Source organism: Antechinus flavipes, chromosome 2, assembly GCF_016432865.1.
Source record: "Antechinus flavipes isolate AdamAnt ecotype Samford, QLD, Australia chromosome 2, AdamAnt_v2, whole genome shotgun sequence".
NCBI lineage: Eukaryota > Metazoa > Chordata > Mammalia > Dasyuromorphia > Dasyuridae > Antechinus > Antechinus flavipes.
Window position 1 is genome coordinate 346376415 of NC_067399.1, and position 72089 is coordinate 346448503.

At 32.6% G+C, this 72089-nt stretch overlaps 1 protein-coding gene across 2 annotated transcripts; it reads right to left on the bottom strand.

Annotated features, from left to right (window-relative positions):
* Positions 1–17112: 17112 nt before the first annotated feature.
* Positions 17113–44794, bottom strand: MBIP (MAP3K12 binding inhibitory protein 1). Of its 2 annotated transcripts, XM_051977998.1 has the most exons (9): positions 44610–44785; positions 40910–41029; positions 39157–39378; positions 38953–39049; positions 35474–35539; positions 34819–34977; positions 33443–33540; positions 19459–19497; positions 17113–17700 (listed from the first exon to the last, which is right to left on the bottom strand). In XM_051977998.1, exons 1-9 carry the CDS (start codon positions 44733–44735, stop codon positions 17593–17595), a joined length of 1035 nt encoding a protein of 344 aa, XP_051833958.1. In that variant the 5' UTR covers positions 44736–44785; the 3' UTR covers positions 17113–17592. The 2 variants fall into 2 exon arrangements, with proteins under 2 accessions (XP_051833958.1, XP_051833959.1); XM_051977999.1 differs by lacking the exon at positions 33443–33540 and having other exon boundaries at positions 17537–17700; positions 44610–44794.
* Positions 44795–72089: the final 27295 nt, after the last annotated feature.

The window sequence follows — 72089 nt, forward strand, 5'->3', positions numbered from 1 at the left end:
AAACACATTTAAAGCAGGGTGATACATACAGAGTAAAGGTAAAAGGCTGGAACAGAATATATTATGGTTCAGGTGAAGAAAAAAAAAAAAGCAGGGGTAACAATCCTGATCTCAGATCAAATTTTTATTACAAAGATCTAATTAAAAGAGATAAGGAAGGAAACCATATCTTACTAACGGGTACCATAGATTCCGAAACAATATCAATATTAAACATATATAGACCAAGTGGTATAGTACAGAAATTCCTAGAGACATGAAAAGAGATGCAAGAAGAAATAGCAAAACTATACTAGTGGGGGATCTCACCCTTGCTCTCTCGGAACTAGATAAATTGAACCAGAAAATAAATAAGAAAGAAGTTAAGAAGCTAAACAAAATGTGAGAAAAGTTAGGTATGATAAATATTTGGAGAAAATTGAATGGAGACAGAAAAGACTACACTTTCTTCTAGGAAGTTCATGGAACCTATACAAAAATTGACCATATATTAGGACATAAAGACCTCAAAACCAAATACAGAAAGGCAGAAATAATAAATGCATTTTTTTCAGATCATGATGAAATAAAAATTACATTCCATAAAAAGCCAAGGGAAACTAGATCAAAGAATAATTGAAAACTAAATAATTTCAACCTAAAGAATGAATGGGTGAAACAGCAAATCATAGACACAATCAATAATTTCATCCAAGAGAATTAAAATAATGAGACAACATTCCAAAATTTGTGGGATGCAGCCAAAGTGATAATAAGGGAAAATTTTATACCTCTAGATGCTTACTTGCATAAAATAGAGAAAGAAATCAATGAATTGAGCTTGCAACTAAAAAAGCTAGAAAAAACAACAAATTAAAAACTCCCAATCAAATACCAAACTTGAAATTCTAAAAATAAAAGGAGATATCAATAAAATTGAAACTAAAAAAAAAAACCTACTGAATTAATAAATAAAACTAAGAGTTGGTTTTATGAAAAAAAAAGATAAAATTTTAGTTAATTTGATTAGAAAAAGGAAAGAGGAAAATCTAATTGTTAGTCTCAAAAATGAAAAGGCAGAACTTTTTACCAATGAAGAGGAAATTAGAGCTGTAATTAGGAGTTATTTTTCTCAGCTTTATGCCAATAAATTTGATAACCTAAATGAAGTGGAGGAATATCTACAAAAATATAGACTGCCCACATTAACAGAAGAGCAAATAAATTGCTTAATAGTCCCATTTTAGAAAAAGAAACAGAACAAGCTATTATTCAACTCCCTAAGAAAAATCCCTAGGAGCAGATGGATTTACATGTGAATTCTACCAAACATTTAAAGAACAATGAATTCTAATACTATATAAACTATTTGAAAAAAGAGGGAAAGAAGGACTCCTATCAAATTCCTTTTATGACATCGACATGGTACTGATACCCAAACTAGATAGGATGAAAACAGAAAAAGAAAATTATACACAAATCTCACTAATGAATATTCTGATGGATGCAGCTTTCTTCAACAATGAGATGATTCAAACCAGTGCTATTTTTTCAGTGATGAAGAGAACCATCTACACCCAGAGAGAGGATTGTGGGGAACTGAGTGTGGATCACAACATAGCATTCTCATTCTTTCTATTGTTCTTTGCTTGCATTTTGTTTTCTAGGATTTTTTCTTCCTTCTTGATCTGATTTTTCTTGTGCAGCAAGATATAATATATGTATATGTATGATATATAATATATGTATAAATATGTATACATATATTGGATTTAACATATATTTTAACATATTAAACATGTATTGGATTACCTGCCAGCTAAGGGAAGGGTTGGGGGGAAGAAGAGGAAATATTAGAACAAAATTACCCATGTTCAATGTTGAAAAATTACCATGCATATGTTTTATAAATAAAAAGCTTTAATTAATTTAAAAAAAAAAGAAAAAAAGATTGAAATGGATCCCTGAGTGCCAGTATTGAATTAGAAAACTACAAAATTACAATCTATAGTGTACCTTTATTTTTACATATACTAAGTTAAACACAACCTAAGTCCATTTGACGTAGATCAGGCAAAACTTGGGCATTTTGTGGGCTGTGAATTTAACACCTCTGGGCTCCGGATATCCAGTTGAAGATATCTAACAGGCAGCTGGATATGCAAGATGTAAGTCAGCAGAGGTTAGAGCAAAAGAATTAGTTTTAAGACATGTCAGCATAGAGATGACAAGTGAATCCATGTAAGTTGATGAGATCACCAAGTGAAATAGTATAGGAGGAGAAAAGAGGTTCTAGGACAAAGTCCTATGGGACACCTGTAGATAATTACATCTGCCTTATCCAGTAAAGGAGGCTAAAAGTGGATTGGTAGGAGAATTAGGAAAGAGTAGTGTCCTGAAAACCTAAAGATAAGAGACTATCAAGGTGAAAAGAGTGATTGACAGTGTTAAATGCTGAGAGAAATCATGAATTATGAGGATGGGAGGGAAGGGGAGAAAGGAAGGCAGGACAGAGAAACAGCCAATAATTTGGCTAGTGGGAATGGAGATATCATTGAGGCCAGTCTCTTAGAGGAATTGAGATAGAATGGAATCACTTGTGGAAATAGAAAGATTTGCCCCAACAAGAAGATGCCACTGTTTTGTGTGTCATGGGGGGTAAAGTAGGAGGTAGTGGCAAGTGTTCTTAAGACATAGTTTTTGGACACTCCCAAGGTAAAAGTAATAGTCTGGTTCCATACTTCCCATAGTTGATGGGTCTACAGATTACACTCTCAAACGTTATGATGTAAATTCAGACAGTTTTATGATATGATATTCAGACAGATATGATATTTAAGTTATCTACCTTAGTACTTTAATGGACTGTTCCTATCCTGTCCCCAACAAGAAAAAACAAAAAAATTAGCTGCTTTTCAGTGAAGCCAAGATGATGGAGAGGACACACATTTTCTGATCTTCTCCCACAACTCACATTAATTACCAAATCCAGCCTCTGAATTAATTCTAGACTGGCAGAATCCACGAATATTGGGAGTATAACAAATTACCAGCAGAAAATAATTTCGAAGATCACCAGAAAAGGTCTATTTGAATCCAGCATGGAGGGAAGCGGGCCAAGTATGAGCAGATTGACAGATGCCGAGTTCAGGCAGCGCAGACTGGGGGCAGCAGGGCAGGTGAAGAATCTACAGGGAGGAATCTATAGCAATGTTGGCTACTCTACCCTGGTAGCAAGGCAGTACATCAGCAGAAAAGTTATAAAACATCCAACACAAACAAAAAAGGTAAATAGTGAACCCTGAACTACTAGAATGTCACAAGACTTGGCCACGCCCAAACCAGTACTGGGAGTGAGGCAGGTTGGACTCAGTGCAGCCACTGCCACTGGTAGAGAAAGCTTGGACAACCTCCCTTGCCTTAAAAGCATAACTCAATTTAAAAAAATGAGTAAAAAAGCACAAAGAGCTCTCACTATAGATAGTATTTATGGTGAAAGAGAAGAACAGATGTCAAACCCTGAGGAGAATAAAAGCAGATCATCTCCAGATGAAGCCCCAAAGGGTGATATAAATTGCTCCCCACAACACAAGGCTCTCCAAGAAGAAATTATAGAAGATCTTAAAAGAGAGCTGGAAGAAAATGGGGAAAAGAAATAAGAACTTTACCAGAGGATTTGGGAAAAAAAGCACAGAAATTATCTGAAGAAAATTTACTACAAAATAAATGGTGAAATGACAGTGTATAACTCTAAAAAATAGAGTTGGCAAAATGGAAAAAGAAAAGAACTCTCTGAAAAACAGAATGCAAAATGAAAAAAAAAATTCATAGATATTTAAAATTTCAATTTAAAATTTTAATTTAAAAATTCAATTGAAGAATTGAAGTTAAACAAGTTTAAAAAAAGTAAATGAAGAAAAAAAATCACTAAAAATCAGAACTGAACAAATGTAAATGAATGACTCAAGGAGACCTGAATCAGTCAAGCAAAACCAAAAAAATGAAAAATGAAAAATGAAAAAGGCATATAACTCATTTAAAAAAGTGGAAAGAAAACAACTCTTTAAAAAAACAGAATTTGTGAACTGGAAAAAGAAAATAACTCCTTAAAAAATAAAATTGGTGAAATGGAAAAACATTCCATATAATAAAACAACTCATTTAAAAACTCAATTGGATAAATATAAAAAGAAATTTTAAAAAAGTAAATGAAGAAAATAATTTATTAAAATTCAGAATTGAACAAATGGAAATAAATGACTCAAGGACAAAAAAATCAAGTCAAGCAAAACCAAAAAAATGAAAAAATAAAAAATTATGTTAAATACTTACTTGGGAAAACAACAGACTTGGAAAATAAATCTAGGAGAGATAATCTAAGGAATATTAGACTCCCTGAAAATCATGATGAAAAAAAGAGCATAGACACTATTTCAGGAAATCATCAAAGAGAATAGCCCAGATGTCATAGAATCAGAAGGAAAATAGCCATTGAAAGAATTTATTGATCACCTATTAAAAGAGATCCCCAAATTAAAACTCCAAAAAATATTGAGGCTAAATTCCAGAACTATCAGACCAAAAATATTACAAGCAGCCAGAAAAAAAAAAAAAAAAAAAGAAAGAAAAAACAATCCAAACACAGAGAAACCACAATAAGAATTACTCAGGTTCTAGCAGCATCCACATTAAAGCATCAAACCTGGAATCTGATATTCTGGAGGCAAAGAAATTTGGTATGCAGTCAAGAATAACTTACCCAGACAAAATGAGCATTTTCTTGCAGAAAAGAAGATGGACATTCAATGAAATAGGTGAATTCCATTTATTTCTGATGAAAAAAACAAAGCTAAACAAAAAATTTGATCTCCAAATATAGGATTCAAGAGAAGTATAAAAAGGTAAAAAGAAGTCCTGAGAACTATATTTCTGTTATGGGCATACAAAAATAGTGTGTGTGTGTGTATATATATATATATATATATATATATATATATATATATATATATATATATATATAATTTGGTTTTACTGTTATAATATATAAAAGGAACTAGAGGTGGAAATAAAATTTGGTTTTACTGTTATAATATATAAAAGGAACTAGAGGTGGAAATTGTACCAGAAATAGGGAAAAGTAGAGACACTACATCTCATGAGGAGGTAAAAGAAACTTATTACATCTGAGGGAAAGAGGGAGGGGATGAACACAGTGTGAATCTTACTCTCATCAGAATAAGCCCAAAGGGATTAGATATATTTGGTTGACAGAGAAACTTCTCCAACCTCATCGAAAAGTGGGAGGGGAAAAGTAAAAAGGGAAGGGGTAGGCTAAATAGAAGGGAATACAGAAATAGTAAAGGAAAGGTTTAAGAAAAGGAGATGGGCTCTAAGGGGGAGAGAGGGCTGCATGAGGCAAGTGGTGCTCATAAGTTTAAAACTGGGGAGGGAAGAAGGGAGAAAGGAAAGAGAAAAGCATAATCTGGGGATAACAAGATGGTAGAAAATACAGAATTATTAGGTTTAACCATAAACGTGAATGGGGTAAACTCCCTCATAAAGAGGAAGCGATTAGCAGACTGGATTAAAAGCCAGAATCCTACAATATGTTGTTTACAGGAAAAACACTTGAAGCAGGGAGATACACACAGAGTAAAGGTAAAAGGCTGGAGCAGAATCTACTATGCTTCAGGTGAAGTTAAAAAAAAAAAAAAGCAGGGGTAAGCCATCCTGATCTCAGATCAAGCAAAAGCAAAAACTGATCTAATTAAAAGAGATAAGGAAGGAAACTATATCTTGCTAAAGGGTAGCATAGACAATAAAGCAATAACAAAATTAAACATATTAGCACCAAGTGGTGTAGCATCTAAATTCTTAAAGAAGAAATTAAAAGCTTCAAGAACAAATAGCAGCAAAACTATAATAGTAGGCAATCTCAACCTTGCACTATCAGAATTAGATAAATCAAACCACAAAATAAATAAGAAAGAACTTAAAGAGATAAATAGAACACTAGAAAAATTAGGTATGAGATAGACCTTTGGAAAAACTAAATGGAGACAGAAAGGAGTACACTTTCTTCTTGGCAGTTCATGGAAACTATACAAAAATTGACCACATATTGGACCATAAAGACCTCAAATTCAAACACAGAAAGGCAGAAATACCAAATTCATTCTCGAATCACAAGGCAATAAAAATTACATTCAATTAAAAAACAGGAGAAAATAGAACAAAAAGTAATTGTTTCCAATTACTAAATAATCTCATCCTAAAGAATGCATGGGTGAAACAGCAAATCATAGATGTAATTAATAATTTCACCCAAGAGAATGACAATAATGAGACGACATACCAAAATATGTGGGATGCAGCTAAAGTGGTAATAAGGGGAAATTTTATATTTCTAGAGGATTACTTGCATAAAATAGAAAAAGAGAAAATCAATGAAATAGTCTTGTTACAAAAAAAAAAAAAAAGCTAGAAAAAGAGCAAATTAAAAACCCCCTAATCAAACACTAAACTTGAAATTCTAAAAATAAAGTGACAGATTAATAAAATTGAAAGTAAAAATACTATTGAATTAATAAATAAAACTAAGAGTTGGTTCTATGAAAAAACTAACAAAATAGATAAACCCTTGGTAAATTTGATTAGAAAAAAAGAGAGGAAAATCAAATTGTTAGCCTTAAAAATGAAAAGGGAGAGCTTGACACCAAGGAAGAGTAAATTAGAGCAATAATTAGGAGTCACTTTGCCCAACTTTATGCCAATAAATTTGACAACTTAAATAAAATAGACGAATACCTTCCAAAATATAAGTTGCTCAGATTAACAGAGGAAGAAGTAAATTGGTTAGATAGTCCCGTTTTAGAAAAAAACAGAACAAGCTATTAATCAAATCCCTAAGGAAAAATCCCCAGGACCAGATGGATTTACATGTGAATTCTACCAAACATTTAAAGAACAATTAACTCCAATGCTTTATAAACTATTTGAAAAAATTAGGGAATGAAGGAGTCCTACCAAATTCCTTTCATGACACAGATATGGTACTGATATCTAACCCAGGTAAGATGAAAACAGAGAAAGAAAATTATAGACCCATCTCCCTAATGGATATTGATGCAAAAATCTTAAATATTAGCAAAAAAAATTACAGAAAATTATCCCCAGGATAATACACCATGACCAAGTAGGATTTATACCAGGAATGCAGGGTTAGTTCAATATAAGGAAACTTTTACCTGTAGAGGGCTAAAACTATTGCATTGATGCACTAAGGTTCAGACTGCTGAGCACTTGGGGCTAACTACTGATTGGACAATACTCTATGGGCATATGCTTGGAAAATGGTCCTTTCTACTATCTGTTCTGGCTCAATGATTGGGGTATAGAAGATTGTAGGAGGGACTAGGAGTGGAGTAAGACTAGCCAGAGTCACACTCTTGGCGGTAGACAAGGAGGAAGGTGGTCGCAGAGATTCTGCTTCCATCCTATACAATCCTGAGTCTAAGACCAAGACTAAAGATGGACTTTTGCTAATCCTAACTCTGGCTGATTTTGGGGTATCCTGGATGCTAGTGTGGTCATTACATTTACCATAATTGACTATATCAATAACCACATTAACAAAAACCATATGGTCATCTCAATAGATGCATAAAAAACATTTATTAAAGTCTAATACACATTCCTATTAAAAACAATAGAGAGATAGGAATAAATGGACTTTTCTTTAAAATAATAGGATCTATTTAAAACCATCAATATGCATCATATGGAATGGTGATAAATTGGAACCATTCCCAATAAAATCAGGAGTCAAACAAGGTTGCCCACTATCATCATTATTATTCAAATTATATTAGAAATTCTAGCTTTGGCAATAAGAGATGAAAAAGAGATTAAAGGAATTAGAGCAGGTTATGAGGAAATCAAATTATCACTTTTTGCAGATGATATGATGGTATATTTAGAGAACCCCAGAGATTCTACTGAAAAACTAATAGAAATAATCCACAACGTTAGGAAAGTTGCAGGATACAAAATAAATCCACAAAAATCAGCAGCATTTTTATACATCATTAACAAAACCCAACAGCAAGAGATAGAGAAATTCCATTTAACGTAACTGTTGATAGTAAAAATATTTGGCAATCTATCTGCCAGGGGAAAGTCAGGAACTATATGAACAAAACTACAAAATATTTTCCACATAAATAAAGTCAGATATAAATAAATTGGAAAAATATTAAGTGCTATTGGATAGGCTGAGCAAATATAATAAAGATGACAATACTCTCTAATCTACTTATTTAGTGCTATATCAATCAGACTCCCAAGAAACTATTTTAATGATCTAGAAAAAATAACAAAAAAATTCATCTGGAAGAACAAAAGGTCAAGAATTTCAACCAAATTAATGAAAAAAAAAAAAATCAAATGAAGGTGGCCTAGCTGTACCTGATCTAAAACTATATTATAAAACAGTAGTCACCAAAACCATTTGGTATTGGCCCACAAATAGTCTCGTTGATCAGTGGAATAGGTTAGGTTCACAGGACAAAATAGTCAATAATTATAGCAATCTAGTGTTTGACAAACCCAAAGACCTCATCTTTTGGGATTTCACTATTTGACAAAAACTGCTGGGAAAATTGGAAATTAATATGACAGAAACATTGACTCACACTTAACACTGTACACCAGGGACTTCTGGTTAAGATGGCGGAGAGGAGGAACATAGCTGCATAAGCTCCACGCTTTCTCTCACTATCCATTTCATTACAAGCCTCTGAATTAATGCTTGACTGAAAAAAAACCCACAAATAGTTACCAAGAGAAGCCATCCTTGAGATTCGCCAAGAAAGGTCTGTCTTTACTGGAGGGCTGGGACGGTTTTAGATCGGGCGCAGGCGGCGGGCAGCGACAGTGAGAGCATGGGAGCAGAGGAGAGGGGGTGGGGAGTGATCGCAGCCGTCTCTGCGGGGAGAGCTTCGCTACAGGACTGGATACTTTGCTCCGGCAGCAAGTCAGCAGCCCAGCAGAGAAGCTAAAAACACCGGGGCTGAAGAATACAACCCCAAACAGCTGGAGTCTCCTGGGACCTGGCCGCCCCCCCCTTCCTCCCCCACAGTGACTCAGCACGCTCTGGGATGTCAGAGCGCAGGCGCAGCACAGTCCTGCTAGTGCCTCACTGCTGCCCCCCACAGTCTGTAGAGGAAGCTCGGTAACACACCCAGCCTCCCCCAAAGAAAGACTCCAGTTTTTTCTGTTTTTCTTTGGTAGTTTGTCTTTGATTATTAGACAGAATGAGCAAGAAACTGAAGAGGACTTTAACCCTTGACAGCTTCTATACAGATAGAGAGCAGACTCTAAATCCTGAGGAGACTAAAAACAGACAGTCCCCAGGTGAATCCCCAAAGGAGGAGATCATCTGTTCCTCAGCACAGATGAACCTCATAGAAGTGATTAAAAAGGCTCTCACAAGGGAGCTAGAAGAAAAATGGGGAAAGCAGAGTGAGGCTTGGCAAAAGGAGAGGGAAGCTTGGGAAAAGGAGAGGGAGTCTTGGCAAAAGAGCCTGGAGAAGTCAGTTAAAGAGAGAGTGGATAAAGAAGTAAAATCCTTGAAAAATAGGATTGGTGAACTGGAAAACAAAATTGGCGAAATGGAAAAAAATTCCACAGAACAAAAAAACTCAATGGTACAATTAGAAAAAGATTTTTAAAAAGTGAGTGAAGAAAATACTTCACTGAAAATCAGAATTGAACAAGTGGAATTGAATGACTCGAGGAGACAAGAAGAATCAGTCAAGCAAATCCAAAAAAATCAAACAATGGAAAAGAATGTGAAATACCTTCTGGGGAAGACAACAGACCTGGAAAACAGATCCAGGAGAGACAATCTGAGAATCATTGGATTTCCAGAAAAACATGATGAAAAAAAGAGCCTGGACACTATTTTCCAGGAAATTATTATAGAGAACTGCCCAGAAGTCATAGGAACAGAGGAAAAAATAAACATTGAAAGGATTCATCGATCACCCACTGAAAGGGATCCCAAAATCAAAACACCAAGGAATATAGTGGCCAAATGCCAGAACCTTCAGACGAAGGAAAAAATATTGCAAGCGGCTAGAAAAACCCAATTCAAGTATCAAGGAGCCACAATTAGGATCACCCAGGATCTGGCAGCATCCACATTAAAAGATCGAAGGGCCTGGAATATGATATTCCGAAAGGCTAAGGAACTTGGTATGCAACCAAAAATAACTTACCCAGCGAGAATGAGCATCTTTTTCCAGGGAAGAAGATGGACATTCAACGAAATAAGCGAATTTCATCTATTTCTGATGAAAAAGCCAGAACTTAACAAAAAGTTTGATCTACAAATACAGAACTCAAGAGAAATCTAAAAAGGTAAAGATTAATCTTGGGAACTATATTTCGACTATATAGATGTATAAAGAATACATGTATACCTTGTTCTAGAAATTGATGTGGAAAGGACATTGTACCAGAAAAAGGGTAAAGTGGGGGTAGTACATCTCATGAAGAGGCATAGGAAACCTATTATATCTGAGAGAAAGAATGGAGGGGGATGAATATAGTGGGTATCTTACTGCCTTCAGAATTGGCTTTAAGTGAAAAATCTTAAGACATATTCAATCTATGGTGAAACTTCTCCCACCTCATTGAAAAGTGAGAAGGGAAAAGTGAAAAGGGAAGGAATAAGCTAAGCGGAAGGGAATACGGAAACTGGGAGGGAATACGGAAACTGGGAGGGAAAGGGTTAAGATAGGGGGAGGAACTCTAAGGCGGGGGGAGGGATACTAAAAAGGGAGAGTTGTGAGAAGCAAGTGGTGCTCACAAGCTTAATACTGGGAAGGAGGGAAAGGGGAAAGAAGGGAGAAAAGCATAAACCGGGGTTAACAAGATGGCAAGTAATACAGAATTGGTCATTCTAACCATAAATGTGAACGGGGTAAACTCCCCCATAAAGAGGAAGCGGTTAGCAGAATGGATTAAAAGCCAGAATCCTACAATATGTTGTTTACAGGAAACACACCTGAAGCGGGGAGATACATGCAGGTTAAAGGTAAAAGGTTGGAGCAAAATCTACTATGCTTCAGGTGAAGTCAAAAAAGCAGGGGTAGCCATCCTGATCTCAGATCAAGCTAAAGCAAAAATTGATCTAATTAAAAGAGATAAGGAAGGGCACTATATCTTGCTAAAGGGTAGCATGGATAATGAAGCACTATCTATATTAAACATATATGCACCAAGTGGTGAAGCATCTAAATTCTTAAAAGAGAAATTAAGAGAGCTGCAAGAAGAAATAGACAGTAAAACTATAATAGTGGGAGATCTTAACCTTGCACTCTCAGAATTAGATAAATCAAACCACAAAATAAATAAGAAAGAAGTCAAAGAGGTAAATAGAATATTAGAAAAGTTAGATATGATAGATCTCTGGAGAAAATGTAATGGAGACAGAAAGGAATACACTTTCTTTTCAGCAGTTCATGGAACCTATACAAAAATTGACCATATATTAGGACATAAAAACCTCAAACTCAAATGCAGTAAGACAGAAATAGTAAATGCATCCTTTTCAGACCACGATGCAATGAAAATTACATTCAACAAAAAACCAGGGGGAAGTAGACCAAAAAATAATTAGCAATAATCTCATACTAAAGAATGATTGGGTGAAACAGCAAATCATAGACATAATTAATAACTTCACCCAAGAAAACAATAATAATGAGACATCATATCAAAATGTATGGGATGCAGCCAAAGCAGTAATAAGGGGAAATTTCATATCTCTAGAGGCCTATTTGTATAAAATAGAGAAAGAGAAGGTCAATGAATTGGGTTTGCAACTAAAAATGCTAGAAAAGGAACAAATTAAAAACCCCCATCAAACACTAAACTTGAAATTCTAAAAATAAAAGGAGAGATCAATAAAATTGAAAGTAAAAAAATTATTGAATTAATTAATAAAACTAAGAGTTGGTTCTATGAAAAAACCAACAAAATAGACAAACCCTTAGTAAATCTGATTAAAAAAAGGAAAGAGGAAAATCAAATTGTTAGTCTTAAAAATGAAAAGGGAGCACTCGCCACTAACGAAGAGGAAATTAGAGCAATAATTAGGAGTTACTTTGCCCAACTTTATGCCAATAAATTCGACAACTTAAAAGAAATAGAAAAATACCTCTAAAAATATAGCTTGCCCAAACTAACAGAGGAAGAAGTAAATATCCTAAACAGTCCCATCTCAGAAAAAGAAATAGAACAAACTATCAATCAACTCCCTAAGAAAAAATCCCCAGGACCAGATGGATTTACATGTGAATTCTACCAACCATTTAAAGAACAATTAACTCCAATGTTATATAAACTATTTGAAAAAATAGGGATTGAAGGAGTCCTACCAAACTCCTTTTATGACACAGACATGGTACTGATACCTAAACCAGGTAGGCTGAAAACAGAGAAAGAAAATTATAGACCAATCTCCCTAATGAATATTGATGCTAAAATCTTAAATAAAATATTAGCAAAAAGATTACAGAAAATCGTCACCAGGATAATACACTATGACCAAGTAGGATTTATACCAGGAATGCGGGGCTGGTTCAATATTAGGAAAACTATTAGCATAATTGACTATATCAATAACCAAACAAACAAAAACCATATGATCATCTCAATAGATGCAGAAAAAGCATTTGATAAAATCCAACATCCATTCCTAATAAAAACACTTGAGAGCATAGGAATAAACGGAGTTTTCCTTAAAATAGTCAGGAGCATATATTTAAAACCATCAGTAAGCATCATATGCAATGGGGAAAAACTGGAACCTTTCCCAGTAAGATCTGGAGTGAAGCAAGGTCGCCCACTATCACCATTATTATTTAATATTGTATTAGAAACACTAGCCTCGGCAATAAGAGTCAAGAAAGAGATTAAAGGAATTAGAGTAGGCAATGAGGAAACCAAACTATCGTTCTTTGCAGATGATATGATGGTATACCTAGAGAACCCCAGAGATTCTACTAAAAAGCTGTTGGAAATAATTCATAATTTTAGCAAAGTAACAGAATATAAAATAAATCCCCATAAATCCTCAGCATTTTTATACATCACCAACAAAACCCAACAGCAAGAGATACAAAGACAAATTCCATTCAGAATAATTGTTGATACCATAAAATATTTGGGAATCTATCTACCAAAGGAAAGTCAGGAATTATATGAGCAAAATTATAAAAAAGTGTCCACACAAATAAAGTCAGACTTAAATAATTGGAAAAATATTAAGTGCTCTTGGATCGGCCGAGTGAACATAATAAAGATGACAATACTCCCTAAACTAATCTATTTATTTAGTGCTATACCAATCAGACTTATATGACTATATGAGTCTGATGAAGTTGTGGCCCAATGAGTCCCCCCAATTAGAGGGACTGATAATGGTTTTTCCTACTTGACTTCAGGGTAAGACAATAAACATATATTGAGTGCCTACTATGTGTTGGGCACCGTGCTAAGTGCTTTACAAATTTTTATCCTCATTTTATCCTCACTACAAGCCTCTGTTAGGTAGGTACCATTACAATCATTCCCATTTTACTGCTGAGGAAACAGAGGGAGATGGAAGGTTAAGTATCTCACACAATTAGTTAATGTCTGAAGATAGATTTGAACTCAGGTCTTTCTAACTCTAGGTCCAGCACTGTGTTATTGAGCTTTCTATTAATAAACCACTGCAACATGATGTTACTGAGAGTATTACCACAGGTCTCAGAGGCTAAACTTTATTCAAAATGAAAGGAAAATGTGGAGAGTACAGATTCTTGGGTTACACTGGAATTCAATATAATAAATTCTTAATCTCATCCTGATATCACTTTTTTTTTTGGCTACAATTTTGTTTGTATTGTGAATTATCATTCCAATGCTTGTCTGTATCTTTTTAAACTAGCCTGCTTCTACTTGTTGCATTTATTTCACCAATGTGAGGGGTTTCTTTGGTCTTAAATTTTTCTCATCAAAACTTTTATCATAAGATTTAATTAGATCATTTTTTCTTTTACAGCTTCATTTAACAAAAGCCGCAAATACTGAAAGAAAATTTGATAGAAAATAATCTTCAAGGATACTTGAAGATTTTCTATCAGATTTTCTTTTAATTCTAGTTTTATACCTTAATTTCTTTTCATTTTTATATACAATTTCATTTCTAGCAATTATATTTTTTCACTGAAATTATTTGGAGTTATTTTGTCATTGTTAAAACTATTCTCTTTTGTTAAGTTTTCTTTGGAAATGTTTTCAGATTTTGTGAGTTAATTGCAATGAGTAATGCATAGGCATTACTGGATCATTTATGAATATTAATTCTTGTTACTCGATGTCAACGACAATGCCAACTATTATAACTATCATTTTAATCTTTTTAATTATTTGTCTTGTTGCCAAATGGCATTTTTAGGACATTTTTCTTGGCAGAGAAAAGCGGTTCTACCTTCTGTTGCCAGTTATATTATTTTCAAAATTAGTCCTTTCTTCTTTTGTGTTCCTTTTCCCCTAATTAAAAAAAAAAAAAATGTAGTTCTTTTCTTACTCATTCTGAGCTTTAGCATTTCTTTAACTAGCATTTGACTATGCCAATTACTGTCCTTGTTTCTACATCCTACATGTAATTTTAATTCATTAATAGCTTTTGTTTTTATATCAATTTATTATTTCCCTCTCTATTTCTCCCATTGAATTTTATGTAACAGAAATTAAAAAACAAGTTTAACGAAACTAACATATACATAGGCCACATCCATAATCCCATTTTTGCAATACAAGGAGGGGAGTAGATTTTCTCAACTCTTCTTTCTGTAAGGATCAGGCTTGGTTCATTATAATTATGACATTCAGCTTTGTTTTTTCCATTTATATTGTTACATTGTTCATGGCCTCACTTCCCAGTAGTTCAGGTAAGCTTCCTACATAGTTCTATGAAGTTGTCATATTTATTTGTAATAGAAAAAATTTCATTACTTTCATGTAGAACAATCTGGTTGTTCTGCAATTGATTAAGTACCTTTGTTTCCAGTTCTTTGCTCCCACAAAGTGTTCTAAATTATGTGAATGTATGTGGGACACTGCTTTTCTTACATCTCCTTGAGGGGTATATCTAGTAGCAGAATTTCTGGTAACGATCACATCTTTATCTCTAATTCCCAAATTCCAAAATTCTAACTTGCTTTTTTAGGATACTTGATTTAATTTACAGCTCTTTCACCAGTGTCTTAGTGTAACAGTATTCCCAAAGTTCCTTCAACTTTGACTTTTTACATATCTTGTCATTTTTCCAAACTTGCTTATTATTTCACCAGTTTTACAATTTAGGATCCATTTTTTATGTTAGCTTAGTAAAAATTTAAGGTACTTTAAAGAATTGTCATATATTTAATTCTTTACATATTTTGTAATAACAGACTCCTGAGATGATTTTTTGACATTTAGTGTTCATATATCACTCTAAATTCTCTTCTAGAACTAGTTTAACTGTACTAGTTTCATGCAAAAACTATGTATCTTTTAAAAAATGTAAGATGGTTGATGAATAGGTATACACACTGGCCTCTTCAGAAATTTATATTTTTCTCTTCAATGGAATTGTTCATTGTATCATCAGAATTTCACTCTCAAGAGATAACTACCCCAATACAATTTTAGAAATGAGCAGAGTATTGTCAGAACAACTTGGACTTATATGAACCAATATAAAGTGAAATGAGCAGAACCAAGAGAACACTGTATACCATAACAGTAGTATTGTATGATTATCAACTGAAAACAACTGAACTATTTTCAGCAACATAATAATCCAAGACAAGGCCTTATGATGAAAAATACTATCCATTTCTAGAGAAAGAACTAATAGAATCTAAAAACAGATTTGCTTTATTTATCTTTTTTCTTTTTATGCCTCTTTTCTTTCAAAGTATATAACATGAGAAAATATTTTCTATGACTGAACATGTATAATAATAAGTCAAGTTGCTTGCCTTCTCAATGAAGGGGGTGGAGAGGAAAGAAGGGAGAGGAGAAGAGATTGAAAATCAAAATTAAAAAAAAAAAAAAAGAATGTTAAAATTGTTTTTACATGTAATAGAAAAAACCAAAATGTTAATTTTAAAAATTAAAAAGAAAAACTTATGGTATACTTAATAGTTTAACCCATTCCTTTCCACTTCATTTCTTGACACGTTCAGTTCAATTTTGATGTCTCTCTTATGGCTTACCTGGAATTTCACTAGCCTGGTTCTTAGTCAACAGATAATGCACTTCATTATCTCATACAAAGGGGTGGGGGAGGGGGAGGAGAAGGGAACAGTTAATAACAATATATGTATTTGACTAGAATAGTTGCTTTAAAATCTCTGCTAAAAATGCATTAGTACATGTAAATTTTTAATTCTACAGTATATTTAGAAGGGAGATTCTTCAAACAAAAGCCCAGGCTTGTTATATTAGAGTAATGGTTCTCAAATTTTTATTTTCAGAATCTTTATCCTATTAAAAATTATTAAGCATCTCTCCAAATCGTTTTTGTTTATCTGGGTTATATTTATAGACATTTACCATATTGGAAATAGAAACTATTTTTGAATTTGTAGACCCTCTAAAAGAGTTTCAGAGATCCCCAGGATTCTCTAGACCATGCTTTTGAGAACAACTGTATTAGAGAATAAAATATTGAATCTGTAATTCTGATTATTATATTTTTTCATGCATGAAATTTTGAACTATTTAAAATTACTGTTGATAAAGAATGGAAAAAAACATCAAATCTAGTAAAATAGTCTACATATTGGCTTAAGCCTGATGACTTGAATTCCATTAGTTCTGTTTACAATTTTGTAAATAAGCTCAACTACATCTTTTAAATTTTACTGTTTCATCAATATAAAAAGAGATGAACCACTGGACCACAAGATGAAATTAGATTATATTTGTTAGAATATAATAATCTTTAGGAAAAGGTGGCATATGTGTTTATAGATTCTTAAATATATCCCAGAAAGTTTAATTTTTACAAAATAAAGCTACAAAAAAGTTCCAATTATATTTATTTACATGAAAAATAGTATTTTAAAACAGACATGCTAAAAAACAAGACACTATTAAAAAAAACCACACACAACAAACATCAATATTACAAATATAAAATCTTTTAAAAATTACACATGTGAAAATGATGTTTATCCTTCTTGGTCCACAAATAATTACAGATAAAAAATACAATTTTACAAGTTAATTTTTATTAATTCTCTAAAAAAAAAAAAATGCTAAAACATCTCCTTCATAACAAAAGGGAATAATTTTAGACATTTCTATTTTCAAAGCATTCACAAAATAGTTTTAAATTAGACTAGTAAGTTTTACTGGACTCACACTTCTGGCAAAACTTAAAGAACATACTTGGGCAGGGGAAGGGAGGGGAGAAGGAGGGCCAAGTCTAAAGAGAGATACAGTAATTAAACAGTTCCTTAAGTCACATGTGTTAATAAAAATAACAATAAAGATACTTCATTATGGAAATTGATCAGTGACCATGGATTCTGTTTCATTTGATTTCCTTAGCAGAGCTTGCTTAAGGGCACTAATTTTCTCATCAAGTTCAGCCAACGAATAGTTTTGCTGTAAATAAATATAAAGACACAAATTATTGAGCAATAACAAATTACATTTAGCTTTAAGGTTTACAATATGCTTTCTTTACATTATCTCTGAGGACTGGAAAGAAATTTAGGTTTTTTTGGGTGACATCTGTATTTGCTATCAGTAGGAAATGGTTACCTATCAAATGAAGACTAGCAACTAAACTTTTTAGAGAGTTGCTCAGGGCATTGAAAGTTTCAGTGATTACCTCAAGTCACACAACTAGGTAATACATGTGAAAGGCAGGACTTAATCTCAGATCCTCAGCATGACTCTAAGGGTGGTTCTCAAACCACTAAGCTATAATCTTTTCTCAGTGCTAATTTTATAGATGAAAAAAATTTTTTTATAGATGAAAAAAACTAGGTAAAACTTTAAATGTCAAAAGAGAGTTTTATATATTTTGAATGGCCAGTATTTTTCCCCTCAAATGGGAAATTGATTTTGAGCAAATAAATATTAATATATATGTAAGGAATAGAAAAAAATAGGGAAAAATAGGAATAGGAAAAACAAATATGAAACATTAAAATTCATCCCGTTTTTTTTTACTTCTATCTTAACAATTTTTATTAAGCCAGTGTTTTTTCCTGTTTTTTTTTTTTTAAAGGATCAAGGCATGCATTTATGAAATAGGCACTATATTTAATCTTTTACCAGTTGATATAACTTTTTAAAAAGCAAAAGTAATTTTTCTGTCCCTGTCAAAACTAAATGTCTTCATATGGAATTGTAGTACTTTAAAGAGACAATATTGCACATATACATAAGAAAAAAACAATCCACAATTATTAATACAAAATAAATGCAAATCAATAAAGGAGAGGAGAACACTGTTAGATAGGTTGTTCAGAAATAGCTTCCTGGATAAGATGGAATTGGGCTGACTTCTAAAGGGAACAAGGAAATCTAAGAGGTGGAAGTGAAGAGAGCATTTGAAATATGGGGGACAGCTTGTAATTCTTGAATTTCCATCACATTACACTGTACTACTAATACTGGATTAAAAAATAATGAATAAAAACAAAAAATGCAAATAAGGAATGTGAAGTGATAGGAAAACAAAGCATTTTAAAATTCAGTTTAAATATTAAAACAGTAACAACGTATTTTAGTTGAAAAGGTGCTTTACAAATTTTATCTCGTTTGATTCTCATAATTCTCGGGTGATAGGTGTTCTCATTATCTTTATTTTTACAGTTGAGGAAACTGAGGCAGAAAAAAGTAAAGTGACTTGCCTAGAATCAAATAGCTAGGAAGTATCTAAGATCAGATTTAAACTCAGGTCTTCCTGACTCCAAAACCTAGTGCTCCACCTATTTTGCCACCTAGCTGCTTAGTTTAAATTTTTTCCAATTTATATCAAGTCTTGGTGCAATTTTAAGCTACTAGAATTTAAAACTGCAGATGGTGCTAAAGCTCAAAACTATGTTAAGACCTGAACATTTAGGAATCATGCATATAATTAGAATACATGAAAGTCTGTCATATATTTAATAAAAAAACCAAGCTATTCAAAATTGTTTTAAAACTTTCTATATTAAAAAACCCCCCACCAAAACAAAAGCCATCATTATAATATTTCACTATCTGGCTTTTCTCTTAGGTTAATTCAAGTTGATGACATTTCACTCTACTAATACCGGACAATTAAAATAAGAGGTTTTAATAATGTACATAATATAAAGTAAAATCTACATATTAGAAACTGGAATGAAATTAAGATTAATAACTTACTTGTGGTGGTTGCACTTTTCTTCTTTTTCCAGAATAATTCTAATGAAACATGGGGGGAAAAACCAAAAACCCAAAGTCATTAATTATTAAAAAAATGTGAGCGGTCAATTCTGCTCTAGAATACTTGTAGAATATACAATTTAGATGAATAATTCTATCATGAATCACTAAACAAAATTTCCAAGACAGATTTCTAAGAGCAATATTTAAGACAAACATAAAATATTAGGTGCCCAATTCAACAAATATTTTTTCATTTCACACTATATGCAGAACACTAAAGAAGGCATTAGGCTTCACAAGAATAAAAGTAGACAGAATAGGTCAAATACTAAAAAGGAAGCAATCACAAGTGGAAGATTAAATATTATTTTATGTACTTGCTCCTAACCCCTCCTAATGACGAATTTGAGAGACTAGAGTCAGTAAAACAACTATGGGAACTTTCTTGTTTCTCTTCTTCCTCCTCCTAGAACAATTACTAAAAAAAGGATGACAATCCCTATCCAGCTTTCAGAGCTACAAGGAGGCAGAGAAAGCTCAGCCTCAGTCATAGGTTGCATGAAAGGAACAGGGAACTCAGCTAAAGTGGCATATGATTATTTTTACTTTTAATAAGGAAACCATAGGCTTGGGAAGAGATGATGTGTATGTGTGTGTTTCATAGTTTTTTGAGTAGGAATGTTACAGATGACATCATAATGGGCCTCTGAATTAACTTGAGGCATAAAATAGGCAAATTATTGAGACTAGGCCACCCTAGGTTATGTGATTTGCATATGGTCACAACGTAGCAAGAGGAGAGGCTAAATCTTAGATGTCTACCAAGAGACAAAATTATATGGGGAAAACATCTAATTAATAGACATATTATCTACTAATGCTTTCTTAAAGATTCATTTCAAATATTTGTGAAGTATCTACTATATATGCAAATATTATACTAGATGATGAGGATAGAAAATTTAAAAACGCCAAATCTTTCAAAGCCTGTATTCTTAAAGGGGTATATGAAATAAAAACTACCTATTTATACATGCACAGATAAAAAGGGTAGAGAGAGTAAAAGAGACTCTGGACAAAGAATTCTAGAAAATTTGGGGGAGGTAAAGAATTAGTAGATGGATAGGAAAAAAGCTCTAAGTAATCTACATAATGCCAGGGTGACAGATAATTTTTTTTGTTTTTGGTAGAGGGATGAAAAACAAGAGATTCAGGAAAACATAACATTTGCCAGCTTTTCGTTGAGATGACCCTTCTAAAGACAGGCAGAGCAAGTACTCTTAAGGTTCTACTTGTCTATATTCAGTCTCACACATCCCCCAAATCAGATTTTTCACATGTTTGGTGAAAATGAAATATTGTTTTCCCACTTGACTGTTCATTTTTTGGAATCTATTGCATAAATGGTGCTCTAAATAAAGTTTTAAATCCTTCAGCTAAAATTTCATATACTGTAGAAATCAAAATCCAGACCAACCTTCTATATAGCAATAATCTAATCAATACTCTGTTCCTAACAAAAATCAAATTTGATATAATTCTAACAAAAATCTTATAAGTGTATACTATGGACAAGGCATAGTATTAGGTGCTGGAGAGACAAACATAATAAGTAAATAATTGCTGTCTTCAAGAAGCTTGCTTTTTACTGGGTAATATTTACATAAATGAGTAAAGATAGCAAAAGGTATCTTCCCCCTCAGGAAGAGGGGAAGAAGTGGGGGAGAAAAGAAGAGTTTCAGTAGGTAATACCTGAGCTGATCTCTTAAGGAATTTAGGAATTTCTAAAGGAGAGGGGGCAGTTCATTTCCAGGTTTAGGGACCAGCCTGTACAAAGCCACAAAGATAAAATGTGAAATGTTAAGTTGGATCAAAGCTAGCAAGCCAGTTTGTCTGGAATAAAAGATGCAGCATGCACCTAAAAAGGTGGTAGGAGTCAGATTTTCAAAGAATTTAAAGTGCCAGGCTTAGGAATTTTATACCAGAAACAAAAGAGAGTCATTGAAGATTTCTAAGCAGAGCAGTAATATGGTTTGACCTATTTATAGTAAGAATAATTCAGCAGATTTCAGAAGAATATATTGAAAAGGAGAATGGAAGCAATAAAATTTCTTAGGTTATTTCAATGTTCAGGACAAGAGTCCCTGAACCAGGAAAATGACCCTATGAATGGAGAGAAGAGAAAGAAAAGTGTTTTAAAGGAAGATTCATAAAAATTTAGTGAGGAAAAATTTAGAACTCAAAATCTTGCAAAAGTAAATGTTCAAAACTATACTTACATGTAATTAGAAAAATAAAAAACTATTTAACAACAAAAAATGACTTATTAGAAAGTAACTGGAAATGAAGTATAGAAGGTAAAAGATGAAAATCAAGGATAACTTTGTGGGTTAGTACCTACTTAAACAGTAAATAGAATGGGAATACTCTAAAAATAAAGAAAAATATACATGTTTATAAGAAATATATAAAAACATTCCATTTCAGATACGTCAAGTTTAAGGTGTCAATTTTAGATGAGATATCTAGGAGGTAGTTGGTAACTAAGGCTTTATGTATATAGATATACATTGGGAATCACCTGCATGATAACCAAATCCATGAAAGGCAGGCTATATAACTTTCAATGTTCAGACTACTTTGCTAGGTAGAATTTCTAGAAAGGTCTAGCCCACAGAAGATAAACTGCTTAAGTAAGATCCATTTTTTAGAAGGAATGCTATAGCTATAGTCTTACTATGATTTAATATCTAGAATAATATCTGATAATACTGCAAGCCAGATTAGTAATTCATTTACAGAAGAGGCACAGGAGAATATTTAAGTTTCCTACTTTTATGCCATAATTGCAAAGGATTCACAATCTAACTGGCATGGATACTGCTTCCAATTATGTAAATTTCAATTTATCCATAACAATTAGATATAAATTCTTGTCCATGCCCTTCCCTCAACAACTTCAAAAAGTTTAATCATCATTCTAAAGAATTCTGGCCTGTTTTTATTTCTCACCATCATTATGTGACTGGTCCACTTCTTTTTTAAAAAAGCACAATCTCAAAATTGGATATCTCAGGACACAGATCTTAATTTAACAAGAATTCCCTCTAGTCATTTTGCCTTTCCTTGAAGACTTTGAGTGTCCTTGCAGGACTGCTCATTCCATGACAGGATACCTAATTTTGAAAAAAAGTTTTTTCCTTATATTAAACCTAAATTTATCTCGCTGCAACTTCTACCTGCCTTCTGGGAAAAAGAAGAAAAAAATTCTCTTGCTTTTCCTATATGATAGGCTTTCAAAACACTTGAAGTCACCTGTCACATTCTCCCAAAAATGTTCTCCAATCTTTTCCAACATTTTCTCTTCCTTCAGTAGTCTTTACTTTGGTACAAACTCCCTGCTCCAGACCAATCTGACTCTCCAGATGATAGGTTTCCTTTTCAAACTGGTGTTCAGAACTAAAAACAAAATATGAAGCCTTGTCTTGAGCACTTTTCTATTCTCTTTAAATTTTAAACCTAGTGACTTCAGTAGTTCTCATATATTTAATCATCACTTCAATACAGATGACCTGCCCAGGTCTCTCTCTGACCTCCATTCACATATTTTTATCTCCAACTGCATATTAGATATTTCAAAGTAGATGCCATCTCATACCACATGCAAAAGTGAACTCAACTCACCTTTACCTTTTCCTCTCCCTATATTCCCTATTTCTGTCAAGGGTACCACCATTTTCCTAACTACTTGGGTCTGCATCTTCAACACTATTCCTGAGTACTGACTTCCCCCTTCATCCTATATATCCAATCAGATGCCAAATCTTTCCATTTTTAATTTCATGATATCTTTCATTTGTTCTCTTCTATTTACTCAGACAACCATTACCCTAGCTTAAGTCCTTATCTCCTTTTGCCTGGACTATTTTATCAATCTAATAACTTATCTCCTTACTTTAAGCTACTCCAATTCATCTAAGCCTTAAACCTTTTCCAATTCATCATGTACATATGTCTATTAAAGTGATTTTCTTGAAGTGTAATTTCACTTCACTACTCAAAACCCCAGTGGGTCTCTATTGTCCCTAGGATCAAATATAAGACTTGCGTTTACTTGTCAAAATCCTTCACCATCTGGCTCCAAAACATAACAATTTCTGAGTTTTTTCCAGACTTACTTCCCATGTTTTTTCATGCCCTTCTCTTGAGACCTTCACTTCTTAGAATCTCTAAAATCTACAAAGCTCAGTTCAAACCCCACCTCTTACAAAAGAACTTATCTGATTCTCCTAGTTACTAGTGCCTTTCCTCAACATCAATTTTAATTTATATTGTATATACTTATTTATATGCTTGCCTCTTTCAAAAGAAACAGAAAGAAAAGGAAAGAGAAAGAAGAGGACTAATTTTTTTTTTTTTTTTTTTAAGGCCAGGGGTAGAATTTATTGTGTAAAAATGGCAGGGAAAGTAATCAGGATCTCAGACAAAATTACAGTTAAAATAGATTTAATAAAAAATGAAAAATTAGAAAACTACATTATGTGTGAGAAATATTATTCAAAATTATTTTAGGCCATTTAAAATTCTTACACAGTATAAAATATCTGAGGGTGTAACTGCCAAAACAGATACAGGTACAATATATGAACATAAACATAAAACACATTTTTGTATAAACTCAGATCAAAATAATTGAAGTAATATTTATTTTTCATGGTAAAGCCAATATAATTTTTTCCCTGGTATATTTCATAGTTTTTAGTTTTTTTTTAATTCATTAGAAGAAAAAAAGTAACTAGAAACTCAAGTAGCCTGAGTGGCTCTATTGTGCTCCAAGTCACAAAAGTAATACTTACACAGATAGCTAATATTCGTGAAGTTGCAGCATCTATCAGTTATTTCTATTTCAATAATTACTTTTTTTTTATTATTGTAGCCTTTTATTTACAAAATATATGCATGGATAATTTTTCAACATTGATCCTTGCATAACCTTCTGTTCCAACTTTTTCCCTCCTTTTCCACTCCCTCCCCTAGATGGCAAGTAGTCCAATACATGTTAAATATGTTAAGGTATATGTTAAATCCAATATATGTATAAATATTTTTACAGTTATTGCTACATAAGGAAAATCAGATCTAGAAAGAAAGAAAAAACCTGAGAAGGAAAATAAAAATGCAAGCAAATAACAGAAAGAGTAGAAATGCTATGTTATGGTCCACACTCATTTCCCATAGTTCTCTCTCTAGGTGTAGCTGATTCTCTTCTTTACTTAACAACTGGAACTGGTTTGAATCACCTCATTGTTGAAGAGAGCCACATTCATCAGAGTTGATCATCATATAATCTTCTTATTGCCATGTATAATGATCTTCTGGTTCTAGAAGAGGACTAGTTTAGCATAATGTTCATTTAGAAGCTAAGCTTTCAAAAAAAAAAAAAATTCCTTCCTTTTCTAGATATTCACCAACCATCCTTAAAGGATATTTTAAATGTTCACAGGAAACCAAAGGCAAGCTCACTGCCCTGATGTCTGAAGATTCTTTCCTTTTTTTGGGAACTGAGACATATGTCTTACTTCAAAGATAAATAAGAGGTCAACAAAATACCCTTGCCTGGTCTTTTCCAAGAATGCATTGGAGACAGATATCTTCCTAGTCATCTTGGAAATCAACTCATTATTAGTCATTTTTGTTTTCTCTTTTTTACTCCTAAGATCATTCCTTTGGAAAAAAATTGACTTGCAGATCTTACCTGAAGAAATAATTAAGAATTACTGAACTATCTGGAAGTTATAGACAAAGAGTAAAAGTAAGTTGAAAGAATCTACCAATCAGCTCTTAAAAGAGATCCCAAAATGAAAATTCCCAGGAATATAATAGCCAAATTCCCTAACTTTCAGGTCAAGGAGAAAACACTGCAAACAATCAGAAGAAACAATTCAAACATCAAAGTGTCACAATCAGGATTACAAAGGATTTAGCAGCTTCTACATTAAAGGAAGGGAGAATGTGGAATATGATATTCTGGGAAGCAAAGGAGCTTGGATTACAACCAAGAATCAATAACTCAGCAAAACAAGATTATCTTTCAGGGGGAAAAAATGGACATTCAAAGAAATAGAGAACTTTGAAACATTCTTCATGAAAAAGCCAGAACTAAACAGAAAATATGACTTTCAAAAATAAAACTCAAGAGAAACCAAAAAATGGAGACAAAAAAGATATCCTATTTCAGTGGTAAATAACACCTACACAAAAACTGACCATTTTCACATAAAAACCCCACGAATAAATGTACAAAGAAAGAAATATTAAATGTATTCTTTTCAGATCATGATACAATAAAAATCACATTACATGTACAAGGCAGTGAAGAAACAGGTTAAAATTAATTGTAAATTAATAATTTACTTAGGGAAACTTAGGGAAAAATTTCTCTCTCTAAATGCTTACATCTATAAAACAGAAAAGGAACTAGAAAAAGAACAAATTAAAAACCAAATCGAAATCCTGAAAAATCAAAGGAGAGATTAATAAAATTGAAAGAAAACCATTGAATCTACTGTTCCTAAAAGGGGGGAAACAATAAAATAGATAAAATACTGGTTAATGGACTAAAAAAAAAAAAAATCAAATGATCAATATCAAAAATGAAAAGGGTAAATCTACCCATGAAAAGAAAATTAAAGCAATAATTAGGATTTACTTTGTCAATGTATGCTAATAAGTCTGATCATTTAAGTGAATTTAGATGAATATTTGCAAAAATATATTGTCCAGATTAATAGGAAATTAAACTGAATGCTTAATCTCATTTTAGAAAAAGAAATTGAACAAATGATAAATGACCTCTCTTAAAAAAAAAAAAAATTCCCAGAACCAGATGAATTTACAAGTTAATTCTATTAAACATTTAAATTCAATACCATATAAACTAATTGGGAAAACAGGAAAGAAGGAGTCCTACTAAATCCTTCTTATGACACAAGTATAGTCCTATGGTACCCGAACAAGAAAGAGTAAAAACAGCAAGAAAATTACAGACCAATTTTCCCAATGAATATTGATGTAGAAATTGTAAATAAAATTCTAGCAAAGAAATTACAGCAATATATCACGAGTATCATATACAAGGTATACTATGACCAGATGGGATTTATATAAGGAATGCAGAACTAGTTCAATATTAAGAAGACAGCATAACTAACCATGTTTACAACAGAACAGAAATAATAAGATTTTCCTTAAAATGAAAAGCAGTATCTATCTAAAACCATCAACAAGCATTACATGTGATGGAGATTCCTTAGAAGCATTACTTCTAAGATAAGATGAGGGATAAAACAAAGAATACCCCTTAATATCACTATTATTTAATACTGTAATAGAAATATTAGCATTAGCAATAAGTGAAGAAAAAGAAATTGAAGGAATCAGAATAGGCAATGAGGAAAGAAAACTTTCACTCTTTGCAGATTTTCCATGACTACTCTGAAGGGCTTACATGAAAAATCCTATCCATACCCAGAGAAGAAACTGGTTGTACTTGAATACAGATTAAAGCATTTTCTCTTTCTCTCTATTTTTTAAAACAATTTTTCTTGATGGTTTTTATTTTCATTAGGGTGGGAGATATTTTCTTTCACAACTTGAAATGTTCTGCATAATTTCTTAACTGTGTGTGGGAATATGGGAGAGAATCCAGAACTCAAAAATCTTAAATGCAAAAAAATAAAATTTTGAGGGTAACTGAGGTAAAATAATAAATAAAAAAATTTTAATGTGTTAAAAATTGTCTTTACATGTAATTGGGGAAAAAATACTCTTTAAAAAAATACTCATAATGAAATATCTTAGCCACCTCCAGATACAAAACTGATGGGACTCAAGAGTACAAAATGAATCATATTTTCTTCTATTTCTTGTTTTTTCTTTTCTTAGAACATGGCTAATGTTTTTTTTTTTGTTTTGTATGTCTATATATATTTTTAATTTTTTTTCCTTGCCTTCTCAGGGGACGAGGGAAAGAAAAAGGTAAAGGAAAAGAATTTGAGGACTGAAAATAAAAAAAGAAATTGAATTTAAAAAAGAATAAAGGTACATGAGAAAAGATAAATAAGTCACCTAGACTTGCTTTCCACAGCTTCTCTTTGCTTTATGCTCATACTATTCATTGATTTCTTCTTTGTAAGATTTAACAAATTTACTAGTGTTGTCTTTTGCAACCAGGTCACTGGCAATAAAGTCCTATGTCAGGTATGCTGACAAAGGCACTAGTTGCATTACTTCAGTGTGTATGGTAAATTAATTTACATTGGTTAAACTTTTCAAAAATATTCTATAATCATTATTGATATAATTTCTGTTTTCAACTTAGCCTTCTGAAAGTCAATAATTTAAATGGTTTAAGAATTAAATTGTTTCAATTATACATTATACCATTTTCTAAATCTTAATCTTGCTTTTGACTAATTCTGAACTTCATTAATAGTCTGAATATAGACATATGATTTCAGGATTACTCTCATATTACAAGAACAAATCTGGCTTCTCTGAGAATCAGTCCAGCTTACTATGGAAAGGCATTTCTGGTCTGGTCTGGTCATTTGAGTCATATATTTTTTTTTGGCCATGGCAATCATGAAACAATGAAAACAACAAAATGGCCCCTAGTCCTTCAACAGCCTTTTGCTTCTGCAGCAGGAACAGGAGGAGAGGAACAGAAAAGATGACAGCAAAAATTGACAACTAATACAATTAACATTATAGAAGTAAGTTCCTTACTCAATAAGCAGACATACTTCTAGAGGAGCAGAATTATAATAGTTGTAACACTTTTGCTTGAAAGACAAAAAACAAAACAACTAAACAAAAGAAAGATGAAAGACGTATTTAAATGAAAGGATGGTTCATAGGTACTCTTTACATAGGTAAAGAAAAGAGTTGGTAGAATATATTTATCCAAAATAGAATGCATCCAAATATTTCCAAAAACAATGAGAAACAGTATTTCATGGGATATTTAGGCATCACATATGCAGTATTAATAATAAATATTTTCCAAAAAGACCACCATAAAAATAATTGTACCTCTCTTTAAAAAATGTATTTCCTACAAAGGAGAACAATATTATAGATGTGATTAGAGCTCAGGACATGTCTTTCTTTATGGACATCATGATTCTCTTAAAAATATTAAGACTGTTAGGATTCTGCTTGTCTAGCAATACTGATCTAGTTTATTGGTCACTGAGCAGAGAACTCACTTTAAAATGTTAATTGTATCAGCTACCAATTTAAAGTTTACAGATGCCTTAAAAGCTATGTGATTCTTAGTATCCTCTGCAACCATCTTTTCTGTCCCTCTGAGATCTCTAAGATCAAATCAATGGTTATGATTTGGCTATTATATCACATTATTAATTAATTCATATTAATCTTCTGAACCCTAAAATCCCCAGATATTCCCCTATATACTATTTTCCAGTTATGTCTACCCACTTACTGATGAAATTGAAATTTTGAATTTATGTGTAGGTGTTTACATAATCTCTAATAAATTAATCCAATTAGATTTGGCCCATTGCAGTTGGTTCACTTTTGTGTGTGTATGTGTGTTACTGAAATTAAGAAAATAATTTGTTTCAAGAATGCTGCAGGGAGTAAAGGAGAAAAAAGATTAGGCAAAGGCCAATTGATTTTACAGTTAAATCATTGTTATTTTTGAGAAAACAATTTAAATAGAGGAAGGATTACAGAAATGAATGAAGGAAGAAAGTGGAGGCACTGAGTTCATTATTACCTTGAGCTTAGACTGCTTTAATAACTTTATAATTGGTTTCTTTATAGTAGCCTCTTTTTCCCCCCTAGAAACTGACCCTCATATATCACTTTACTGCTTAAAAACTTTCAGTGATTTCTTATGTTGCATATCGGAAATATATAAATTCCTTAAGCTACATATTTAAGTTCTTCCACAATATAACCATACTGTGTACCTATATTTCTAGCCTTTTCCCAAATGAATGCAATTTATGTTTTCATGTTCCATCCAAACTACTATTTCCCCATGTTGTTCTGCCATCTATCTCCTGCCTATATGTGTTCACCAATCTACCTTCTCATTGTCATTTATCAAAATTTAGTCCCTTCAAGATTAGCTAATATTGACTTGAATGACTTCACATTCTCATTCCACACCTAAACTGAAAATATTTTTCTAAACCACTAGACTCATTTAGTTTTTCTAGATTTCTAGATCTCTCTGTTCCCCCATAATATGTAACACACTAAATTTGAATATAAGTAACTTTCAGTAGGGTAGTATTTACTCAACGGGCAAGAATCATGCTATTTTCATCATTGCTCCCCAACATCTAGCAAAATGTAGGTAATTAACAAATGTCTGCTAAAGGAAATTAAGAAGAGACTATCCTGGAACAATTAAAGGAAAGGAAATAATGAGATGCTACCTCAAAAAGGACTAAGAGAGTAAAAGAAGTAGAAGTATAAGGAAATGCAATCAAACATACAGGATCAGGAATCACCCCTGGGGTGAAAAAAGAAGAGATTTTGACGAGAGGAACAGTCAAAGAAGTTCAAATTATATAGCTTAGATTTTTTGAATCAATAAAGTAATAAGATTAACTCAAATATTCATATTCTTTAGAGATCTCAGAGGGACAGAAAAGATGGTTGCAGAGGATACTAAGAATCACATAGCTTTTAAGGCATCTGTAAACTTTAAATTGGTAGCTGATACAATTAACATTTTAAAGTGAGTTCTCTGCTCAGTGACCAATAAACTAGATCAGTATTGCTAGACAAGCAGAATCCTAACAGTCTTAATATTTTTAAGAGAATCATGATGTCCATAAAAAAAGACATGTCCTGTCTTTGCATTATGCAAAATGGTTTAACATGCCCAATCATCTCTTACAGTAAGTAAACAGAACATATATTCTAAATTAAAGAAGAATGGAAAAAAAAAAAAAAAAAAACAACTTAAAGCTTAAGACAAGATGGAAAAGTCAAGAAAACTTAGGTTTGAATAAAGAAGCCCTGTGTTTGAATTCACATTTGACCATATTATGACTGCAGACAAATCATGAAGCCTTTCTAGTCTCTATGTCCTCATCCATAAAATGAGGATAATATTATAAATGAAAGAAAAAGACTTATTAAGGACTAGTAATGTAAAGGCTTAGGATACAAATGCAAGGAAATAAGACAGTACTTGACGTCAACTTTAGCCTGGGAAAAATATGGCCAAAAATCATAGGGGCAGTTATTAGAGTTACAAGCCAACTGACTGTTAACATTATACATAATATCTGCGGCATCTATTTCACAAGTTTTGGGGGGGGATTATTACATAAAGAACTGAGAAAGTCGCTTGGCAAAACAAAGCCCTATACATAAATATTAACTATAAATTATTACGATAATTACTTTTATTAGACAAGGAATACAAACCACAAATACTCATACAAAAAAGATGAAAGAAGTAAAATGTTAACTGAATTGATGGATAGACATCATCCAAACAAGAAAATATTTTGAACTCTGGTGGGAAAAGTCATTGATTAACATTAAAAAAAAATGTATATGAGCAAATCTTGTAAAGAAAAATAAACTTCCAGGTTAAAATTCTAACTTGTAGATACCTTAATCGCTTTCTTAGCCAAAAGTTTCAACTGAATTTATTAGAATATAACTCTTCCTGGCTCAAAAAAGTTGACACAATTTAAACTCCTTAGAGAGGCAATTTTCCATTACTACCCTACATAAATCCTCTGCTCTAACCAAACTGATTTATTCAACATTCACAGAACACAGGTATATTTAGTCCTGTTTCTCTGCACTTTTACTCAAGCCATTTTCTCTTCTTCAATTATAAGTCGACAACCAAATTCTACTTCTCACTATAGACATCCTAGCTCCCAGTGATAAACTCAATTCCAACTATTCACTTAGCACTCAAAATATTAAATGTTTCTCAGAAAAAGAAAATACCGGACATTTATCCTGTCTTCCTATTCACAATACAAATGGATCAAGATGAAAAAATGCAAGTTAAGCATGAGTGCTAAGTGGTATAGGCAAGGCAAGTTTTATAGGAGATGAAAAATTAAAATAAGATATACTATATAATTGAGATATCTCCAATATAATTTAGTTAAAAAAAACTATTGACACAGAAAAATGGATAAAAGAACAAATATTAAACAAGTGTTTAACCATTTCCTAAGGAAGCTTAACAAATATAAATCAATTGCCACAGAGACAAAACATTCACAATAGCCAGAAAACAATGTAGTATAATATAGTTGAATCCTCTGAAAAGGATTTGAGAGAACATGAATAAAAATCAGAGAAATCAGTAGGATCCTCACAAATGAAGGAGGGATTTACATCAGTGAGATAAAAAATCCTTTAAAGTAAATTCTAAGTTCACTAAAGACAGTTATCTCTTGGTAGCTCCAATATTTAGCATATATAGTATAAGCTTTGAAAAGTTTATTTTTGATTTGAAGGGCTTGTTTTATTATAAAATTGTACATGATCCTAAAGACAATGGAAAGACAAATAGTAGGTAAAAGAAGGCTATAGGAGATTAACAAAAAAGGCCATGATTAAAAGATACCAAGTACTTCTATGACCATTGAGTCTAGAGCAACGAAGGAAATTGAGTTCAAATACAGGTTCACACACTTACTGGCTGTGTTTCCCTGGCAAATCACCTAACCTCTGTTTGCTTTACTCCAATGGAGAAATAAATGGCAAATCCCTCCAAAACTTTTGCCAAGAAAAGCCCATGGACTCTATGAGTCCACAGGGGACTCAATGAGTCAGACATGACTCAAAGACTGAACAACAACAACAAATGAAAAAGTAAGTAAATAAGTTAAAGATGCTTAGAATGAAAATGTCAGACAATAGTATAAAAAACAGTAGTTCATTCAAACATTTCTTAAATTTTTTTCTACATATAATTCAAGTTAGGTATTTTCACTAGACGAATAGTTAAGACTCTTGCCCTCATAGTATTTTAATAATATATGTAAATGGAAAAATGTTATACAAATTAAAAAATAAATACATAAGCAAAATACAAAAATATAAAGAAGACTATATAAAGAATAAGGAAGAAATAATTTTAATGGTGAGAGAGGGAGACTTTATAGAGTAGATAAGATATGGTTGGGTCTTAAAAAATGGGAAAGGGATATCAACAAAGGCATTCCAAGTATGAGTAAAAAATGTTGGATGAAGAAAAATATGGGTAGTTTTTGAATAAAAATAAATAATCCAGTTTGATTAGAACATAGAAGAGCAACATAAAGCTGGCAAAAAAGAAAGAAAGAAAGAAAAAAGCGGGTTGGAAGAAAAACTTTATAAGACCTCAAATGTCAAGTGAAGGAATATGGTTTGTATTCGTAGGCAAAGTTTTTCAGAAGAAGCACTCTGTAATTTCTAAATGAGTGTTACATTCAAATTATTGTTTTCAGTCACTTCCTAAGAATTCCTCAGAGAAACCGAAGTTGCATACACAGAGATTAACCTAGAAAAATTTTATCTTTTCATTATTCTAAGTTCAGATGTATACAACTTTTTTTTTTTTGCCCTAATGCAATACACTACTTAACTCTAAGAAGGGGGAAAGAATTGTATACAACAACTTTATATAAAGTTTTCAAAAAATTAAGGGAAATAATTTAAAACACGATGAAGAAAATTAGCTGAGGTCTTGTAGTTTACAAAATACTAACTGGCTAAACAAGAAACTTTCAAAACAGAAATTAGATTTCCCTCTTGAGAAAAGAGGGAGTAGTAATAAAAGGATGAAGAGAAGGGAAGAACATTTATTAAGCACTCATGTGCTAATAAGCCTTAAAAACTCACTCCCTGCTAAGTTTTACAAATATTATTTCATGTGATATATAAGACAATGCATAGGAGAGTGAATTTTACTTACAACTGGCTGAAAATACTCAGGGGAAATGCCTTCCAATTCCAAGATTTTATCCTCAAGTTTTTTAATTCTCTGATAAATATCTCTAGGTACTGGACCACCTAAAGAAAAATTTTAAGAATCTGAAAGCTATAAACTTTAAAAAGTGATCTGATCTTGTTATTTTGACTTTTAAAACAGTGCTAAAAGATTTTTATACAATTCACTCAGTAAGGTTTATTGAAATGAAGTACAAAGAAATCTTTTCTTTAATCAGTCATATATACTTTGGGATATATCATATTCTATCTACCCTTTTCAAAACACTACATACTATGTTATATGAATTATCAAGAATTTGTGGTGCTTAGCATGTTCTTTAAAGTTTCTATGCTATTTGAGGGGAGTTTTAACATGACTTTTGAGCAGACAATAGTCTGTTGTTTAGGATGAAGAAAATCCAGTTACTACTATCATAGGGAACAGCAAAGACAACATCCAATTTCTCCCAATTTTAATTCTCTCCACTATTTGCCCCATTTTCTCCTGTTTCAATATTTCTCCTATATGTTGGAGTATACCAATGAAGAAAACTCTTTATTGGGTACCTAAACTATCCTATAGTCTTCTCTTCAGGAAGGATGGAGGGCAACTAAGATAATACAAATTTCAAGTTTACTAAAAACTTAAAATAATTAACCTGGAAATTTTCCTATGGAAGTACAAAATCTTCTCCAAGGAGATTTGTTATTAAATATGTAAGTTTTTTTAAAATAGAACTTTGTTTTTAAGGTGTATCTTAATCATGCTTCAGAATAAAAAGATTATGATACATAATTAAGACTTCAGTAAAAGTTCTCTGAGGAAAGAAAAGTTTAAAAACCACAATTTGTTATACTCACAAGTTAATCATTTTAGGACACAAAGGGTGCAAAATGGACCCTTTTTAATAATCTTTTAGAATTGGAATAGAAAACCATTAAGTTTTCTTATAATTTCATTTTGGCCTTTTTATTTTTCTTAAAAGAAATTTAGGAGGCATAATTACCTGACCTAACAGGATTTTAATGGATATTTTTTAAAAATAAAATTAAAAAAACACTTGGAAGTTTTTTCTTTTTTAAATATTCAAGTGTTTAATTATACCAATTAATTAATAATTAATCATAAGTTAATATAAATGTGTAATTTATATTATAAATATACAATGTAAATTAATAATTAATTATTAATCGTACCAATTAATAAGAGTCAATTCATAATTTAGGACGAGAAAACTTTTCCTCAACATAAGAATATCCTTCTCTTTTCACCATTTTAAAAACAACAAAGAATAAACACTGAAACTTAATATTCTGTAAATGAAAAAATATCTCTATTCAAATAGCACACTCACTTACCTGTATGCAATCGCAAATGAGCTTCAATATTTTGCAATCTCTCCTCCACAGCCTGGTTCCCACAGTCACGGAACATGCTATTAATTTTATGACCAGTTCCTTGTGTTCCTTCAGTTCTATTTCTTGTCTGTGGGCCATAGGTATTCACAACTCTAGAAACTAAATTATTAAGAAAAAAATTTATGTATACTTTGATATATATATATGTATGTATATATAAACTTTTTAAAATCATGAATTCCCAAATAACAATTTTTGATTTTTCTTAAAGGATTATTTATGTCAAAGCTCCTCCCATCACCTCCAAACAGAGATAGAGAATGACAAAAGTTATGCTTAAAAAAGAAAAATAAACATTTTAAAAATGTGAAACTAGGGAAGAAAATAATACATCACTAAGCATAAAGTCTTGATTAGCACAGGCTTTACTGATGCTCTAAATTATTTTATTTATTAAATATATGCTATATGCCAGTACCTTGCTGGCAATCTTCATAAATCTTTATAAATCAATAAAATAAAAAAATCAATAAAAAATTAAAATATTGTCTTTATAAGCAAAACTGTGAGATACATGCTATCACTACCTCTGTTTTAAAGGTAAGTAAATTGAAGCAAACAGTGGTTAAGTGACTTGAATTATATAATTACTTACCCTTGACATGACTTTTAAATCCTGGATAAGGAGTAAAAACAGCATCAGTCCTTGCACAGCTGTTCTCTTAAGGAAAATTCAGAAAAGTGTGATGATCTTAGTCACTTATAAAATAAAGTTTTATAGTCTCTCAAGTAGCTCATTTTATTAATAAATATGGTAGGAATGTCGAGTTCTTTCTAAATACTTAAGTATAATACATTTGTATAAGAAATTAATTATTTAACTTTTGTTAAATTCATAACTTCTTAGGTTATTTTAACATATCTTCCATGCAAAGAAAATTTTTTTGTAGTGTTTCAAAAATTTAGTTTCATATGTAAACAATGGATCATATAAAATGATACTATTACATCAATATAATACCTTCAAAAGTCTATGCGACAGCAGAAGGATATAAACTCCAAACAAGAGAACATATTTCTAAGTGGCAGAAAAATTTTATTCCTTTTTTAACAAAATAGAAGTAATTATATTGATTTGTTTTTTTTAAAAAATATTTAGTATCTCTTATGCTTATTGGTATTGAAATTTTAAATTTGATTATCTATAAAAATTTTAAATATTGCTTATTCTTTTTAAGAGCTATATCACAGTTTGAAATCTAACAGTAGACGATATATAAAAATCCTTTCACACAGAATAGCCTTTCTTTGAAATCTTTAAACAGATTACAATTTACCCTAGGACTTTTGTTTCAACTAATTTTAACTAAGCACAAACTTAGCCTGGGAGATAATTTTTGCTTTTCTATCAAACCAGTGATTTCATCAAGCATTGTTAAAAAGGACTTCTATCAATGAATATCAATATCTGCTTTGTCATTTATATTATACTCTTAAGAGAGTTGCTAGAATCACTAAAAGATTAAGTGACTTGCCAATGATCCCACAGATAGTATTTATCTGACAGAACTTGAAATCAGGTCTTCCTAACTCCAAGGTTATCTCTCTAGCCACACTTCTATATTGTCAACTATAAATTATTATGACTCCAAAAGAAAGATAAGAAACTATTAACTTTAAAATAAAACACAAGATTTAGGAGAATCAAATATACATTGATTTCTTAAACCATTTCCATTTTTAACTAGCCAAAAACAAACTCAAAATGGATATGTTAGTATTTTTTTTAGGTGAGGGTGGAACAGACCTGTGATTTTAAAATCATAGCTACCATCAATGTAGGGTGTGGCAACTCCTTTCACCAAAGCCGTTGGCATTATAATTCATAGTTTTTCAAAGTTACCTGGGCCATTGATGGTTTATAAGTATCTTGCCCCATGATCTTAGGACAAAGTCAGAGGCAGGTTGTAAAGTCTTCCAGACCCCAAGACTGGCCTCTATTTCCTTCTAGATTAAAAATTACAAGAAAAATCCTATTTCTTATTAGTGATTTTTTAAAGCAACTATTTTATAAAAATAAATTGATAAGTATTAATGAATAGAAGTTGTTAAAATGCATTTATACTATTCTAGTCAAAGTGTTTCTCATATCCAAAACAAGTTTAATATTTAATATTTAAATTTTTAATATTTAATATTTAATATTTAAAAAGGGGAGGCAGCCTAGGGATAAGGGGGGTCTCTGGAGACAAAAATTCAAATCTTGTCTCTTAATGTTATATGATCTTGAATATGCCACTTAACTTCTTTGTACCTTTGTTTCTTCAGGTATAAAAGGATTAGATGACTTCTAAAGTACTTTATAGCTCTAAATCTATGAAATTGAGTGAAGAATAACTTCAAACTCAAGTTAATACATAATAAAATTATATTGGGGGGGATATTATTTTTATCATCAGTTTATTTAAAATTAGCTTTAATACAGATCATAGGGATTAAAAAAAAATAACAAAAGATCATTCTTTGTTAAGAGTTAAGATAGTATAATACTCCTAACTCAACAGCTAGGTAACCCACAAGAATTTCAAATAGGCCTATTATGGTGAATGTGTAAGTACACATAATTATTTGCTAAAATCTTTGATAGCCCTGTTTTTGGTCAGCAAAGAACTTTATTAGACAAGGAATACTGTTGAACATTTTGATTTTTGGTAGCTTTTATTCCTAATAAATAAATATTTATTTATATTTAAGAGTTAACATGGAAAACAGAAAAATAATATTAAGGACACCTTTCCTTTCCCCTCAAAAAATACTTTCTTAATATGCTGCAGATGAATTGCTAAGGTTTACAAATGAGATTCTGCCAATGCATCACATCTACTGCTTTACAAATAATTTTATTATAAAAGAAGTCATTTATGTTATGTATTTATACAAATGTATATGCTTATATTAATCACGTGTTTCAATTGCATCCAATTCTGTGTGACCAGATTTGTGGTTTCCTTGGCAAAGATGCTCAGTCTGCCATTTCCTTTAACACACACACACACACACACGTCTTTATGTGTATATACATAAAAATATACACTCGTGTAACACACATAATCAGGAAAATGTGTCTGTATAATGCTTATGATAGGGAAAGTTAAAACAACAAATTATTAAATGGATACCTAAAGGAGAGAAGTGTTACTGCCAATCTTATCTGATGCTTCCTTATCTCTTTAGTCAAAGGATTTGAGAGGAAAAAAGGAAGTATTTGGGAGAACAAATTTTTCATATATTTTAGTAATGATTACTTGTGTTCTAATGATTACAGTGACATTTGACAAGGAGCTATGTCAGTATTTCTCATATTTTTCATGCTGTGGCAAAACTTATACTAGAAGAATCTAATGGAAATTAACAATTACATATCTTAATGCTATAAAAGAAAAATCACGACAAAAATTTCTGCAATCAACTGATGTAACACAACACAAAACATACTTTCAAGTTGGGAAAAAAAAATTAAACAAATTTCTAGCTCACTGTGAGGACCAATATTAAAAAAACAAAATTGTAAGTCTTTATTTTAATTTATAAAATTTCAACTATTTTTAAAAGGGAATATAATTCACTGAAAAACTATTACAACATCCTATTCTACTTTATTCTTAATACTGAAGAAGCATAATCCTCAAAACATTTCTGAAACTAGTCTATTTTTAAATTTATTTTTAGGAATATATTTTGTACATATCACATTTACTTCTCAATACAATCTACCACTCACCCTATAACACATAAGGCTTTCCTTATACCAAAAAAAGTATGAGAAAACAATTAGGAAAAGAAACCAACAAAACAACCCTCTGAGATCTTCACCATTTAAACTAACAGTTTCCTATCTCTTTAATGGGGGGAGAGATATTTCTCCAGTGCAGCCAAACTTGGTCATCTTAATTATAGAATTTTCAATTTTGTAAAAGATTCTATTGTTAAGCAAGAGAAAAATCTTTACAACTGATCCTAAAATAAACAAAACTGAATTCTTGAATTTACTGATTTTTAAGAGCTAAGAACTTTAAAAAAAAGAAAAGAAAAAAAGAAAATAAATTGAAGATTAAATTCTGGCTGGATATTTACCTTGATTACAATCAATTACATTACAAAATTCCCTGACATTGTTTTCATTGATTTCAGCTTGCTTTCGTTCAATGAATGCTGATATTCTCCTGTCAATCTGTAGGTAACAAACAAGTTCACATGTATATTTATATATGTTGTTGAAACTTTCAATTTCAATTTTTAAAAAACATTTAAATTCAAGATAAAAACACTTATGCTTACTTCTGCTTTTCCAGCTTTTATCTGGACCACTTCTGGATCAAAATTAATTTGCTTGTCTTTTAGAACTCCCAAACCACAATCCTCGTATTTTTCATCTGCATGTAGGTTATCATCAGGACATATTTTTGAATCATTTTTGTTGACCAATTTTGTTTTATCAGCCTCTTCAATGGCATTAATAATTTCCTCTTTAATCAGGCGCTTAAGTCTTTCTAAAAAAGGCTAAGAAAAACCATGGGCATATTTGATAGTGTTTAACCTGACCAAGATCAAATTTATTATAATTTTAATATTTCTACTTAAATTGAATTTTCAAAAATTATTGAATATAAATTTAGCATTTTGGCATTAATAAATTTGACTATACAGGACAATTGTAGTTTTGTGCAGCCATGATTATCATCATGTGTGAGATCTGTGAAAAACTTAAGAAATCTACATCTTAAGAAATTTAAGAAACCTTTAGATTTAAGAAATCTAACTGTCTTTGAAGGAATCACCCTGTTATTTTACCCTAAATCAAAGGCTCAGCCTCTGGCACCAATGTCACTTAATTAGCATGTCATTCACATGCCTACTCAGAACTCTGAAGCTTAGTATTTTTCCTCCTTAACATGAGAGCCAGTGCTCTACTCAGTAAAGCCCTGCATTATCAGTACATCACTGGAGATTCTCCACTTGAAACCACAGTTGGTCAAAGTATAGGAAAGAACACAGACATGAAATATATAGCTGTTGTACTGAACACTTATGCTTTTTCTGTCATGGTAAGTTATGTCTTTAGGTCACAAAATGAAACATAGCATAAAATGAACACATTACTAATATGAGAAAAAACTACATCAAACGTAATACATAACGTAATTCAGTCACCTATTTTCTTCTTCCCTTCTGATAAATATAACTCCCAATATGAAAGTTAAATTTTAGGATAAAGCCCTTGAAGTAAAGGAAGAGATGAATATTAATATATATTCCAGTTTAAATAAAAACTTTTTGAGGTTATACCTTTAAGAATTATAATTTTATTTTCATTATGGCAACTCTTTTATAATTTATAAAAAATGATATTTTAATGTAATGAATCCAAAACATTTCTCCATTTAACATCATAAGATTTGAATTTTATCTATGAAAATTTATACAATTACCAATATAGTCATCTGACTATACAGGAAGTTATGCACTGAAATAACAAATTACTATACATCTAACAGTTTAATGTCTACTTCTGATATAAAGGATGCTACAAAAACTGTTAAGGAAAATTATCAGATAATATAGCCACTGGCTACTTACTAAGATGAGACAATAACACAGAAATCACTTTCTTTTTAAAAACTAAGCTGAAAATGTTTAATTGCAATAGACACTGCAGGATGTGTCATGCTGAGATAATGCCACTCCTTAAACCACTGAAAGCACTCCATGAGCCTCCAAACTCACCCAAGGCATGGAATCATTATCATAGCATGACACACACCTGCCGTGTCTTATTGCTTAATTATAACCCACCATAGATGAAACTGTACTGAATTTACAATGCAGGTCTAGAATTGAATAGAAATGGATTCATTCAATCTTTGTAACACCATCAGTTACTGAACTAGTCTTACAACTGTACTGAAACCTATCTGCAACTGTGTATTAATAGTGTTAAGCCACAAATAATTGAAATGTGATAAGCTTGTAATTTTACTACAATTAGATTCTATTCTCACAGTCAAGTTAATGTGTCCCACAAGATATTTACCTGAAAATATAAAACATGTTGTTCAAGAGCACTAAAGAGCAATGCTGGCTGGAGTGCTGAGAGGCTCTGAAGCTTGTTCCAATCGATTGTAATTTTCACCACATCATCTCCAAGGTTAAGCTTCAAAAGGGCAAAACAGCACCATCACAAAAATTACACCATTATATTGTACACATGTGCTGTCACAAAAAAAATAGGACTTTTACAAAGCAACCCACGTACCTATCTTGCTCAAAGTTATCAATCTTTTAATCTTCAGCTAAAAAAGTGTTAGAATCTTGAATATTTTGATAAAAGAACAAGCATGGTATTACACCCTCAAGAGGTTAAGTCCCATGTCATGGATTGCCTTATAGATGAAATTACTTTATAAGACACTTTAGATATTCCTAAACAACCTTGGTTTGGGTTGAAGGTTACTTGCCTCATACTGAAACCCACTCAAATCAGAATGAATTTCTAATATGTGCATCATTTTAATTAGCTAAATATATCTAATATCTATTATTTGTCCTCTGTTGATATCTGAATCATACTTCTATTGACTGCCTTCTTTACCAAACTTCTTAGTAAATCAAGGCTACTAGATATGGTTTATGAAACCTATTTATAGATGTTTTTTTTAAGTGTGCTCTCAAAAATTTATCCAACCTATGACTCATCTGAGTAATAAAAATGAAAAATGAAATACAATTTAACTTTTCTGAATCCAATCATACATTTTGTGGATGGAGTAGATCTACTGTTTAAATAAAGCCCCAAAAGACTTCTAATAAATTTCCAAGTTGCTTAATTAAATTAAGGAATAAGGGATAAAAAATATATCTGTATTATATCTATATAAAAATATATCTTTCATAAATGTATACAACATTTATGAAAGCAACTAAAAATAATATTATATATTAGCATAAAAATATTATAATATTAATTTACTAAAAAACCTGGTTTGTATTACTACTTTTAAAACTTTTTTTTACAAAAGATTTTTTACAAATCCTCTATGAGTTCACATAGAAGGGATAAAATTTTTTAAAAATTCAAAAGGGTTATAAATGGAACATCATGAATATGAAAAACACTAGAACACATTTAGAATTTGTCTCTAAGTTTTAAGTCTTTCAGAGATATAAAAAGAAATATGAAATTATCGATCTGTATTTTTTAAATGTCACATAAATGATTTGATAGGCTAGCAAAGAGATTAATAAAGTCAGTGCATTGATTACAATAATTATAAGCACCTTACTTGATAATGAGCACATTAAATCCAAACAAATTTTTGTGGAGAATGAAGGTTATGTTAATTTTGATTTATTACACTTATTAACATTTCAATTGTATGTAATTGTTTTCATTTTTAATAATAATAAAAATAAAAAATAAAATCCATATAATCCTTTACTCATATATAGGGAAAATTTTCATTTCAAATTAAAAAAAAAAAAAGGCTAGTCACTGTAACTTTCAATATTGGCAATATTAAGTATATATATACACACACACACCTCATAGAGCATGTAAAAATTGACTGACTTCAAAACTTTCATTAACCTGTCAATGATTGGTTGTTCTGCATAGAAATTAATAATACAACAGTAAAATACTTAAGTTCAAAACAAAAGAAAAATAGTCAATAGGTCAATGTGGCAAGCTAAAAAGTTAAAAATTAAGGACACCTATGACTTGAGTGAGACTGTATATAAAACATTCAATACTGGGTTACTTAATCAAACTATCAACAATTAGGAGCATCATAATAATTAAGCAAATCATATAAATTTTAAGATTTAGCTTCTTGCAAAAGTGGTACTCAAAAAACTTTTGCTTTTATTATATCAAAAAAACCAGATAATCATTATGGTCAGTTTTTTGATTAATCATCAATCTGAGCTATGAGGTTTTTTTTTTAATTGACACCATCTTCTGTGCCAGATTCAAGTAATGATATTTACACATTTCACAGTGACATATTATGTAAATGTTAAATCATGTGACTAATAGAACCTAGAGTCTGGGAAATACATAAAATAATATAATCTGTAGGAAATATGCCTTTGAAAAAAATCTGGACTGTGCAAATTTTCATATAAAATTAACATTCTTTTAAAATTTTAACTTATCACCGGAAAAAATAATCTATTTGTAAAAGACTATAACAGAATTTTGTTTAATTTACAATTTATCTCCATCCTAATTCATTTAAGTCCAGCTCCAATTGCTTTGCTTTTTTCCCCCGTGGTGTTTAAAAGGAGATTAGACTGGCTAAGTATAAGGCCTAAAATGCAAATATTTTTTTAAAAAATCCTTTTTCAAGTCATACTCTTTCAAATACTTTTAAAAAATGAACTGAATATGCATTCTTAATAATTGCCATAAATAACTGCTCCAAATTTGGAAGAATATCACAAACTGTCTCTTCAGAGATAATTGAAAAACCAAGTTTTTTCTTACCTCTGACAAAACTTTTGTAAAAATAATCAGAAGAATAAAACTACCATCACAAATCGGAAGCTGGAATAGTTTTGTTTATGAATTTAGTCTAACATTCAGTTTAGTACCCATAAGGTTATTGAAGCAATTGTTATCAGGCCCAGCCCTAGGAGACATTTTTTTAGCATGTTTTTCTAAGCTAATCCGATGGAGGAGGGAGGGAAAGAGAGAGAAAAGGAAGATAATGGTAATCAAAAAAACAAAAAACAAAAAACAAAACTAACAACTACTTAAGTCAAATGTCTACTTGGACCATATAACTATAATTAAATACTTTTAAGATTTCCAAGTAGGTAGTGAGATATTGTTAGAAGTACTTTAAAATTTTCTTTCAAACAGTCTGAAACATGTAAACAACCAACTTTCAATTTTGCATTTTAAAGGACTTCGTAAAAATTATAACCAAACACCGTAACTAAGTTATCTTCGTTACCCATTTCGGCTTATTTATACCCATGAGACATTAAAAGTGGCCTAGTCTTTTGGTCGGTGTGGTCTTCTTTTTCCGTAATTAAATATGACCCACTAGAGAAAAAAATGTAAACTACATTATTATTCATCATAGCAAGTCACAAAAATAGTGGGGGTTAATAAAATTTCCCAAAATAAAGAAGGATCTTCTGTGTTCACATCCTTTTCCGTACAAAAAGCTACTGAACTTTTTGGTGGTCTCTGAAAGACGTCCGACTCTGAACTCCCCGCGCTGTGGCCAATCCCACTGAGCGGATTAATAGGCCAGGCCAGTTTCTCCGGCCTCACAGTTAGTTCTTTTATTGACTTCTTCGGCCGCTATTTTTTTTTTTTTTCCCATTCGCCTCCTCTCCCCTTCTTTTTTTCCTTTTCTTTTTTGGGGAGGGAGGGAAGAGAAATCAACTTAAGAGACCCAGGATAAGGAAAAATATAAGGGACTGTGCCACACCACAGTAACCCTGGAAAACTCTTCTCTTTGGGGCAGATACAATGAAAGGCCTCACAGGCTGTTAATTTAGTTCACCTAGCAGAGTTTTTGTAATCTGAGGAAACGAGGAGAGAAAAGAGCGAGAGAAAAGGAGAACAGGGAGAGAGGAGAAGATGGAGAGAGGGAGAGTATGAGGGAGAAGAAGAGAGGGAGAAAGAGAGAGAAGGAAAAAGGAAAAGAGGGAGAAAGGGGGAAGGAGGGAGAGGGGGAAGGATTTGGGGGAGAAAGGGCAACGCCGCTGTCATTTACCTGCCCTATCAAGGTGCGGACTGAACGGAGAAAACCAATTAGAACCTCGCGATAGAAACTGCAGCTTTGATCCAGGTTCTTGTCCATGCCTCGGGGGTGACCTGCATCCCCCACTGGAGAAGCCATGACACCTCCCCAACTGCCACCGAGGTTCTCGTCTTGGCCCGCCCCTTTCACGGGTCAGTTTTCGTCGCGCTATGATGATGTCACTAGAAGCTGTCTTTACCTTTAACGCTGGGTTCTGGGGCCCCACCTCTTTCCATGTGACTGGCAAGTATGCAGACCAATCATGCCGCGTAAGCGGCAATTTTTTCAGACTCCTTATCACCTTCCAGTTTTTTCAGCAGTTGGTGCTGTAACGGGACTGTGTGCTTCAGAAGCTGTGATATTGTAGGTGTTGAAAGTTATAGGGTATTATTTTTCTCTTAGCTTGTTAAAGGATTTGGATTGAATTGGCTCATGTTTTTTACACAGCGAGTGAAAGGGCCTTGATTCCCAAGAACCTGGACACATGCTTCATTGCCTTTCTATGGGACATGTGCTTTGGCCCTTCTTTTAGGGCACGTGCCTTGCTGAGATAACAGCAACCCCTAATTGGTCAGTGAAGGGGAATGTTGAAGATTATTGGCTAGAGAGTCTAGAAAAGTAACTGCTTAAGCTCTAGTTTGGAATTCCTTTGTGCATCTTCTCTCTAGCTACAGCTGTTCTGTATACCTCAAGTAATTTGCAGGGACTGCACATTTTTCCATGAGGGGAATATGTTGGATTGTGGGAAACCTTTCATTTTGCCCTTTAAATTTTTGAATATTATTTATGTGGGGAAAGGATAGTAATTTTACCGCGATTTAGCAGAGACGATAATCCTGGAACTTGGGCATTGACTGCTTCTGTACCTTTTTTTCATTGGCATAATTGGCATGTGGGAGAAATTTAGGATGAAAACTGATTAAATCTAGAACACTGGAACTGTTTTTGTTTTTTTTTTTTTTTTTTTTTTTAATTATCTGGAAAAATTGACTGGGTAATGCTCTAGCTTGGAGAGATGAAAATTTAGGAATAATATTGGATAGCCAATGTAAAATGGGCCTGTGTCAGGCCCATACTGAAAAAGGAGGGTGTGGTGTTCTTTTTCTTTAAAATATAATGGATCTCTCTGGGAGCATATTTCTTGGGGAGGTTTTCTGGAGGCAGCCTTAGTTTCAGTTAAAAGTAATAATCACGGAAATGCAGCCATGTACTAAAAGTTCTGATCTTTTTTCATCTCCAATATAGCCCAGTTAGTTTTCTTGGTGGCCTATCTGCTTGGTTCTGAGAACTCCCTCTGAATGTCTCCAAATCCAAAGGTTTGTCCTTCAGCCTCCAGCCAGCACAAAGGTGGAAAATGGAATGAATCTCTTATCTCCTTGCCTGGGGCTGGGCAGCTTTCTGGAGAGCCTTTCAGACCAGCCTCGGTCTCAGTAGGGGAAGTGCAGAAGGCCAGCCACCATTCCAAATATCTCCAGCCAGCACCAAGGTGAAAGTTGGAATGAATCTGTCTTGCTTCCGAGAGAGGGCTTGTGGACTTCTTCTCAGAATGCTCCTCTCCAACCCCTGGCAATGTTCTGAAGTAACTGATTTGAAGCTCTAAGAGCTTCTATATATGTATGATCTCCCACAGGTTGATTCCTCCTTCTGGAGGCAGGGATTAAGGGAGGTGTGAATTCACAAAGTTACAAAGTTAACTTTGTGAATCTCCCATGCTTGTGAACTCCAATAAGTACTTATATACTTCTTGATTATATGAGCTCTCTAAAGGTGTGAACACAAGCATTGTATCAATTCCATTGAGTTAACACTAGGATTACAACAGGAGGGAAAGCAATCTGGATCTTTCACTTACTGCAAATCTAAGGGAAAGGAATTTCTGGGAAGAACTGTTTAAAAACAAAAAAACAAACAAACAAACAAACAAACAAACAAACAAAAAAACAAAAAAACATGATTCTCCTCACTTCCTCTTATAGCCCTCTAGAATATAGGCAACCATTTTTAGTATAACTCTTTATTTCATTTTTAGTCACTAGTGATCCATCAGAAATGCAAGAAATCATCTTAAAGCTCATGTGTTTAAACAAGGGACCAGAATACACATCCTACAGAAAGATGAGTTAAAGCATGATTTCAAGAGAGATGGCCCCGAACAGCAGATTAAAGGATTGTTCTATCATCTCTTTAATATTGATAATGGTTTTTACCCAACTTTTAGAATTTTGATTTCAGTATAGCAACATTTGTAAATAAAAACTGCATTTGCAGTCAAAAAAGGCCTTGAGGTAATGCAAGGCAGAGTCCAGAATTTGGAGTCAGAGGACTTTTGTTAATGTTAAGATAACACTTCACATTTAATTCCTGTATATCCATTTCCTCATCTATAAATGAGTACATTGGACTATGTGACCTATCAAGTTCATTTCTCTAAATTCTCTGTTCCTGTGATTGGGAAGGTTTGAACAGGGGTACTGTTACGAGACAGAGCTGTATTCAGTTGTGTACTAAGTTAATTCCAAGCCATTTTTCGTTTATACCCAAACAAGTTTCCCATCATTCATTCTGCAAATATTTTTAGTCCCTTCAAAGTATGAAAAATTGTGGATAAAACAAAAATTAAAATTTTATGCTGCCTGTGTTACATCCTTTGCAAGATTTATTATTTTCCTTTTCTGTCATTTTAGCCAATCTGATAGATATGAGGTGGTACCTCAGAGTTGTTTTCATTTCCATTTTTCCAATCAATAGTGTTTTTTAAAATTATTATAGCTTTTTTATTTACAAGATATATACATGGGTAATTTTTCAGCATTGGCAGTTGCACAATCGTTTGTTTCAGTTTTGCCCCTCCTTCCCCCCACCTCTTCCCCCAGATGGCAGATGGACCAATACATGTTAAATATGTTAAAGTATATGTTAAATACAATATATGTATATATGTCCATATAGTTATTTTACTGCACAAAAAGAATCGGACTTTGAAACAGTGTATGATTAACCTGTAAAGAAAATCAAAATTGCAAGCGGACAAAAATAGAGGGATTGGGGATTCTATGTGGTGGTTCACACTCATTTCCCTGAGTTCTTTTGCTGGGTGTAGCTGGTTCAATTCATTGCTGTTTTATTGGAGCTGATTTGTTTCATCTCATTGTTGAAGTGGGCCATGCCCATCAGATCAATAGTGGTTTAGAGTATAGATAGATACTCTACTGTTCATAGATAACTTTGATTTCTTCATCTGAAAATTGCCTGTTCATATCCTTTCACCATTTTTCAACTGGGGAATGACTTATATTCTTACAAATGTGACTCTTGAAAAAATGAAGCCTTCATCAGAGAAACTTACTGTAAAAATTTTTCCTGAGGGAAAGGGACCCACATGTGCAAAAAATATTTATGGTAGCCGTTTTTGTAATGGCAACAAACTGAATGTCCATTAGTTGGAAAATGGCTGAATAAGGTATGGTATATTAATGTTATGGATTATTATTGTTCTATAAGAAATGATGTTTCTTATAGAAATCAGCAGGATGTTTCAAAAAGGCCTGGAGAGACATGAATTGATGCTAATGAACAGAACCAGGAGCTCATTATACATGGCAATAGCAAGATTATACAATGATCAATTCTGATGGATATGACTCTTTTCAACAGTGAGGTGATTCAGGCCAGTTTCAAAGGTCTTGTGATGAAGTTAAAGGCATCTGCTCCCAGAGAGAAGACTGTGGAGACTGAATATGGATCACAACATAGTATTTTCACTCTTTTTGTTGTTGTTTACTTGCATTTTGTTTTTCTCATTTTTTTTTTCCTTTTTGATCTGATTTTTTTGTACAACATGAAAATTGTGGAAACATACAGAAAAATTGCACATGTTTAACATATATTGGATAATTTGCTGTCTAGGGGAGGGAACAGAGAGAAGAGAGGGGAAAAATTCAAAATAGAGTTTTGCAAGGATAAATATTGAAAATTATCTGTGCATATGTTTTAAAAATAAAAAGCTGTACTAATTGTTTTTTTAATTTCCCTTCAGTTTTTTGCTTTCCTTCTGTGTGGGGTATGAAGACCCTAACCCAAAAAGACTACTTGGAGATCTCTCAAAGTGAAGATTGAAAGGGAAGCAGGCCCTCCTTACCTCTGGGAAGTCCAGAAGGAGGAGGCTGAATTCACAGAAGGAGAGCTCAATTAAATAAGCAAGCACTACCCAATCCCTCCCCAAAATCCCCTTATACAAGCAAAGCTTTTAGGGTAGATTGGCTCTTGAATTACTTTTCCTTTAGATTGCAGGTGGGTGATAATGAGCTGACTAGAGAAGAGATAACTACATAAAAAGTTTCATTTCTTCAAGATCACATTAAAAAAAAAAAAAAAAAAAAAGCAAAACTGAAGTCTAAGGCTTCTCTTACTTTAGCAGACAGTTTCTGAGAAACCATATTGCTTGCCTCACTTGCACTTTTGGACGCATTGGTTTTGTTTCTGCAAAACCTTTTTAATTTAACATATTTTGTCATAAATTCTTCCCTTGTCTAAAGATTAAACTATTCCATACTTTCCTAATTTGTTTATGGTATTATTCTTTATGTTTAAATCATGTGTTTACTTTGATTTTTTCTTGGTACATTTTGGTTTATACCTAATTTATGCTATACTGTTTTTCAGTTTTCTAAGCAGTTTTTGTCAAAAAGTGAATTCTTATCCTTAACTTCTATGGTCATTACTTCCACATATTGTAAACTTCATTTATTCTATTGATCCACTGCTCTTACATAGTCACACAAGATTGTTTTGATGATGACTACTTTTTAACCAGGCCACTTTTATTCACTTGGCCTTTTGTTTTTTCAGATGAATTTTGTGGTGGGTATTTTTTTTAGCTCTATAAAATAATTTTTGGCAATTTGAGTGTATAGCACTGAATAAATAAATTAATTTAGATAGATTTATCATTTTTGTCATATTGCTTTGTTCTACCCATGAACTATTAATATTTTTCAAAATGTTCAGATCTGACTTTATGAGAAAAGTATTTTGCAATTGTGTTCATGTATGGCTTGGCAGATAGATGACCAAATATTTTAGAAAGTCTACAATTATTTTAAATAAAATTTCTCTTTCTATCTCTTGCTGTTGGACTGTGTTGGTATATAGAAATTCTAATTAATTATATTGTTTAGTATCCCGTAATTTTGCTGAATTTGTTAATAATTTCAACTATTTTATTATATGTTAAGTTTTAAAAGTCCTTACTATAAAAACAATTTTTACATTTTTATTTATAATAGTAGTTTGAGATAGGTTGAAACCCGACTGTGAAGTAGTAGGTTCAAGGTGTAAAGTAAATAGTAATAATTGACATTCATAAATTCCTTTTAGGTTTGCCAACTTTTTAAAAACATATAATTATTTTATTCATCCTTATAATTACTCTGTTATATGGGTGACATTTTTCATATTCATTTTACAAATGAGGAAACTGAGTCAGAGATGTTAATAATTTACCCAGGATCACAGAGTTTCTGAAGTGAAATTTGAACCCAGCTCTTCCTGACTATAGGTACAAGACTCAAAACGCTTAATCCTGATGCCTGTTAAGCAAACTAAGCAATAGGGACTTTATCTTAACCAAACAAAGGAGAAAGAAAAATATAAAAAGAAAAGAAAACAAAAGGGGTACAATTGATTACACAAAATTGAAAAGTTTTGTGCAAATAAAACTAATGCATCGAAAATAAGAAAGGGAGTGGTCAACTGGGGGAAAAATTGTATTAAGTGAATCTGATAAGAGTTTGATATTTAGAATATAGAAACTAACAGAAGTACAAGTGAACTTGTCTGATAAGGGTTTGATATTTAGGATGTAAAAGTTAACAGAAGTACATAAGAACAAAAGTCATTCCTCAATAGATAAATCATCAAAGAAAATGAACAAATAATTCTCAAAAGAACTACAAACACCTACTGTAGGATAAACTGTATATCTTTTCCACTTGTTTCAATTCTTCATTTAAACATTCAGAATTTTACCTGCCTTTCCATATCACACATTGATTCATTTTTCTTTTGCTCTTAATATTGTTTCCTCCCATAATATTCAGTTTAATCTGTTCTTTTACTTGTTTTTTCTTCATTCCCTAGAGTCCTTACATTTATAGAACTAAAACCAAATGGAAACTTAGAAGTCTTCTGGTTCAACATCCTAATTTTATAGATGAAAGAGGACATATATTTTCATATCAAGTGACTTACCCAATGTCACACAAGTTAGTAAGTGTCAAAAGTGCTACTTTTTGTATTTTAGTTCAATTAAAATTTTTTCTTAAATATGAAATTATGTACACTATAATTACTATGTCATAGTATAAATTACAGAAAAATCAAATTCTCCATAATTTGACAGTGCCTTTCCTAAAGCATAGAAGGTAGAACTAAATATAATACTTCAAAAGTAGTCTGTAAGTTGCGTAAAGAAATTGAATTAGAGTACAGTGAAATTATCTCCTCCTTATTCCTAGCTACTATGCCTCTCAGTGTTATCTGACATTACAGTTAGTGAATAATCATTTAATAAATACTATGTGCTAGTCCACAGTACAAAGTGCTGAGTGTGCAAAGGAACAAAAAACAGTATTTGCCTTCTTTGTTATCACAATATCCTATTGACTCATACTGCTTTTGTAATATATGAAAACTCTAGGACTTTTAAAGATATATAGCTGGCCCTGTTTTCCACATACTGTACTTGTGAAAATGGTTATTTGAATTTGTATAACATATTTGTTTTAACATTACATTTATTCATATTTCCCCCTTTTTTCTTTCTAATTTTTCTCATTTCTTTATTCTTTTATTTCCTTCCAAGGAAACCACTTATGTGTAAAAACAATTTTAAAATGTACTTTTAAAACTTTGAGTTCCAGATTTTCTTCTTCCCTTCTTTCCCATTGCAAGCAATTTGATTAGTCATATAAAGTGTTTCTAAAATCATGCTGTGAAACAAAAAGCCCTTAAGAAAAATAAAGGTAGTAAAAGTATGATTCAAACTGTATTTAGATTCTATCAGTTCTTTTTGTGAGGATAAATAGCATTTTTCATCAGAAATCCTTCAGAGTTGTCCTGGATCACTGTATTGCTGACAATAGCTAACTCATTCACTGCTGATCACTTTACAGTATTGTTGTTACTTTGCATGTAGTGCATTTCATTTGCATCAGCTCATGGAAGTCTTTCCAGGTTTTTCTGAGAACATCCTTCTCATCATTTTTTATAGCACAATAGTATTTCATAATAAGCTCATAGCATAATTTATTTAGCCATGATGGACATCCTCTCAGTTTCTAGGTCTTTGTCCTCAGAAAAGAGCTGCTATAAATATGTTTGTACACAAGAATCCGTTTTTTTTTTTTTTTAATCTTTTGGGATACGTGTCTAGTAGTGGTATTCCTAGGTCAAAGGATATGAATAGTTTCATAGTGCTTTGGGCATAGTTCTTATGGCTCTACAGAATAGTTGAATCAGTTCATAACTCCACTAACAGCACATCTTATTCCCCTCACATCCCCTCAAATTTCTGTCATTTTCCCTTTCTCTCCTATTAGGTAATCTGGTATGAGTTAGTACTTAAAATTATTTTTATTTGCATTATTCCAATAATGAGTTAGTGCATTTTTTCACATGGCTATATATAGCTTTAATTGCTTCACCAGAAAAAACTGTATCTTTTGATCATTTATCCATTGGGGAATGGCTCTTATTTTTATAAGTTTACTTCAGTTGTCTATATGTTTGAGAAATGAGGCCTTTATCAGAGAAACTTGCTTCAAAATTTTTTTCATAATTATTCTTGTTAACTGTAATCTTCCTCCCACCATTTTTTGTTCTATCCTCTCCTTTCCTTTCACCCTTCTGATTCTCCCCTTCTCCAGTTTGTCCTCCCTTCTATTACTCTCCCCACTTCTTGCAAATCGTTCATGTTCTGTTTTCTGTAGAATAAGAAATTTCTATACCCAGTTGAATGTGTATCATTTTTTGAGCCACTTCTGATAAGAGTAAGGTTCACTCACTTCCTTTGCCCTCTTCTCTTCACCTCCAATGTAAAAACTTTTCCTTGACTCTTTTATAGTGGATAATTTATGCCATTAGATTTTTTCCTTTTTCTTTCTCTCAGTACATTCCTTTCTCATCTTTAATTTTATTTTTTTAGATCTCATTCCTTCACATTCAACTCACACCTATGCCCTCGGTTTATACTAAGTGCTATATTAAATGAGAAAGTGTTTTTTGAGTAGCACAAATGTCATCTTTCCATGTAAGAATGTAAACAATTTAACCTTATTAAGATTCTTATGATTCCATTTACTGTTTAGTTTTTTATGTTTCTCTTGAGTCTTGTATTTGAAAGTCAAATTTTCCATTTGACTGGGCTTTTCATCAAGAGTTCTTGACAGTTCTCTATTTCACTGAATGTTCATTTCCCTCTCCCCTATTCTTGGTTGTAAATCTAGCTCCTTTGCCTCCTGCAGTATCATCTTCTAAGCTGTCTGGTCCTTTGATGCAGATGCCACTAAACCATGTATTATCCTGACTGTGGCTCCACAATACTTGAATTGTTTCTCTCTGGCTGCTTGCAATATTTTCTCCTTACCCTGGGAGCTTTGGAATTTGACTATAATTTTCCTAAGAATTTTCATTTGTGGATTGCTTTCTGAAAGTGATTAGTGCATTCTCTCAAATTTCTATCTTACTTTTGGATATTAAGACAGTTTTCCTTGATAATTTTTTGAAAGATGATGTCTAGCTTTTTTTTTTTTTGAACATGGTTTTCAAGTAGTCCAGAAAATTTTAAATTAGCTCTCTTAAATCTATTTTCCAGGTTAATTGCATTTACAATGAGATTATTTCACATTGTCTATTTTTTTATTCTTTTGATTTTGTTTTATGTTTCTTGATTTCTCATAAAGTCATTAGCTTTTATTTGCTTGATTCTAATTTTTAAGAAATAATCTCTCTTTTTTGTTTTTATTTTTTCATTTGTTAAAGCTTTTTTATTTTCAAAACATATGCATGGATAATTTTTAAAAAATGCTCCTTGCAAAACCTTGTGTCCCAAATTTCCCCTCCCTTCCTTTTACCTCCTCCCCTAGATGGCAAGTAATCCAATATATGTTAAACATGCAATTCTTTTATACATATTTCTATATTTATCATGCTGAACAAGAAAAATCAGATCAAAAAAGAAAAAATGAGAAAGAAAAAATGCAAGCAAACAACAACAAAAAGAGTGAACATGCTATGTTGTGATTCACTCAGTTCCTATAGTTCTCTCTCTGGATGTAAACAGCTTTCTTCATCATCAGCTGTGGCTGCATTACTGTGATAATCCTCTAGGACTATGATCTGAGTATGAGTAAAACAACAGGGTCCTTCTTCAATGCTAGGAAAGAGACCCCTCTAATCTCCTTCTGACCAGTTGTTCAACTTCCTTACCAGCTATAAGCTGAGAGCTCTGGAAGCAGCAGCTGCTGTTACTGTTTTAATGGCTCCTGGTTGTGCTAACTCTTCCTGTGCTGCACTGTGCTTCATTCTCAACCAGGAGTGTTAGGCCTTTATTTCTGACCTTCTAAGTTTTCTTTGGCATCTGTGGGCTGAGAGTTCTGGAAACTACCATTTCTGCTACTGATTCAGCTATCTCAAAGTCTGCTCCTCATTTGTTGGAGCCCACTATGCACTGGTGTGGTCTGTGCTGGACTGAGCTTCACTCTCATATTGGGGCAATAAACCTTTCCCACCAAACCTCTAAGTTGTCTTGTACTAGAAAATTGTTTCTCTCTCTCTCTTTGTACATGCTGACACTTTAGAATTTGTTTAACGTCATTATTTAAAGGGATATGGAGGAATTTGGGAGAGAGCTCAGGCAAGTCCCTGACATCTAGGCTCTGTTTTACATTAATTCATATTAATTTTTATTTTATTAGATTTCACATACCTTTTAAGAATTTTTAGAATTACTTCCAGCCAAGATGGTGGAGAGAATACACACATCTATCTAAGTTCTTTCTTGCCTTCATGACTTTTTTTTCATGACAAGGCCTCGGAATTAGTGCTTGATTGAAAAAAACAACAAATAATTACCAATAGAAGATATCCTCAAAATTCACCAGAAAAGATCTGTTTTTGCTCATGGGCAGGGACGGTTAGATCAGGCGCAGATTGCAGGCAGGCAGTGAGAGTATGGCAGGCATCGAGAGCACAGAAGGCAGCTCACACTGAGCAGACCGGAGAGGGATAGGGTGTTATCTCTGCCAATTCTGCAGGGAGAACTTTACCACACTGTGGCTATTTTGCTCTGGCAACAAGCCAGTAGATCAGTAGAGAAGCTATAAACACAGGAAGTAAAGGCTATAACCCCAAAGCACTAGCTTGTCTCAGGATCTGGCCACACCCACCCAATACCCAGAGTCACTCAGTACTCTTTCAGAGTGCAATCATGTTGCTTCACTGCTATTTCCTGTTGTGGGTAGCCTGATAATACTATCTGGCACAAAAAAGCAGATTGCATTTGCTTTTTTGTTGTTGTTGTTTCTTGGTTTGTTTTCTTTGATTCTTCTTTGACAAAATGAGCGAAAAATTAAAGAGCACTCTAACAATAGATAGCTTCTATAAGGATAGAGAGCAGACTTCAAACCCTGAGGAAACTAAAAACATAGTGTCTCCAGATGAATCCCCAAAGGGGATTATGATCTGGTACCCAACACACAAGGCTCTCATAGAAGAAATTAAAAAGGCTCTTACAAGAGAGCTAGAAGAAAAATGGGGAAAGAAAAGAGAAGCTTAGCAAGAGTGTCAGGATAAGTCAGCCCACTCAGTTAAAGATGAGTGGAAAAAGAAATCAAATCCCTGAAGAACAGAATTAGTGAATTGGAAAAGGTAAACAATTCCAAGGAAAACAGAATTAGTGAATTGGAAAAGGTAAACAATTCCAAGGAAAACTGAATTAGTGAATTGGAAAAAGAAAATGGCTCTCTAAAAAATAAAATAGGCGAAATGAAAAAAAATTCCATAGAACAAAACAACTCACTTCAAAACTCAATTGGACAATTACAAAAAGAAATAAAAAAGTAAATGAAGAAAATAATTCATTAAAAATCAGAATTGAACAAATGGAAATGAATGACCCAAGAAGACACCAAGAATCAGTCAAGCAAAACCAAAAAAAAAAAAAAAAAAAAAAAAGATGAAATAATGGGGAAAAAACGTCAAATACCTACTTGGGAAAATAACAGACCTGGAAAATAGATCTAGGAGACAATCTGAGAATTATTTGGACTTCCTGAAAATTATGATAAAAAAAGAGCCTGGGCACTATTTTCCAGGAGATTATCAAAGAGAACTGCCCAGATGTTACAGAAATAGAGAGTAAAATAGACATTGAAAGAATTCATTGATCATCTACTGAAAGAGACCCCAAAATCAAAACTCCAAGAAATATTGTGGCTAAATTCCAGAACTATCAGACCAAGGAAAAAATACTACAAGCAGGTAGAAAAAAAAAAATTCAAATATAGAGGAGCCACAATAAGGATTACTCAGGCTCTAGCAGCTTCCACATTAAAGGATCGAAGTACCTGGAATCTGATACTCTCAAAGGCTAAAGAACTTGGTATACAGCCAAGAAAAACTTACCCAGCCAAATTAAGCATTTTTTTTCCCCAGGGAAGAAGATGGACATTCAATGAAATAGATGAATTTCATCTATTTCTGATGAAAAAACCAGAACTAAACAAAAAGTTGTTCTCCAAATATAGGACTCAAAAGAAACATAAAAAGGTAAAAAGAAATCTTTATTTCTGTTATAAATATACATTTGTATAATTTAGTTTAACAGTTATAAGATAAAAAAGAAACTAGAGGTGGAAATGAAATTGTACCAGAAAAAGGGTAAAATGGGGCTACTACATCTCACAAAAATGCAAAGGAAACCTATATCTGAGGGAAAGAAGAGAGGGGAATGAACATAGTGTGTATCTTACTCTCATCATAATTGGCTTAAAGAAAAAAATATTAGACATATTTGATCTACAGAGAAACTTCTCCCCACTTCACTGAAAAGTGGGAGGGCAAAAGTGAAAAGGAAAAGAGTACTCACTAATAATGAAGAGGAAATTAGAGCAATAATTAGGGGTTAATTTGCCCAACTTTATCCAATAAATTCAATACATGAAATGGAAGAATACCTTCAAAAATGTAAGTTGCCCAGATTAACAGAGGAAGAAGTAAATTAGTTAAACAGTCACATTTTAGAAAAAGAAATAGAACAAGCTATTAATCAACTCCCTAAGAAAAAATCCCCAGGACCAGATGGATTTACATATGAATTCTATCAAACACTTAAAGAACAATTAACTCCAATGGTATATAAACTATTTGAAAAAAAAAAAAAAGGGATTGAAGGAGTCCTACCAAATTCCTTTTATGACACAGACATGGGACTGATACCTAAACCAGGTAGGTTGAAAACAGAGAAAGAAAATTATAGACCAATCTCTCTAATGAATATTGATGCTAAAATCTTAAATAAGATATTAGCAAAAAGACTACAGAAAATCATCCCCAGGATAATATACCACAATCAAGTAGGATTTATACCAGGAATGCAGGGCTGGTTCAATATTAGGAAAACTATCAGTATAATTGGCCATATTAATAATCAAATTAACAAAAACCATATGATCATCTCAAAAGATGCAGAAAAAGCACTTGATAAAATTCAACATCCATTCCTATTAAAAAGTCTTGAGGAATAAATGGATTTTTCCTTAAAATAATTAGAAGCATCTATTTAAAACCAGCAGTAAGCATCATATGTAACGGGGACAAACTGCAACCATTTCCAGTAAGATCAGGAGTGAAACAAAGTTGTCCATTACCACCATTACTATTTAATATTGTATTAGAAATGCTAGCATTGGCAATAAGAGTTGAGAAAGAGATTAAAGGAATAAGAATAGAATGAGGAAACCAAATTATCACTCTTTGCTGATATGATGGTATACTTAGAGAACCCCAGAGACTCTACTATAAAGTTATTAGAAACAATCCACATCTTTAGCAAAGTTGCAGGATACAAAATAAACCCACATAAGTCATCAGCATTCTTATATATCATTAACAAAACCCAACAGTTAGAGTTACAAAGAGAAATTCCATTTAAAGTTACTACTGATTGTATAAAATATTTAAAAATCTATCTGCCAAGGGAAAATCAGAACCTTTATGAGCAAAACTACAAAACACTTTCCACACAAATTAAGTTTGATCTAACCAACTGGAAAAATATTAAATACTCTTGGATTGGGCGAGCAAATGTAATAAAGATGACAATACTACCTAAACTAATCTACCAATCAGACTCCCAAAAAACTATTTTGATGACCTAGAAAAAATAACAAAGTTCATATGGAAAAACAAAAGGTCAAGAATTTCAAGGGAATTAATGAAAAAAAAAATCAAATGAAGGTGACCTAGCTGTACCAGATCTAAAATTATATTATAAAGCAGCAGTTACTAAAACCATCTGTTATTGTCTAAGAAATAGACTAGTTGATCAATGGAATAGGTTAGGTTCAAAGGACAAAACAGCCAATAACTTTAATAATCTAATATTTGACAAACCCAAAGACCCCAGTTTTTGGGATAAGAACGCATTATTTTACAAAAATTGCTGGGAAAATTGGAAATTAGTATGGCAGAAACTAGGCATTGACCCACACTTAACACCATACACCAAGATAAGGTCAAAATGGGTTCATGACCTAGGCATAAAAAATAAGATTATAAATAAATTAGAAGAGCATAGGATAGTTTATCTCTCAGACCTGTGGAAGAGGGAGGAATTTATGACCAAAGAAGAACTAGAGATCACTATTGTTCACAAAATAGAAAATTTTGATTATATCAAATTTAAAAGTTTTTGTACAAACAAAACAAATGCAGACATGATTAGAAGGGAAGCAATAAACTGGGAAAACATTTTGAGGTCAAAGGTTCTGATAAAAGCCTCATTTCCAAAATATATAGATAATTGACTCTAATTTATAAGAAATCAAGCCATTCTCCAATTAATAAATGGTCAAAGGATATGAACAGACAATTCTCAGATGATGAAATTAAAAGTATTTATAGACATATGAAAATATGCTCCAAATCATTATTAATCAGAGAAATGCAAATTAAGACAACTCTGAGATACCACTACACACCTGCCAAATTGGCTAGTGTGACAGGGAAAGATAATGTGGAATGTTGGAGGGGATGTGGGAAAACAGGGACACTGATACATTGTTGGTGGAATTGTGAACACATCCAATCATTCTGGAGAGCAATTTGGAACTATACTCAAAAAGTTATCAAACTGTGCATACCCTTTGATCCAGCAGTGTCTCTACTGGGCTTATACCCCAAAGAGATACTAAAGAAAGGAAAGGGACCTGTATGTGCCAAAATGTTTGTGGCAGCCCTGTTTGTAGTGGCTAGAAGCTGGAAAATGAATGGATGCCCATCAATTGGAGAATGGTTGAATAAATTGTGGTATATAAACGTTATGGAATATTATTGTCCTGTAAGGAATGACCAGCAGCATGAATACAGAGAGGACTGGCGAAGCTTACATGAAGTGATGCTAAGTGAAATGAGCAGAACCAGGAGATCATTATATACCTCAACAATGATACTGTTTAAGGATGTATTCTGATGGAAGTGGATCTCTTCGATAAAGAGAGCTAATTCAGTTTCAATTGATCAAAGATGGGCAGAAGCAGCTACACCCAAAGAAAGAACACTGAGAGATGAATATAAACTGCTTGCATTCTTGTTTTTCTTCCTGGATTATTTATACCTTCTGAATTCAATTCTCCCTGTGCAACAAGAAAGCTGTTCGGTTCTGCACACGTATATTGTATCCAGGATATACTGTAACCTATTCAACATGTAAAGGATTGCTTGCCATCTAGGGGAGGGGGTGGAGGGAGGGAGGGGAAAAATCAGAACAGAAGTGAATGCAAGGGATAATGTTGTAAAAAAATTACCCTGGAATGAGTTCTATCAATAAAACGTTATTAAAAAAAAAAAAAAAGAAAGAAAGAAAGAAAGAAATGGAATTCACCTGTCCAAAAAAAAAAAAAAAAAAAAAGAAAAACTATTAGCATAATTGACTATATCAATAACCAAATTAACAAAAACCACATGATGATCTCAATAGATGCAGAAAAATCATTTGATAAAATCCAACATCCATTCCTAATAAAAACACTTGACAGGATAGGAATAAATGGACTTTTCCTTAAAATAATCAGGAGCATCTATTTAAAATTATCAGTAATGGGAATAAACTGGAAGCATTCCCAGTAAGATGAGGAGTGAAACAAGGTTGCCCACTATCACTGTTATTATTCAATATTGTATTGGAAATGCTAGCTTCTTCAATAAGAGTTGAGAAAGAGCTCAAAGGAATTAGAGTAGGTAATGAGGAAACCAAATTATCGCTCTTTGCAGATGATATGATGGTATATTTAGAGAATCCCAGAGATTCTACTAAAAAGTATTAGAAATAATTTATAATTTTAGCAAAGTTGCAGGATACAAAATAAATCCACATAAATTCTTAGCATTTTTATACATCACCAACAAAACCCAACAGCAAGAGATTCAAAGAGAAATTCCTTATAAAATAACTGTCAATAGCATAAAATATTTGAGTATCTATCTACCAAAGGAAAGTCAGGAATTATATGAGCAAAATTACAAAACACTTTCCACACAAATAAAGTCAGATGTAAAGAACTGGAAAAATATTAAGTGCTCTTGGATAGGCCGAGCAAATATAATAAAGATGACAATGCTCTCTAAACTAATTATTTATTTAGTGCTATGCCAGTCAGACTTCCAAGAAACTATTTTAATGACCTAGAAAAAATAACAACAAAATTCATATGGAAGAACAAGGTCAAGAATTTCAAGGGAACTAATGAAAAAAAATCAAATGAATGCGGCCTAACTGGACCTGATCTAAAACTATACTATATTGCAGTGTTCACCAAAACCATTTAGTCTAAGAAATAGACTAGCTGATCAGTGGAATAGGTTAGGTTCACAGGACAAAATAGTCAACTTTAATAATATAATGTCTGACAAACACAAAAACCCAAGCTTTTGGGATAAGAATTCACTGTTTGACAAAAATTGCTGGGAAAATTGGAAATGAGTATGGCAGAAACAAGACATTGACCCACACTTTTAACACCATACACCAAAATAAGGTCAAAATTGGTTCATGATCTAGGCATAAAGAATGAGATTATAAATAAATTAGAGGAACATAGGATAGTTTACCTCTCAGACTTGTGGAGGAGGAAGGAATTTGTGACCAAAGAAGAACTAGAGATCACTATTGTTCACAAAATAGAAAATTTTGATTATATCAAATTTAAAAGCTTTTGTACAAACAAGACTAATGCAAACAAGATTAGAAGGGAAGCAATAAACTGGGAAAACATTTTGAGGTCAAAGTTTCTGATTAAGGCCTCATTTCCAAAATATATAGAGAATTGACTCTAATTTAAAGAAATCAAGCCATTCTCCAATTGATAAATGGTCAAAGGATATGAACAGACAATTCTCAGACGAAGAAATTAAAACTATTTATAGCCATATGACAATATGCTCCAAATCATTATTAATCAGAGAAATGCAAATTAAAACAATTCTGAGATACCACTTCACACCTGTCAGATTGGCCAAGATGACAGGAAAAGATAATAACGGATGTTGGAAGGGATGTGGGAAAACTGGGACTGACGCATTGTTGGTGGAGTTATGAATGGATCCAATCATTCTAGAGTGCAATTTGGAATTATGCTCAAAAAGTTATCAAATTGTGCATACCCTTTGATCCAGCAGTTTTTCTACTGGGCTTATACCCCAAAGAAATACTAAAGAAGGGAAAGGGACCTGTATGTACAAAAATGTTTGTGGCAGCCCTTTTTGTAGTGGCTAGAAAGTGGAAATTGAATGGATGCCCATCAATTGTAAAATGGTTGGGTAAATTGTGGTATATGAATGTTATGGAATATTATTGTTCTGTAAGAAATGACCAACAGGAAGAATACAGAGAGGCTTGGAGAGACTTACATGAACTGATGATAAGTAAAATGAGTAGAACCAGGAGATTATTATACACTTCAACAACAATACTGTGTGAGAATGTATTCTGATGGAAGTGGCTATCTTCGACAAAGAGAAGATCCAATTCAGTTCCCATTAATCAATGATGGACAGAATCAGCTACTCCCAGCGAAAGAACACTGGGAAATGAATGTGGACTACTTGTATTTTTGTTTTTCTTCCCAGGTTATTTTTACCTTCAAAATCCAATTTTTCTTGTGCAACAAAAGAACTGTACGGATCCACACACATATATTGTATCTAAGATATACTTTAACATGTTTAACATGTATTAGACTATCTGCCATCTAGGCGAGGGAGTGGAGAGAGGGAAGGGAAAAGTTGGAACAGAAGTGAATGCAAAGGACAATGTTGTAAAAATTATCCATGCATATGTTCTATCAATAAAAAGCTACAATTTAAAAAAAAGAAATTTTAGAATATTGCATCATTCAACATAATACAGCTTTGTGTCATTTGTAAATTTTATAAGTATGTTTTCGGTGCCTTTATTCAAGTTATTGATGCAAATATTAACTGCCCCTTTGGCACTCTATTGGATAGTTCCTTCCAGGTTGATACTGAACCCTTAATGATTACAATCTGCCTTCAGCTATTAATCATCCAGTCCATATTTCTTCATCCCCCCACCATGAGAATAATACAAAGGACTAACTTTATGAAAAGTAATGAGATTATTGTTTTATGAGTTATTCCTTTTTTATTAGAGCTTTTACTTTACAAAACATATGGATAATTTTTCAACATTGACCCTTGCAAAACCACCTGTTCCAAATTATCCCCTCTTTCCCCATCCCCTCCCCTAGATGGCAGGTAGTTCAATATATGTTAAATATGTCAAAATATATGTTAAATCCAATATATGTATACATATTTATACAGTTATTTTACTGCACAAGAAAAATCGGATCAAAAAAGGGAAAAATGGGAAAGAAGACAAAATGCAAGCAAACAATAATAAAAAGAGTGAGAATGCTATGATGTGGTCTACACTCAACACCCATGGTTCTCTCTTTGGGTGTAGATCGCTCTCTTCATCACTGAAAAATTGGAATTGGTTTGAATCATCTCATTGTTGAAGAGAGCCATGTCCATCAGAATTGATAATCGTATAGTGTTCTTGTTGCTATATATGATGATCACCTGGTTCTACTCATTTCACTTAGCATCAGTTTATGTAAGTCTCTCAAGGCCTCTCTGAAATCATCCTGTTCAACTTTTTATATAGAACAATAATATTCCATAACATTCATATGCCATAATTTATTAGTAATCCTCCAATTGATGGGCATCCATTCAGTTTCCAGTTTCTTGCCACCACAAACAGGGCTGCCATAAACATTTTGGCACATACAGGCCCCTTTCCCTTCTTTAAAATCTCTTTGGGATATAAGCACATTGGTAACACTGCTGGATCAAAGTGTATGTACAGTTTGATAACTTGTTGAGCATAGTTCCAAATTGCTCTCCAGAATGATTGGATCTGTTCACAGTTCCAGCAACAATGAACAATGTATCAGTGTCCCAGTTTTTCCACATCCCCTCCAACATTCATCATCATTATCTTTTCCTGGCATCTTAGCCAATCTGACAGATGTGTAGTGGTATCTCAGAGTTGTCTTAATTTGCATTTCTCTGATCAATAGTGATTTGGAACACTCTTTCATATGACTACAAATAGTTTCAATTTCTTCATCTGAAAATTGTCTATTCATGTTCTTTGACTATTTATCAATTGGAGAATGGTTTGAATTCTTATAAATTTGAGTCAATTCTCTATATATTTTAGAAATGAGACCTTTATCAGAATTTGTTAATGTAAAAATATTTTCCCAGTTTATTGTTTCCCTTCTAATCTTGTCTGCATTAGTTTTGTTTGTACAAAACCTTTTTAACTTAATATAATCAAAATTATCTATTTTGTTGTCAATAATGATCTCTACTTCTTCTTTGGTCACAAATTCCTTCCTCCAAAGATCTGAAAGGTAAATTATTCTATGTTCTTCTAATTTGTTTGTAATATCAATCTTTATGTCTAGATCATGAACCCATTTTGACCTTATCTTGGTATAACTTGGTGTTAGGTGTGGGTCCATGCCTAATTTCTGCCATACTAGTTTTCAATTTTCCCAGCAGTTTTTGTCAAATAGTGAATTCTTATTCCAAAAGCTGCAGTTTTTGGATTTGTCAAACACTAGATTACTTTAGTCTTTGACTATGTTGTTCTGTGAACCTAACCTATTCTACTAATCAATTGCTCTATTTCTTAGCCAGTACCAAATGGTTTTGATAACCATTGCTTTATAATATCGTTTTAGATCTGGTGCACTAGGCCACCTTCGTTTGCTTTTTTAAAATTAATTTCCTTGAGGGGCCGCTAGGTGGCATAGTGGATAGAGCACCAGCCCTCAGAAGTACTTGAGTTCAAATCTGGCCTCAGACACTTAACACTTTCTAGCTATGTGACCCTGGGCAAGTCACTTGACCCCAATTGCTTCGCAAAAATAACAATAATAATAAATTTCCTTGAAATTCTTGACCTTTTCTTCTTTCAGATGAATTTTGTCATTATTTCTAGATCAGTAAAATAGTTTCTTTGGAGTTCGATTGGTATAGCACTAAATAAGTAGATTAGTTCAGGAAGTATTGTCATCTTTATTATATTCGCTTTACTATCCAAGAGCACTTGATATTTTTACAGTTGTTTAGACCTGACTTTATTCATGTGGAAAGTGTTTTGTAATATTGTTTATGAGCTATTCCTAATGAAGACATGCTAGATCTCTTTTTTCCAGCTTCCTTTTCTAAATGTTGATTTCCATTCTTTTAATAATATAGTTCAGTATTTTGCTGGGATGAGTAAGGAAAGATAGTAAAGCAAAGGAGGCATTTAGTTGAACTCTCCCAATATTCTCCTCTAAATAACTATAAAATAATGTGTCAAATTGAAATCTAAAGCAACATAATAAATAATTGGTCAAGGTGAAAAAAAATTTCCAGACCAGGACAACTAAGGAGGACAGAAAGAAAGGTTTGTTGTTGGAATCTTTACAAATTGCTAACTCCTTAGAGTTGATAGATTATTGATCTGATCTTACAAGAAGATGTTTTGGGCCAGAACCTGAAACAAGGTACTAAGTAGAACTAATTGATACAATGCTTGTATTCACACCTTTACTCATTGGAGTTCACAAGTATGGGAGTTCACAAAGTTAACGGTGTAACTTTGTGAATTCACACCTCCCTTGAAGCTCTTGGGGCCAGAGAGCACTACGGGAGAAAACCCATAATCCCCCTCTCTTGTATCCACAATTCCTCTCTCTCATATAAAAGAAACAGACAGAGGCTCTCGGAGAGATTTCAGCGGAATTACATGAAGAGCAGAGCTAGATTGAAGGCTGAAGAAAGCAGAGGCAGAGGCTGAAGGACAAAATCTTTGGATTTGGAGACATTCAGAGGGAGCTCTTGGAACCAAGCAGAGAGATAGGCCTCTAAGCTAACCGGCTGTGTTTTAGGTGATTATTACTTTCAACTGCAACTAAGACTGCCTCCAAGAAAATCTCTTCGAGAAACTTGCACCTCTCCCAGAGAGAACCATCATCTTATAGTATATATTTTAGAGAAGAACAAGATCACCACAGTTTGTAGCTTTGGAGTAGGAGTTGGCTAAGATAATAGCAAAGCAGTGACACAGCTATAGGTCTAAGAGGCAGTAGAAGTCATTCCAAGAGTCATCACTTCCTAGAGATGGTAAGGGAATTTAATATCAGAGTTTCCAAGGGATCAAAGGGATGTTTCTAGTAATAAATGCAGGAGCAGGTGCCATATGACAATTCTATTGCCTGTGACCCATTGCGTTGCAGTTACCTGGAGGAAAGAAGTTATAATAAGAAAAGAGGGGATCTACCTGAATAAGGACCAGAGCACAGATCAGGAGAGCAGTGCCCATTACTTTCCCTGGATAGCACCATCTTGGAAGCTCAGAAAACTTAAATCTTTCCAATTCTATCAATGTAATATCTTTTCATGCATTCTCCTCTCTTTTCCACCACAGTAGCCATTTTTGTTTGGTTGCTCATCACCTCTTACCAATTATAGTAGCACCTATTAACTGGAAGAAAGAAGAGAAAAGAAACAAGCTTACCCTCTCTCCTGCTCTCATTTTCTCCTCTCTTTTCTTCATCACCTCCTTCACTTTAGGGAAATCACTTTGGTGGCTGAATACAAGATGGATCGGAATGAAGAGAGCTTAGGTAGAAATATCCATCAAAAGTAATCTGCATGCGAAGTGATGAGGGCCTACATTGTAGTGGTGACAGTGAAAGAGATGAGAAGGTACGATGAGAGAAATATATGCAGAGTTGATAATATAGGCCTTCACAAAATTTTGGATATGGAAAGTGAGGATAGTCTAGAGTCCAACATGACTTTTAAATTGTAAGTTTAAGGGACTTGGAGGATGGTATTGCTCTTTATAGAAATAGGGATATTAAGGGGGGAAGGCTTAGGAGGAAAATTAATGAGTTATATATTGTACATGTTGAGTAAAGATATCTAGTGGATATGCAGATCAAGATATCTGAAAGACAGATAGACATGTAAGCTTGGAGGTAAGAGAGAGATTGAGGTTGGATAAGTTTATTTGGGAATCATCAACATAAAAACAACCTACAAGAAAGTAAAGATGAATACTCATGAATATAATTTTTTCTATTATTATATGTCTTTTTTTGAACTGATAAGTTATGATCAAATATTTTGAATCTTCCCTGATGTCCTGTTGGGCTTACATAATTTTTTCTACTATTATATGTCTTTTTTTGAACTGATAAGTTATGATTAAATATTTTGAATCTTCCCTGATGTCCTGTTGGGCTTACATGTTATCAACTCTGCAATATTTCTCTCATCTTATCTTCTCATCTCTTTCACTGTCACCACTATAATGTAGGTACTCATCATGTCTCATGCAGACTACTTCTGATGGGTATTCCTGCCTAAGCTCTTTCCACTCTAATCCATTTTCCATTCAGCCAGGAAAGTTATTTCCATAAAGTGAAAGAAGGGATGAGGAATAGAGAGGAGAAAATAAGGGCAAGAGAGAGGGCAGATGCTACTATCATTCATCCAAACAAAGATGGTAAGTTACTGTGCTGGAAGAGAGAAGAAAATACATGAAAAGATATTGCACAGGTAGAATTGGAAAGATTTAAGTTTTCTTTTTTTTGTTTTTTTTTCTATTCTGTTTTTTAAAGGAACATATATATGTTAAAAAAAAGAATCATCAATATAGAGATGATAATTAAATGCATGTAACTGATAAAAATCATCAAGTGAAGTGTAGTAATAAAGAGTGAATTAAAGAAAGACTAAAACAGAACCTTAAGTGACACTTGTGGTTTTAGAGGGCTTAATCTAACAACAACAACAACAACAACAACAACAACAACAACAAAAATCCTAGAAGGAATGGTTGGATAGGTAGGAGGAAAACCAGAAGAATATCAAGAAAGAAAGGATAATCAACACTATCAAAGGCTGCAAAGAGGTCAAGAAAAGTGAAGATTGAGAAAAAGCCATTAGATCTGACAACTGAGAGAAATTTCAATAGATTGATAAAATTAGAAGCCAGATTATGAGGGGTTAAAAAGGAGTGAGAATAGAGAAAGTGGGTGCAGACCTCCAATAAGTGGAAGTATGCATGACTTCTTCAGACACTCTGTTCTTTTTGAACATATATTGTCCAGAAATTTTTGCTTGCCTTAGCTAAAGTCAGTCACCTGGAACTTCTATCCATCTTATTTAAGTTGAAAGTATAATGTGCAAAGAGTTAAGTGTAAATGCATGATCTGCTAACCTGAACTCATCAAATACAGCTAACAATAAATAAAAATAAAAACCTTTCCTAGAATCTAAGTCAGTCACATTAACCTCTAATTTGCAAATTCTATTCATGTCCATTTTTTGAAAATAGATATGTTAGCTCTTTTTTAATCCAATTCTCTGTGTTCAATAAAAGATAATTGAATATGTCTAGGCAGTCATTGGCAGAACATGTCTTGAACACAGATGTTCATTTGGGCCATATGACTTTAATTTATCCAGAGCACCTAGGGGCTTTCTTATATACAAAGGTTATTCATTCTATTTGACAAAAAAAAAGGAAGGAAAATGGCAATTTAACAGTTCTGCCTTTTCTTCTTTTCTCCAATGCAGTTTTAAATCCTGCTTTTTGTTTTCTTTATCTTAACCATCCTTTACTCACTTTGAGCTTTGGTATTCTTGAATTTTCTTTTCTTTTTTCTTTTTCTTTTTTTGCTGAGGCAATTGGGATTAAGTGATTTGTCTAGACCAGATTTCAATTAGTAAATGTAAAGATTCCTAGCAAATGAATTCTTACTGGCCCGTTAGATGAATTTTCATTAAGTGCCAGACATTAGCTCCAGTAAACAATTATCAGATCTTTAAAGGATAATGTTCTTTATTTAAATATGATCTCACGTGCTATTATGCATGCCAGTAAAGGACACAAAAACTTTTGATTGAACATATTAGATAGAATGCTGCTGGAGGTAGAATCAGGAAGATTTAGGTTTATATCCCTTTTCCAACACATATTAACTGTGTAATCCTGGTCACAGGCACAGATGACACAGATACTCCTCATCTTCAAAACCTTATAAAGTTAGGGGCAGCTAGGTGGTGCAGTGGGACTGAATACCAGCCCTGAAATTAGGAGGGCCTGAGTTCAAATCTGGTCTCAGATACTTAGCACTTCCTGTCTGTGTGACCCTAGGCTTGCTGACACTTGCCCCATTTGCTTCAGAAAAAAAAAAAAAGACACCTTTTAAGGTTGTTTTAAGAACCATAGAACCATCTATATGAAATACTTGATAAACCTTTAAGTGTTATATAAATGTAAGCTATTGTTATCACTGTCACAAAAGGCAGTAAATTTAAAATTTTTGCAGATTTATGATAGGTCAAAGTCATAATAATTGTTTATATTATATGGGGCATTGTAGATTACAAAATGCTTCTTCCCATCCCCAATAATCATCTAGACTAAATAGCACAATATTTATAAAGCCTTCTTACATTCCTGCTCAAAATTTTCAATGGTACTTAAATAGTTCCATAATTAGGCTCTCAGTTTCTTTTCTAGTCATAGTTCACATTATGCCATTCTGCATTCTTTGTGTTCTGAGTTAGGCCAAATTCAGTTCATATTTTGGATTGGAATGAATTGACACACCCATAGATTATCAAATATTCAATAGAGTGTCGAAAAGATATTCATTTAAGGATACATTAGTGATACAGTTGGACAAACATCTCTTCATTTCTGCTTTAACTATGGTGGCAGACCATTAAGAAGGAAGTGTCAAAACCTGAGGAGCAAGTTGAATTCAAATTGTGTAAAAATGAAGAAAATAATTCCTTAAAAATTAGACAGACTTCCTTAAAAATTGAACAAGTAGGAGCTAATTACTCCATGAAACATCAAGAAACAATAAAGCAGTTATGACATGAAAAAGAAAGAGAAGAAAATGTAAAATATCTCATTGTAAAAAACAACTGGAAAATAGATTGAAGAGAAATAATTTAAGAATTATTGGAATACATGAAAGCTATTAGCAGTAAAAGAGACATCATATTTTTCAAGAAATTATCAGGGAAAACTTCTCTCATATTCTAGAACCAGAGGATCAAATAGAAATAGAAAAAATTCACCTATCACCAAGATTCCCAAATGAATTCCTGGGAGTTCAAGAATATTAGAGCCAAATTTCAGAGCTCCAAAGTAAAATGGGGGAAGAATACTGCAAGCAGTCAGAAAGAAAAAATTCAAATACCATGAACCCATAGTCAAAATCACAACATGTTTGTTTGTTTTCTTAAAGCTGTGGGTTGACATAATATTTCAGAAAGCAAAGAAGCATGAATTGCAACCAAGAGTCATCTATTCAACAAAAACAACTATATTTTTCCAGAAGAAAAATGAACATTTAATAAAATAGAAGATTTTCTAATAGTGCTTTTTAAATCAGGACTTAAGAGAAGCATAAAAAGGTAAACATAAAAGAGAAATTATAATGGACTCAATAAGTTAAACTGTTTAAATTCCTATATAGGAAGATGATACTTATAACTCCTAAAATCTATATTATTATTAGGGTAGTAAGCAGGAGATAGAGAAAACAAGGATATTAGTCTACTATGATGGAATGATCGCCAAAAAACTATTAAAGAGTAAGAAAGAAGGATGCACAGGGATAAGGGAGAAAGGAAAGGAAAAATGAGAAAAATTATCTCACCCAGAAGAGTCATTCAAAGAACATCTATTTTTCACAGTGGAGGAGAAAATGGGGCATTTGGGTAATATTTTTAAAACTTGGTTCAAAGAGGGAATAATATATACACTCAGTTGGGTTACAAAATCTATCTAGCCCAACAGAGAAGTATTGAAAATAAAGATATAAGAAAAGGAAGAGAAATAAAAACGAAAATATGACTATGTTCTTTTCAGGACTAAACCCACCTTGAGGTACTTTCAGATAGTGCCTTCCCTCTAATGGTGCCCTTCTCCTTTCTCTAGCTAATTCTGGTTAGTTTAACTATATGCTCTCCCAACTCTTATTTCATATTTACCGTTCCTGGTGACTTTTGTATCCTTCATTTTGTCTGTGACCTATTCTCCTAAATAAATCTACCTTCTACCAAAAAAAAAATTAAAAATTAAAAAATAAAGAGGGGAAGATGAAATAAAGAAATGGTCAGAAGCAAAACAGGTTTTTGTAAAGGTAAAGCGACAGAAAAAAAGGATTAACAGGTAGAAAAATTAGATTGAAGGAAATACACATAATCATAATTGTGAATGGGAATGGGATAAAATCACCCATAAAACAGAAGTGGATAGCAGAATAGAATAAAAACCAGAATTCAGCATTGTGTTGTTTACAAGAGATATACTTGAAACAATGAGACACAAAAAGTAAAAGTAAGTGACTGGACCATAATTTATTATGCTTAAACTGAGTTTATAAAAAATAAAAACAATAAAACAAAAAGGTGTAGCAACCATTGATCTCAAGTAAAGCAAAACCAAAAATGTTTCTGGCAGTCCTTTTTGTAGAGGCAAGAAACTGGAAACTGAATGGGTGCCTATCAATTGGAGAATACCTGAATAAGTTATAGCATATGAATGTAATGGAATATTACTGTTCTGTAAGAAATGATCAGCAGGATGATTTTAGAAAAGCCTGGAGAAACTTACATGAACTGCTACTAAGTGAAATGAGCAGAACCAGGAGATCATTATATATGGCAACAACAGGACTATACAATGATCAATTCTGATGGATGTGGCTCTCTTCAACAATGAGTGATTCAAACTGGTTCCAATTGTTCAGTAATGAAGAGAGCCATCTACACCCAGAGAGGACTGTGAGAACTGAGTATGGATCACAACATAGCATTTTCACTCTTTCTGTTGTTTGTTTGCATTTTGTTTTCTTTCTCAGGTTTTTTTTTTTCCTTCTTGATCCGGTTTTTCTTATGCATCAATACAACTGTATAAATATGTATACATATGTTGGAGTTGACATATATTTTAACATATTTAACATGTTTTGGACTACCTGCCATCTAGTTGAGGGAGTGGGGGAAGGAAGGGAAAATTTGGAGCAGAAAGTTTTGCAAGAGTCAGTGTTGAAAAATTATCCATGCATATGTTTTGTAAATAAAAAGCTTTAATTAAAAAAAAAAAAAAGGAAATAAGTGAAGTAAGGCAACATATCAGTACCAGATTTCAAACTTTATTACAAAGCAGTAATCATGAAAACTATCTTGTACTGGCTAAAAAATAGAGTGGTAGGTCAATGAAATAGATTAGCACATAACACACAGTAGTAAAATGCCATGGTAATCTAGTTTTTATTTAACCCAAAGATCCAAGTGTTGAGGTTAGAGTTCAACATTTGATAATGATTGCTAGAAAGTCGGGAAAGCAATTTGGTAGAAACTAGGCAAAGACCAAAATTTCACACTCTATTACCAAGACAAGCTCAAAATGGAAGAGTAATTTAGATATAAGTAAATTGGGGAAGCTTATATCTGTCATATCTATGAATAAGGGAAGAGTTTAAACAGAAAGTTTAAACAAATTTTTGATTATATGAAATTAAAAATATTTTTATGGAAAGTAAAATAAAT

Excerpts from the sequence above, each read along its gene's own strand:
- MBIP (XM_051977998.1), bottom strand. The coding sequence starts at position 44,735 with ATGGCTTCTCCAGTGGGGGATGCAGGTCACCCCCGAGGCATGGACAAG. Across the intron at positions 39,379-40,909 it reads AACATGTTTTATATTTTCAG|CCTTTTTTAGAAAGACTTAA; the intron begins GTAAATATCTTG and ends GGTTTTTCTTAG. Across the intron at positions 19,498-33,442 it reads CTGAGTATTTTCAGCCAGTT|AATTATTCTGGAAAAAGAAG; the intron begins GTAAGTAAAATT and ends ATGTTTCATTAG.